Genomic DNA, 60,600 nt, shown 5'->3' with positions numbered 1-60,600 from the left:
AGTTATAGGTCTATTTATTTTAGCTAAAAATGCAAACTTATTTTTATCTTTAACAAATGTATAATTTTTTAAAAGTCTCACTTTTTCTAAATATACCTTATACTTTTATGCAATTTATTTTTTATACAAAACATATAGGTCAATGAAAATAATCTGTATCCCTATGTCAGGAGGGTTTGGTTTTGGTTTAAAACCATCCTATTTATTAACCATTTATTTATACTAAATGCATTTAAAAAGTCACCATAGAAAGAGAGTAGAAAAATCAAACAATATGCTGTTATAAGTCATATATGCATCAAGGTATTTGTTTTTTAAAATTTTTTTTTTTAATAGAATTGGGTTATGTTAATATAGGATGGGCTTATAATTTAAGATGACACTATGCTCCCAATCCTCTCTTACAAGTAGTTGGTTGTATTGTTTACGGTTTTATAACTTTTTATTAAGAGCATGTTCGGTAGACTGTAATAGACATTGTAATGTAATAGTTATTCCTATGATTTAGTTATTCTAAAGTTTGGTTATGTTTTTATTATAAGGAATAATCATTCCTTATGAATAGCTATTCTTCAAAATGATGAATAACTATTCCTCCTTAAAAGGTTGTATTAGCTATTCTTGAGTAAATACAATAATTTCAAAATTTAATATATTTCCAAATAAACAAACTTTCCATATACATCTAACAATTATAAAAATAAAAAATCATAAAAAATAACACATATCTCTCTTAAATTTAAAAATAACAATTTTAAAGGAGATATAATTGTATGAGTAAGAAATTTCCTAAAATAAATGTTAAATTTCATTCTAATGTTATAACTCACAACCAAACTAATGAATAAGTTTAGTTATTACATTACAACACAATTTATTCCTAGTAATAAAAATTATAATTTCTATCATAATCCCATTCAGTATACCAAGCGTACTCTAATAATAATTTTATCTTGGCAAAAAACTCATTTTCGTTCCTACATTTTCACGTGATTCCCACTTTGGTCCCCAACTTTTTTTTTTCCCACCACCTTTAGTCCATATCTTGAAAAACGCGTCTCGTTTTTGTCTCTGCTGTTACATCAAAGACGAAACATGCACACGTGGCAAATGAAGTGCACTGTTGGCACACTAAAAGTTGACGTGGCCATTAAAATACTAATAAATATTGTTATTTGGCATTAAAAAAATGCCACATTAGCATCTAAATTTAAAAAATTAATTTATTAATTTTAACTAAATAAAAAAATCAAAACAGAAATAAAAATAAAAATTACATGAATTAAGATCTAAAAGTATCTTGAAGAAGAACACCAACCCAGACTTAAGATCTTAAAATTGAAAACCAAAAACCACAAATTGCACAAAACCATGCTATTCACAAAACCCAATTAGATCAGAAAAATCATAAATCCCGGCACCGTCAATCCTGACCGCATCCACCACACAAATCAAAACTAAAAATGAAAATAAAAGCCTAGAAACTGCCGCCCCCACGCCACAAATCAAGCCAAAAATTTACACAAACCCAACAACCACTGCATTTACAGCGAAAATATCAACATAAACCCACAAAAATCAACTTTCAGGCACCCAATCCGCCACATCTACTGGCACCGCTAGATCGCAACAAAACTAGCACCACCACCACCCATGAGATAAGATAGAGGGAGAGTCAAACGACGAGATAAGACAACCAGCTACTTCAAATTTTTGTAACGAGAGTGGACAGTACAAATACACTTTCACTCTTTCCTCATTTCATTTTAATATCCTCTATATTCTTTCTTTATTCTTCCTTATTCTCTTTTTTAATCTTTCTTTATTCATTCCTAACTATATTTTCTAAATAAAAATTCTAACGAACTTTTTAATATTTATATAACTCATTTAAATATTATTTCTACCTTATTTCTTTTGAGATTTGATTTTGACGAGGGTTTGATGGGTTTTTGGGGTTTGATTTTGGTTTATGGTTTCTCATTGAATGGGGCTTGCTAGGTTTTTGAGATTTGATTTTGATGAGGATTGAATTCTTGTGAAGAATTTGAGTGGGTTGGAGAAATTGTGCAATCTGTGGAGTTTGACAGAAGTTTTGGTGGATGTTTGGCAGAGATTGTGCTAGTGGCGGTGGTTTTTGGTTTTCAATTTTGAGATCTTAAGTCTGGGTTGGTGTTCTTCTTCAAGATATTTTTAGATCTTAATTCATGTGAATTTCGATTTTTATTTCTGTTTTGATTTTTTTTATTTAGTTAAAATTCATAAATTATTTTTTAAAATTTAAATGCTGATGTGACATTTTTTTTAATGCCAGATAACATTTTTTTATTAGTATTTTAATAGCCACGTTAGTTTTTAGTGTGCCAACAGTGCACTTCGTTTGTCACGTGTGCATTTTTCGTCTCTGATGTAACGGCAGAGACAAAAACAAGGCGTGTTTTCCAGGATATGGACTAAAAGTGGTGGAAAAAAAAGTTAAAAACTAAAGTGAGAATCGCATAAAAATGTAAAGACGAAAATGAGTTTTTCGCCTTTTATCTTCTTACCTTAAATGCATCTAGACAAGTTACATAAAAATTAAGAGTTTTTTGGGTGGGGCCAGGAGGGGCAAGTGCTCCCTTTGTACCCCTTGGCTCCGCCCCTTCACTCAAACTCTTTGCGAACTGTAAAATATTTTTCGGATTTTTCACTTGAAACAAATACAACTTAAATTGCAATTATTGCATCTGGTGTAATACTCATGAATAGCTGTGAAAAAAACTTAATTTAAAAAAATTTTCTCTTGATTTCCTGATTAAAAAAAAACTTTTTAATTAACTTTATGTTTTTTTTTTAAAAAAAAAACCCTTTTTTTGGTTTTCAGATGGGATGGCTGATCTGAATAGACAGGATTCGTCCAATATGTAAGTATTGCATTTACACCCAATCTGAATTAGTCCAAAGTGAAGTTGAATTCTTATTAAGACAGGTGATCCCACTCCAAATGGAAAAGCACGTGGTCCACATGGGCATGTTTTTCTCTTTCACGCATGAAACCGCGTCGTGTCTCAATATTATTCAAGACTAGTTATGCTCCGATTTCATTGTACCTTGAAATCTTTCTGTATAACTAGCCTTATTAGTACTTATTACGGTTACAAAAGACACATAATACTTATAATATAATATTATTTTAATATTTAAAAACTAAAGCGTAATATTTGTTGTTTGTTGCTATGCTCCTATAGAGCCACATTAGCGTAGTATTTTAATTCAAAAACGGTTTAAAGAATTTTTTTTAAGGTAATCATTAAGAAACTTAGGTTATACAAAATCTAATAAAAACATAACTTCATACATTGACAAAACACACACACACGCACATGTAAATGTATAAAGTCTTACAATTTCATTTTATGAGTTTTTTAAAATTTTTATTTTGAAATCTTTTCATGGTGGTTTCACTGTCAATACTATAAGTTTCATCTTTTTCAAAATTTTAGTTCAATAAAAATTTTCTTAGGCTTTTTCTTTTTGTTTGTAAGGGCTTAATGTATTGTTAAGTGGACCAAAATTTTAGGACAAAATTTGGTTACAAACTTAGTTATAGGCTTGTAGCGTAAGGTTACAATTCTCACTAAATAAATTAACATGACTACATATTTTGAAAATCTAATTGTTAAATTACATGTTCTTTATGTTTTTAAAACATATATCAAATTTCATATCAATCGGAAGTTATTTTTTATTCGATTCATAAACTTATTTTTTTTATATACTTTTAGACTACAAAAACTTAAAATTTAAACATTTAATTGATGACATATCTGTTGATCTTTGATCTTTTTGAAATTTTGCAAGTATGAAAGATATAAGAAGAAAATGCAATCCAATAGTAGATTTGTCAAAATTCACATTCAATAAAAAAATATTGAGTTGAGTTATAGCTTTGTTGCCAAACTTTGTCCAAAATTTAATTATGTTGAGTCTAAAAAAATTTAGGGTGATCACAATTTTTTTAAGGGTAAAAAAATCATAGAACTTTTAAAATTTGTATATAATAATTTTTTTTCCAGGCTAGGTGGTCCTGTGACCACCCTGCCTTCAATGTGGAGCTACCCTTGTTTTGGTCCGCTTCGATCTAATTTGGTTTACTTCAATTCATTTTGGTACAATTTGGTCCAATTTAGTCTACTTTAGCCTAATTCTGTCGATTCTGTATTTTGGTCTACTTTAGTCCATTTATATTGGTCCATGTCAGTCAACACCTTTCTGCAATCAAGTAAATTTCCAAAGTAACTGGTAACAATAGATTATTGTCAGGGATAACAACATATTTCACCGGTTTGTAGAAGTGTCTTGTTCTTACAATTCAAATCCTTTCCCCTAAGCATTCACATTGACATATGCCATATGTATGAAAAATTTAGCATAAAAATCCAAAACCCTCCACACATTTGGACTTGTAAAAACCAACTATTGCAACAAATTTGCAATAGTGCTATAGTGCAATTCTAAAGGTAGAATTGCACTGTTGCTTAATTCTAAAAAAAAAAAAAAAAAAACTAATATTTTATTCACTTACTTTATCAATTCCTCTCTTTCTCTTACCCGGTTTTTGGGTTTTGGTTTTTTATTTTTATTTGAGTTTTTAGATATATTATTTTATTGTGTAGAAATATCATTTTAATGTGTTGTATTGTAAAATAAAAGTTGGGATGTTGAGAGTATTATAAAATGATATGGTATAATTGATGAAGTAAGTTTTTTAGATGATAAAATAAGATGAGATAGAATTTTGAGATGTGAATGCTTAGTCCTCCACCTTTGTAAGCATTGCTTTAATTTAGGAATTAAATATGCACCATTCTGAATTAATCCCTCTCTACCTGTATAATCATCATCATCATTATTTTTTTTTATTATTCACAAAATTAAAATACTTGTAATAAAAAGTGAAAAGACGCCAATAAGATGCCTGGTCAAAAGACTAAAAAATTGGGGTAAGCAAGTAATTGCCTTAGGGTTTGAGAGAAAGCAAGACAGCCAAATGACGTGAGACTGATTACTATGACTCGGGTCACTTGACTATCTATCTAATAAGCATATAACAAAATCTATGAGAATAATTCTGGACAGGATCGTGAGGAATATCTTGTGTATACTATGAGGTGGGGAAGGACTCCTGAAAAGATTGTTGCTGCGAACACTGAGAATTACGTTATGACTTTGCTTCAGTTTTTTGCAATCGTGAAGATGATAAAATATAAATCACAAAGTGCCTCCTACTATGAAAAATGAAAATAGCTGAGCACAGAGCCATGTATGAGTAACTTAAACTGGCGAATAGTTACAGGGGATTCAATAGGAGCGTCAAGAGTGGCTTCCTTTACTGGCACAACTGGGTGAAAGGACAGAAGCATACTAATGGAAACCATGATTGCTAAGCTAAATTCCTTATTGCCAATAAGGTACGTAGGTCATTACCACATGCTTTATCAAAGATTATCTTACAATCTAGTAACCAATTTCTTGGGTAACTGTTTACTTATATTCTTGTATATTATTATCACTTCAATCGCCCCAGATAAATTTTATAGCTATAGATGAATTATAAACTGTTTACCGGGCCAATAAACAACATGCCGGAATTAGAATAGTGCTCTTTCAGGCTTTGGTTGCTCTAACTATGATAAAAAAAACCACTCAGATTTGCAATAAAAGATACATGCAAACCAAACAAGGTGCCTCTTGTTTTACCTTTGTGCTGGAGTTCTGCTCCACATGAAACGCATACTGGAATATCTGTTTTCATGTCATCGATTTTGTAGTTTCCTTCATTAGATAATTGCCATTGAATAGTGATAGAAGAGTTTTCTAGGAATATATATATATATATATATATATATATATATATATATATATATATATGGCTTTGGCTTCACTCACATAATGAAAAATTAAATATGCAAAACTTAAATGTCAAAATCTGATACAGGGTGTCATAAGATTCCCAATAAAACTATGAAACCAAAATCTTTCATTCAACCATTAATACTTCTACATCGATTTATCTCCTTTCAAGCTGGTGCACTCTGTACAAGCCATTTATTAACAGAAAATCTTCAACTTAAGCGTGAAAGAAACTCAGAACTATTTTTAGCTATTAATTAAACAAGAATATGATATCCTTTCTCGGAGCAAGAAACCACCAAAAAACAAGCACAAAGATTTTCTAGTACCTACTAAGGTGTACTTTGAATCCCTGAGAAGGGATGTGAAAGGGAAGAAGTGTTTTACGAGACTCCTAAACTCTTGGATAGCGTGAGCGTCCTTTCTTCTTTAAGAAGTCTGGAATTTCCACTGAACTGCCATCAGTGAAAGCGGGAGGTCGCCGATTAAATCCAAGGCTGACATCTCCTTGTGCTAGCTGACTAGCCTGCCAATTGACACAACAGAGCAGAATTGAAGAATTGATGTTATGAGAGAGAGAGAGAGAGAGAGAGACAGAGACAGAGGCGGAGAAGCAGTACCTGGAGGGGCCTCCCTTCACTTTCTTCTTGGCGTTTAAATCCAGTAGCAATTAGCGTTATACTGACCTGAATGAAGAATCAAAACATTAAAGTCCATTATGTTGTTCACCAGATACAAAAAAACTAGCCTATGTAGGACAGGTATAGTCATGACACTTCATCTCTGTGATATGTTTTAGCTAAAATGAAAAAAACTAAAGGTAAAAAGACCTCAGCATACAGATATGCAACTCACACATTCCCTTACAAGGGAGCAGAAAATTTTCCCTGGCAAACAGAAATGCAAAAGATAGACATAGGAAAAGCATTTGATTTGATTTACAAAATGACGTGGCATAACAATACCAATACTACCATATACCATATGCTAAATTACCTAAACATGATAGTCTTTTTTTTTTCCTTAAATATTGCATCTAATATTAATGGCACATTCAGATGATGGGTGTAGACTGTTGCAGATATGTCCAGACAAATAGAAGTTTACCCTGCTTACGTTAGGATAAGCAATACTTACTTGACCACTAAGTGATGGGTCTATCACTGCTCCAAAAATCAAATTGGCAGTTGGGTCCACAAGGTCATAAATTACCTCTGCTGCAGCATTTACCTGTGACAATACCCACATGGAAATTGAAGAGAAAAACACAGATCCTTTATCACATTATCTGTAACTGTAATAAAGCTTATAGAGGAATTTCAAAATTAATAGGCACTTCAAGACAATTCTCAGACAAATAATTCTCTAGAGAAGATCAACAGAACTCACACAATTTTAAGGACACATAAAAGTAATCTCCTTTCAACTATACATGCATTATCTAGTTGGCTCTGAGGCAAGATATGAACAATGAGGTTGCAAGATCTCTCCAACAGATTAAATTTTAAAAACAATGAAATTTTATTTTAATGGCCCAAGTACTTCGCACAACCTTTGCCTAATCTGTAAAGGAATAAAATGCTTAACAATGGAAAAAGATAAAACACGAGCAACACCACAAATTTCCAATAAATTTATCTCAATGACTATATGAGTATGCAATTTGATGAGTTTTATATGATAGATCTTAAAACAAAAAAAAAAAAAAGTAAATCAGGACATGGCAATTGAAATAATTGCTTTAGTTTCACCAAAAAACATAAAAAAAAAAAAAAATTGCTTAGGTGAGTAGCATTAGGTGCAATGCACCTTTTACTACTATTCCTATCTACGATCCATTAAGAACTTCTCTCTAAGAATTTATAGCACAGTAAATTTTAGCTAGGCTGCAATATATTAACTGTTGCTGTTACCAACATGACATTGACTCTCATGCACATGGGGTTACATTCAGAAGATGCCAAAGAAAGTTTCAGGCAAAGAGAAAGACAAGGGCACAGGTCAAGTCCTCCTGTAGAAAGAGGTACCTCAAATAAGGTCAGATCACTTCCGCCTGTTATATTCCACACAATTCCAGTAGCCCTCTCTATGCCAATATCTAGTAAAGGTGATTGTATGGCATTTAATGCAGCATCTCTTGCCCTGGTCTTCCCTACACAGAAACAAACACCAAACAAATTTTTTAGTGTTTTACATGTGCACTTGATGAGAGTATTCCAAGAATTCTGGTATATAAAACTTGATGAATAGGTATGAATAGGTGTCTTCAGGCAATGAACTGCCAATAGCATGACAAGCTAAGCTAAGCATCATGGCAAAACCAATAAATGATCTAAACTGACCAATCTGTTTTCATCCAGGTCTGCTTAAACATAATATTTTCGTATACCAAAATGTAAATGTAGCAACAATTATATCTAGAAACTTTACCTTCTGTGTGCATGTGTGCCTGAAGATCAAACTACATCTAGTGCAAAAACTGCTATACAACCTCGAGTCCTTTTCAAGACCTATAATCATTGGACCTTAATGCACTAGTAGCTACTTTTCCAAACCCACAGTTGGAATGCATATTACCTTTCATACTTGACAACTACATAAGCTAAATTTGATAACGAACTCATCTATGCAGCCCTCCCATTCAAGTTTTGTCCAAATTTTAAGAAGTGTAGCTATAAATAGAACCACCACTTACAACATGCAACTCATAGGTGGATTGTTTTCTGCGTAAGGTCTGGGACATCCGATTAGGAAGGGTTTAGTTTCTGAATTTTTATTTTCAACAACTGTTGCAATGAGTCCATCTTCACAAAGAATCCAAAATAATGCTATATGAGGGAGGCATTATTCATTTCACTAGTTTCACTTTTCTGGAAATAGGAATGTGCACCAGACACCAGTATTCTGGCAAAATTGACTTAGCTACATGTTTGCATTGATTAAGAGGGTGGAAAATGATTCTAGGGAACTTAAGCCTCTTCTAGATTAAGTTCAAATTGCAGAAAAATACAACCACATAGTGAATTGGACTTAGTAATCTTCTGAATTTGAAAACATCAATTGCCCAGAGCATCAGCTCATGTCTTCTAGACTCTAATATTCCAGGATTTTTTTTTTCCTTTTTAAAATTTTACTCTTAGGCTCAGGCAAGAATCAAGCCTAAGAAAAGCTCAAATCCATCCTGAACAACAATACGTATCACATTCCCTTCTCAAAAATAACTACAGTTGGGTTAAAAAAGAAGATTGAGAATTGTTCTTGAGAATATTCAAATCACTTAAGAGGAATCCTTTTTAAAACATAAAAGTTAATAGAAAACACTAAATTGGAGAGGCAAAACAGTAAATCTGGTTCAGGAAAATATTATTTTTAACTAATGATTATAGAGTCCTTAAAAGAAATCAGAATTCTAAACACTCTTCAAAGAAATAGCTTGAAATTACCAGTTGCAGTTCCTATTCCCATCAATGAAGAACCTGCATTTGCCATTATAGCTCGCACATCAGCAAAATCCACATTTACTAGTCCTGGTATCTGCAATTAAAGTGACTCACCACCAATTAGAGTGCTAATTATAAATCTAAGAAACAGAAAAAGATTTAAAAAGCAAGAGTTATCCCCTCTGTTTACCTAGAAAATTAATGATGTATCAGAGATATCACTTATTAATGCAATACAACAACAACAACCAAGCCTTAGTCCCAAAAGTTTGGGTCAGCTATAGATCCTCCACAGACCAATCAAGGTCAGCCATGTGTATTCTTTTCATCCCATCTATGTGCACATTTATAGCAGTTTATGCACATCAAGGAGTTTCAACGTCCACAGGTTAAAGGTTCTAAATGGTCATAGCAGTATATCAGTAACATGAAACTGCATCTTGTTAATTAATACATTATGGTGATACACTTAGGTAAAATGCTTTTTGTCTAACAGTAATAGAAATAACCATATTTTAAAGCATAGATGCTATCAGAATTTAATAAGCATCTATAGAGAATGCTAACATACATTTCCTACAGTCTTTCCACCATTCTCTATGATTATGAATAAAACTATAAGGTATCAGCAAACACTATTGTGGTCTATGGGAAGAAAAAGAAAGTTAATAACATATCAAGTATTAGTCTCTTTTGTTCCTTTATTTATTTATTTACTATCATTGTTCTTTAACCACGAAACGGAAACAATATGAAGTACATATCACAGGTTCTTTAGGCATCTCATACCATAATTATGTCAGAAATACCACGAACACCTTGACGAAGGATATCATCAGCAAGGTTAAATGCTTCTGTTACTGGGGTAGACTGGGAAACTGCAGTCAATAATTTGTCATTTGGAATGACTATCAGCGTATCAACATTGTCTCTTAAAGCTGCAATTCCTTCCTGGGCTTGAACTGCCCTCCTTCGCCCTTCAAAAGAGAAAGGGGTTGTGACAATACCAACAGTCAATATGCCCATTGACTTTGCAACCCCAGCAATTACAGGAGCTCCACCAGTGCCAGTTCCTCCCCCCATTCCAGCCTGCACATATAGAATTTTAGAGTCCTAATAAGAGAAAGATAAAAACACTGCTCAAACAACATAGAGATGCTAATATTGTTTTAGGCAAGTAATAGAATGTGAAATTGGTAGGGTATCACTGCCACTTGGCAGGAGAAGGGTGTAATTTGTCAGAAAAATAAGTCCTTTCACACAGGCATAACTATACTCATTGTTGATGAGAAGATAAAGACACTCTATCAAATATCATTCTGGGCAAGCCCTCAAGATGACTAAATCACGGTATGTCAAGAATACTATCTCCCCCCCCCCCCCCCCTTTCATCCATTGTATAGAAGTTTGCCGCTCATTTGTGATGTTATTCTAAAGATTGTTATAAGAGGAAGTATTTGAAACAAGCATACAATAATAAAAATACATAATGGTCTTATAGTCAGAAAACATCAACAATAAAGCAGCAATGTAGAAAAGTTTTTGCTGGAAAGTCACAGTGGCTGAAGAGAATTTGAACCTACCGTAACAAAGACCATATCTGCTCCATAAAGTGCCTCTTCAATTGATTCTTTGCTTTCTTTCGCAGCATTCATGCCAATCTCTGGGTTCCCACCAGCACCAAGACCCCTTGTAAGCTCTTGACCAATTTGCAAACGGTTCTCAGGAAATACAGGAGACATCCTCATGGCTTGAATATCCGTGTTGACAATCCAGAATTCCACACCCTTCATCGCACTCTCTATCATGCGGTTAACTGCATTCGATCCACCACCTCCAATTCCAATAACTTTGATCTTAGCCTCATTGTAATTATTTGGACTAGACATATCTCCTAAACTCTCTGTGACATTTCCACCTGAAGTATCCTTTCTTGGGTTATCCACGGTATTGTTCCCATCCCCTCTAAGCATCGAGACTTCAGGGTGTAGATGCAGAAAAGGATCTTTGTTATGATATGGACTAACACTCTGAGAGTTGGCAGAACACTTAAACTGAGGAAAGGATGACCTTTGGCGAGCACCCAAAACCCCATTCTTCTCCTCAGACATTGTCACACAACAACCTCTCCCAAAGTGATTCTCAATTGACACTCTCCCTCCAAGCACAGTTAATACCCTCCTTGGGTTTCGAGTACTAGGAGGCATCAAACTTGTCGGCATACAAGTCGCCATCTTGTAATCACAATACTAAAATCTCACAAATAAAAAAAGCTAATTTATATCAACAAATTTTGGACCTCCTAAAGTTCAAATTTCACAAAAAAATCTCTCTTCCAAGACCTGTTAAACAAAAACCCAGATAATCAAAACAGTACCAAGCAATAATTTGAACACCACATTATGGAAAATACAGACTATATTTGATTGTGAGTGGCCCAACAAGAGTTCAACTTACAACTTCAGCAACAAAACCTCAAAAATCATATGATATATTGCAGATTAGTCACAAAAACACAAGACCCAGAAAAGCTAATGTGTTTATACTTCACCAAAACAAAAACAAAAACAAAACCCCCTAGAGACAGTACAGCATAGCATCAAGGTGTTCACCAGAAAATATTGAAAATACTAGTGGCCAACACAGCAACAATTACCAAATTGTGTCTGAGCATAAGGTCAAAAGCAAAGAGAGAAGCAGATATGCTAAAATGACACACCACTAGACCAAAAAAATGAAGAGAGAGAGAGAGAGAGAGAGAGAGAGAGAATGGTACCTGGGTTGTGGAGAAAGAGACCTGAGAAAGCCGAGGAGTACTAAGATATAGAAAGAGCGAATCTGCTGGAAGCATTTGGGTGCTGAGTCGAAGGTGGTCGAATTGGGTTTAGCCGTTTTGGCCTTGCATTAATAGTTACTACTATTCTCTCCTTCTGTTCTCTCACTCTCTCTCTCTCTACCTGGGTTTTGTTGATAATATGAAGTATAAAAAATCTTGTGGGAAGGTGGCAAAGTTCCAAACTAGCAATTGGCCTTTTGTTTTTAGGTTATTTTAGGAACACCCCAAAAAAATATGTACTCCCTAAAACTTAGGTAAATTTAAGGCCAAAATGCAAATTGAAATTTGTGCGGTCAATTTTATATTATTGACTTCTAAGATTTATGAATTACCTAAATTGACCCTCTATCTTTATTTTATTTTTTGTTAATTATAATTGACTGAAAATGGTCACATAGTGTGCATGTGACTGTACTATAAAAAAAAAATTCATTTTTGAAATAATAAGTGCACATTACATAAGCATTTTTCCTGAATTCCAGATAACAAAAATAGAAATGGAGGACTCAACTGGTACAATTCCTAAACTTTAGAGGTCAATGATACAAAATTGATCGCATAAAGGCTAGTTTGCAATTGACCCAAATTCCAAAGGGTTTTTTTGCATTTGTCCTTAAATTTAATATAAAAAAAAGCCGATGTACTGCACTTATAACAACTATTGTATACTTATAAAACATGCACTCAACTAATTCAATTCCAATTTGAAGCATCATAGCACCTAAGGAAGTGTACATGTGCATTTAACCCACCAACCTAACAAAAACCAACACAACCTAATTCAACCTGACAACTTGGGTTGATTTTTTGTGGATTGGGTTGTAGGTAGTGTTGCTAAGCCTACACAGTGTAATAACCTAAGTGAAAACGATAGTCATATCTACACTAAACCCCAAAAAGATTAGTCTAGTAACAATTTAAGAGTTATCTATAAAGCCTAGATGAACCAAGTATATGCCTAGTGTGAACTTAGGAGACCCCCATACAACACACACTCAGCTAATTCATTAGAAGCATCATAGCACCTAAGGAAGTGTACCAATGCATTTAACCCACAAACCTAACAAAAACCAACAATACTTAATCCAACCTGACACCTTGGGTTGGTTTTTTGTGGACTGGGTTGGGTTGAAATTTTATTTTGTGCCTTAAGTTAGGTTAGGTTTGGGTTGATAGTTTTAAAAAAAAAAAACATATTTTAGGAAACATATAAGTTTATTTTATTATCTTTTACTAATGTATAACCTGTGCATATGCATGGGTACTGTGGAGAGTAAAAGGACCCAAGCAGGCATTTGGGCCCTTGGGCTCTAATAAGGAGGGCCAATCTGTTTTTGATTAAAAGCCTGTTAATACTGCAAATCGGCCCATACGTCGAGGGTCCGAGGATACATCCAAGGGTGAGTTTCTCCTCGGATAGACCCAGGAGGACTCGAAAATTCGCTAGAAAGATCAGGACAAAGCTCTAGAAGGACTGTTGGTTAAAGGGGGGATCCCTGTACCCTCTAGAGGCACCGGTGTTAGAGAAATATCTTAGAAAAAGCTGCCACCTCCACATTAAAGATCTTGCACCTACCTCCCTGGCCGCATTAATGGGGAAGTGACCCCTGAACAATAGAATTGAACCTTCTGGTTACTATTTAAAAACACTTGAAGAAGATGGTGTCAGAGAGGAAGGGGAAGATTTGGCCAACACGTGGATAAAGTACCAAGAGAAGAAGTATTTAAAGGGAGTAGAGGCCAAAGAAGAGGGGGGATCGATCAAATACGAATAAAGAAATTAAGAATTGTAACCTTCAAGAAAGAAAGAAAGAGAAATAATACAGAAACCGTCCTCGGCTAATGTCCGAGGAAGCTTTTTTGTAATAATCTTTTACTATTTGCAAGTGTTTTTACATCTTAGCCTGTTTATTAAGTTTCCAGTGTCCCTAACTAGATTTCAGATCCACACTCTATAAATTTCATTGTTTAAGGCTCGTTGGGCCTGAGCCCATAGTTGTCTTTGGGTCCAGGTGCAATTGTGCACTTACAGGTACAATTAAAAACAATCACACTTACACAGTTTAAATTATAATTTTTTTGAGAAAATGTTCAAATTATATGACATTAGCTTACACATTTTTTTAAACTATACATTTCTAAAATATGTAATGATTTCTCATTTTATATATACTAGTCGCAAACTTGTGCATTGTGCGTGATAATTTTTTTAGAGTTATCTCATATATATATATATTATTGTTTTACTTTTGTCTATGTAACTTATGTAAAATTCTTATATGGTAAAATTATCCAAATTATACTATATAATCTTTATAATGCAATAAGATAACACTTAAATATCAAAGAGAACAAAAAAAAAAAAAACTTAAAACACAAAACTAAATTGCATCAACTCAAAGCAAAGTTCTTAAAAATACAAAAAATTAATAACCTAAAGCAAGAAAAATAAAAAATCCACCAAAAAATTGAGAGAGAGAAATAACTTTTTTTTGTGAGGGAAAATTATGCATAGAAATATAGAATAGAAAAGATACTAAAAAATTTATAGTAGTAGTAGTAGGGAGATGAAAAAGTGAAAGGAGTGAGAAATGTTGAAGAAATTGTAAATGTTTAAAAAAATAAGTATGATTTTATAAGGAATTTTTTTATTTATTTGTATTTAATTAAAACTGTAAGTGCACAATTACACCTGGACCCAAAGACAATCACGGGCTCAGGCCCAATGAGCCTTAAACAATAAAATTTGTAGAGTGTGGACTTGAAACCTAGGTTAGAAGTACTGGGAGCTCGATAACAGGCTTTTATAAACAAATACAGGTAAATAACGAACAATAATTGCAATGGGTCTCCTCGGACTCGAGCCAAGGACTACTTCTTTAGTATTTCTCTTTCTTCCTTAAAGATTACAATTTCTCAATTTCTTTCTTAGCTACCGCCCCGCCTTCTTTGGCCTTTACCCCCCTTTTATACTTTCTTCCCTGATACTTTTTGAACAGTGACTAGAAGTTTCCACCTCACTGTTCAGGGGTCACCTCCCCATTAATGCGGCCAGGGAGGTAGGTGCAGAGCCTTTAATGCGGAGGTGGCAGCCTTTACTCTTGATATTTTCTTTAATACTGGTGCATCTAGAAGATTCAGGATGTCCCCTTTTATCCATTAGTCTTTCCAGAGTTATGCCTTGACCTTTATAATAAAATCTTGAGTTCTCTTGGATCTGTCCGAGGTGAAACTCTCTCTCAGCTGTATCCTCGGACCCTCGGCGTATGGGCCAACTCATAGAGTTTAATCCTGGAACAGGTCGGCCCTCCATGTTACAGCCCAAAGGTCCATAGGCCCACTTGGGTCCTTTTACTCCCCACAAAAACATTATATGTTTAATTTTTTAGAAATTAAAAAAGAAAAAGAAAATATTAATAATTTAATGATATGGAGGACATGGCTGAATTTAAATGGTCAATTGTAGTAGTGTCATTGATGTTAGCTTGAATATATTTTTTTTTTTAACATGAAAAATGATAAACCCAATCCATATAACTAAATTAAAGTTACTTTATGATGTTGAGTTAACAAAACGAATTGGTGGTTACCAAAAAGCTAAGCATTTTTTTTTAATAGAATAAACCTGAAAGCTGAACATAAATTGTCTTGTTTTATTGCTTGTTATTTGGATGAAATTAAAGCCTCGCATAAATTATTGAAGCCTCATTAGACCTATCAACCATTATAGCTCTAAAGAATACCAATAACAAAAACTTAGAATAAATCAGTACTTAACCTTTGTAAGTCAAGAGGCTACACATACAATCTAATGTATGTCATTATCCAATAATGTTTCAACTCACCACACAGCAAAGTAATCATCTAAATGAACTTTGAAATATCCATTTGGTCTTACGATCAATGGTATGTAGCTTCCAAGAAAAAATATGTAGTAGTGGTAAGTTAAACAACAATACTATTCAACTACTCAGATTTATCACGATATGAGGAGAACATGAATGCATTATGACTCCTTTGTTCCTTATGTTATAGTTGATTTTTAATTCCAATGATTTAGATGGCCTAATTAGTAGGTATATGCTCCACAAACTTTCAAAAGCCTCATTTGGATGAAATTAAAGCCTCGCATAAATCAATGAAGCCTCATTAGACCTATCAACCATTATAGCTCTAAAGAATACCAATAACAAAAACTTAGCATAAATCAGTACTTACCCTTTGAAGTCAAGAGGCTACACATACAATCTAATGTATATCATTATCCAATAATGTTTCAACTCACCACACAACAAAGTAATCATGCAAATGAACTTTGAAATATCCATTTGGTGTTACGATCAATGGTATGTAGTTTTCAAGAAAAATATGTAGTAGTGGTAAGTTAAACAACAATATTATTCAACTACTCACATTTATCATGATATGAGGAGAACATGAATGCATTATGACCCCTTCGTTCCTTATGTTATAGTTGATTTTTAATTCAAATGATTTAGATGGCCTAATTAGTAGGGTATATGTTCCACTAACTTTCAAAATATTAGAAACATTAGTTACAAATACAGACTAAACATTAGTTTCTTTCACACCACTTTTAAGGAACAATGTATAATTTAGAGAAAAACAAATTATTGTAGAATTTATTTTACTTTTATTTTATTTTTCATATTAATTGCTCAATAGAATCCATGGCCCATGCAAAGATTAAACAATTGGAATTAAGAAGAAATAGATTTCTAAATATATAAATAGAGTAGTTTTTGTTAGAAATCAATCACTGCACATGAGGAGATAAAAAAAAAAATTAAATGAAAAGATAATGTATCAAGTCTAAAAGGAATTTCATAGAACAAATGTCATGTTGTACAAAAATAACACATATAGAACAACTAAAAAGGTGAATTCAAAGCAACCCAAACTAAGAGAGAAAATAAAATTAAAAATTAAAGAGAGAAAAAAACTTAAATCATAAAACTAAATCGCATCAGCTCAATATAAAGTTCTAAAGAACACAACAATTATCAACCTAAAGCAGAGATGCAAGAAAAATAAAAAATTCACCAAAAAATTGAGAGAGAGAGAGAGAGAGAGAGAGAGAGAGAGAGAGAGAGAGAGAGAGAGAGAGCTTTTTTTGTGAGGGAAAAATATATAAAGAATGGAAGAGAGAATGACAAATTTATAGTAAAAGTGTGTGAATAAGAAAGGACCAAAAAAAAAAAAAAATGAAGATAGAGGGAAAGATGAAAAGTGATATTAAGGTAAAGGGTAGTGGAGAGATGAAAAACTAAGGGATAGAGAAAGTGTAAATATTAAAAAAAAAAAAAGAGTAAATGTTAAAAAAAAAAATTATAGGAAAATTAGAAAGAAAAATGATAATGGCGTGGATGCTGATGTGGCTCAATTGGAGCTTAGTAATAATAAATACTACGCTTCAACTTTTAGATATATATAGATATAGATATGATTTAGAATTTAATTGGATTTAGATTCTTTGATTTTTGCACCCACTAATTCACTTGTATTAAAATTAAAAAATTAGATGAACATGTGGTGTGCAAAATTGGACTCTAATTGAGAATTTAATTGGATTTGGACTCTTTGATTTTCACACCTAATAATTTAATTGACACTAAAATTAAAAATTAGATAAGACTCGTGATGTGAAATTGAGAATCTAGTTGAAATCTAATTGGACTTTCTCTTTACTTTGACTTTTAATATATATGAATTTTAATTTTTTTAATATGATTTATTTTAAGAATTAATTTTAATCCAACACGTCACAAGTATTGAAATTGACCCAGTATTGAATCCATGGGTTATGCTTACATGTTTCAGCCCAATTTTTTTGTGAGGCATGAATCATGTACCTTTAGATAAGTTAAGCAAACATAAAGTAGGATCTGTCGATTCTCTATGTTAAAAAATTAGAAGGTAGATAAACTAGGATCTGTCGATTTTCAACGTTGACTTGGGAGTTGGTAAACATTTGCTTATATATATGCAACTTACATGATCAGTGGTCAGTGGAAGCATTGATTGAGCTTGTGCTGTTCTGGAACTGGAATTACCCTTCTAATTCTTCCAGCTTTTCATCTATTGTTTTGGTCTGGCTATAGGGTACTAATGTTGATAAAAATGGAATTGAATTCTAAAAAGGAAAACTAATGGGAGGAAAATATGCCTCCAATTTCCTTGTAATTTCTAATTTCTAAGGAAGGTGATTTCTCTACTTTGAGAGGAACTGAATTGTCACAAAACCATTATATGATCATTTATGACTAGATAGTAAATGTTACTTCCCTTGCCATTACTATAAGCTTGGCTTTTCATTATTTTCTGTCTTCATTACCCTACACCAAGAAGCTATTTTGTAAGGGACTCTTTCCAGAACCGCCATGGCGCCATCAATTGCTAGGGCACCACCACTTACCATGGCACCATGCCACGAACACCTCATGCAAGTCCAAGAGGTCCAAGATTGACACTAGGATCACCTTCCTCTGCATCTCTTCAAGATGACATTGGCTGATACTGTGATACCTGAATTGAGGGGACAGTTTGTATGAAATAAACGAGTATGTAGTCTTGCTTTCAGTTATTTTGTGACAAAGGGATTGATTCAAGCAATTCTTTTTACCTAAACTTGAGCCTACTAAAACTAAAAGTGACCTTTGCCGAGTGTATTTGCAATGCAACATGCAATGACGCATTATGACGGAGCTAGAAGTTTATTTTTGGGAGGCCATACATAAAATTAGACAACTAATTTTTTTTTTTTTTTTGTTTATGAATTTAAAATAGTAATGTATAATACAATTTAATAATCAATATGCATTTCAAGAATGTGTCAATAGTCCTAAACTTACCTATCAACTTAGATATATTAGAACAAATTATCACCCATTAAATAAAATGACCGACATTTAAAAAAAAAATACTAATAATTTAAAGATTTCTAAATAAAAGATAAACAATCATTAAAATTTAGACCCCTAAAAAATTAATAAACAACAACTAATACATGTTAATATTTTATATTATTTTATCAATAAATTAAATGTTATATAGTAGTATATTTTAATTAAGTACATTTATAATGCCATATGATATATATATATATATACATACATATATGTATGTATTTATGTGTGTGTATAATAACAAATAATATATTATAAGAAATTTAAAAGAAAACAAAAGAAAAGAAAAGTGCATTACCAAGTAATTGGGAAAGTGGGTAATAGAGTGGGTCAGGGGCATAGCCACACAGGGGCCTACACGTAAGCATGGAGAACCTTGTTTGTCTTGTCTAGTCTAGTCTGTCATTATTATTCAGATTCACATGGAAGCTTTGCTAGTTTTTACATTGTAAATCACGGAAGTGCAGCGTAGTCTAAGGCTGGTTTGGTTGAATGAAGAATATTTTTTGGGTGGAAAATAATTTTAAGTAAAAATATTTTTAGAAAAGGAAAATAATTTTTAGTGTTTGGTTGTAATTTTAAAATTATATTGGAAAATAATTTCAAGTGTTTAGTAACATTAGAAAATGTAAATTTTTCACATTTTTTTCAGTCATTTTCTTAGCTTCTAAACAAGTTTTATATCAAAAAATCCATAGCACTCACATAGCACCCACAGAAAAATCCACCAGAACCCACGCACCAGCACCACACAACACAAAAATCACCAAAACACCACCACCCACACCACCGCAACAACAACAAAATCAGAGATCAAAAGCCACCAAAACATCACCACTCACACCACCACAACAGCAACAAAAAAATCAGAGATCAAAGAGAGAAAGATTGAGAGATTGAGGGAAAGAGATCGGTAACGGCGGCCAGATCGAACGGAGCTTGGGCTTTGGGCGACGAGATCGGTGGGTCTGGGCTTGGGGCAGTGGTCTCACTCTCGATCTCGCCGGCGCGAGCTTGTCGATGCGTCTGGGCTTGGGGCGGTGGTCTGAGCTCGACGGTGCGAGCTCGATCTCACTCTCTCTTCGTGGTTGCTCTCTCTCTCTCTCTCTCTCTCTCTCTCTCTCTGTTTTCAGTCAGGAAATGAGATTTGAAGGTAAAATAAGAACGGAATTGATTTTTCGTCTGAGAAGGCCTATTTTACGATCAAACTGTAAAATAATTTCAGTTGACCAAATTTTCTTTGCTTACCAAACGCACAACATGGTGTAAAACAATTTCCTGAAATGCTTTTCAACTAAAACAAACACAGCCTATGTGAGGTTCCGAGGACCCGAGAACCCGAAGACCCGAAGAGAGGAAGGCCGACATACAGTAGGTAAGATGGAGCAAAGGAGTAAGGGAAGTTACCTGAAAATACCCGAAGATGATGTGGCATGGGCATTGCTGACATAAGGGTTACAAATATCCGAAGGTGGTAGGCTAAGTTAAAGAGATGCATTAAATGCCCGGCAACAACCATTCTGGCCACATTAATTGGAAGATATCAGATCAATCCGTTGCATTAATGTGGATATGACCTGAACAGTGTTGAATGCAAAGCCAGAACTCTGCTCCATTACCGACAGACAGGTGTCAGAAGGAAAAACATAGTAGATTGTGAGGTGTAGAGCCATGATGAAAAGAGCAAATAGTATAAATAAGAGTCGGGGCATTATAGAGAGGGGCTTTTTGTTGTTGAACCCTCTCTACCAAATGTATTGTACGAGGACTTTTAAGTGAATAAAGCAGCAGCAACGTTTTTAAGCTGGTTTTATGAGTTTTTGGTCCTTACAGCCTAAATCACAAAACTCTTTGAAAAATTTGGAGGGGGAGGGATGGGAAGGCTCCCTTTGGTCTCAATGTAGCTCCGCCACTGGCAACATGATTGGTAAGTGCCAGTCATCCAATTCCTGGACCATGAAAAACAATGTAGTTGTGGGTGAGGTCATGGATTTTGAATCCATGGTGTTCAGAGAAATCTTGAAAAATGATTACTAAGACCTCCTCAAGCCTATCAGTCAAGAAAACAACCAAAATGATGCTATCTCTCTTTGGGTCAACATATGAAATAATTGATTTTCCTAGTTTCGCCTCTTTAGTTGTAGGTCCACGCATTGGAAAATAACTGATGCAGCATAGAAGCCAATGGTTCCAAGTATCAAGAAGACAGCGTAGAATAGGCAAGCATTGTAGCACAGAAACTCTAGCAGGCTCAGAGAAATTCTGGCTTTTGCTCTAGCATAGAAATAGAGGCCATATGCAAACATGAAAATGGCAATTGATCCCCCACGAAACACTGATTTGCGCTGTAGATAGACTTAGATCAATAGATTGATAGATATTGGATGAAAAGAGATTAGTATATTGCTTCATGGAAATAAAAGATTTGATTTTTAATCAAAATAGGAACAAAATCTAGAAAAGCATGATTTGATCCTAAAACTGAATGAATTTAAACATGATTTGGGCTTCAAACTGTACTTTCAAATGTTGCAACATGGTTTGAACTTTAAACTGTAATTTAAACATAGTCTGCATTAATGACAACCTTTCTTCTTAGTGAATTTTAACGTGATTGCAGTTTTAATTTTCTAGCATCTGTAACTAAATTTAAAGTATCCTTAGATTAGACTAGAGTAGAATTTTTATCTTATATCAAAAGAAAAAAAAAAAAACACCTTTAAAATTAGGTAGAATCCATCATGATGGTTATTCTTATAATTGGCCAAGGTGTAGAGAATCAATAATTATAGATGCACAACAAATTTTACTATTTCAGATTGCAGTTTTAATTCCCTAGCATTTGTAACTATATTTAAAGTACCCTTAGATTATACTAGAGTAAAATTTCTATCTTGTATCCAAAAAAAAAAAAAAACCCCCTTAAAATTAGGTAGAATCCATCATGATGGTTGTTCTTATAATTGGTCAAGGTGTAGAGAATCAATAATTATAGATTCACAACAAATTTTACAATTTTTTTTTCACATTTGCTAGGAGGTAGGTTGTGAGTATATATTAATAGTGATGTCAGTGGTGACGTTGCCCTCATCGTAATCTTGAATCACAAAGTATGAAAGAAGTTAAAAAGAATGTGTTTGTTACATTGTTATAAGAGAATTACCTCCACCACCATTGGTGATCTTGCTTGGATAGCTGATAGTATGTACAAACCATTCCCACCGACACAGTTACTATGATGACTATAATAAAAGCTGTAAACATAGTACTAAATGCACCACAAACTTTCAATTTGTACAAGCTTGCATAGATATCATCCATCATGAGGCAGATCATGCAGAAAGGCAGAAGGCCCCCAAAGAACATGTGAGCAGGTGTCTTCATGTACCAAGCCTGATTATGAATCTCACTTTGAAAGCGTATGGTGACACAAGTTATTTCAGATGCTCTTGGGAAAGAGTACCCAAAGTTGCCACCACCCCAAATTAGGGCTCTTATAGAGGCGGGTATCCAAATGATTTTTAAAATATATTTGAATGTATCATATTCTGGTGGAAGTGACAACAGCGGAAGTGACAGCCCTGTTGTTATCGCTTTGAATATAATTATGGTAAGACCTGTTATGAACACTGGAACTAAATATAGGGCTCCAGTTTGGAATACACATTCTTTCTGCAAGAAAAAAGAAAAAGAAGAAAAATCATTGGTCAAATATTAAAAATCTGAAATGTAAAGAGTTATATAATACAAAAAATACTGACATACTGAACAAGTTAGTTAGAACCATTACTCGTCCATGTGGTGTGAAGCCAGAGTGGAATGAAGCAGCCTTGTACCCAGAAACCAACGATGTGAGAACATAACTCATGAAGAGCCACATAAATAGGCTCTCATGATCGCAGGGATATAGGTGACCCGTATATGTCAAGACGAAGAGGATGCAAATTCTGCAAATGGAATTCTTAAGTGAACTATATTTAATTATTTATGATAGGATGACATTTTAAAATTAGTGCATATGAAAATTGAAAGTGTAAACATGAAAATGAAATGTGCAGTTTAGGATGAAAGAAACCATTTGATGGCCCCTCTAGGGACACTAATAAACCATTCCTAGAGTGTAATTTTGTAATCATGTTGTTTTGTACTCGTCAGTTAATCATGTTGTTAAATTATTGATTCTTCCAAAAGCTTTAAGCTATTAAAAATTGGTGAATTTAATCATTTAACTAACACATATGATACTAGGGCATTAGTAGACTTAGAAAAAGACAATTGTTTGTGTCAGACATGTTTTAGTACATACATTCATCTTTGTATCCAAAAAATGAATTCAGAATTTACAAGCGTATGGTAGATATGGCTTACATAATGAACAGCTGAGTTCCAACACCCAGAATGGCCCCAAGTAGGGACGAGTACCGAGGACATCTGCACGCATCACCATGACCAACCCTAGTGGCTTCTCCAAAAGAAATCCTGCAGTAGAAGTTGATTTAATCATCGTTATCTGAATACAATGGCCTGCTTGAATGGAACTATACGACATAAGGAATAGAGTGATACCGAGTAAAATACTTTCTAAGGTATGTGTATGCTACAATCGCTGCACAAAGCAACCCAAGCCAGATGCAAAGGACGAAAGCTGTAGTAGCATAAGGCACGCGCTCATCTCCTCCAACGTGCTTCGACAAGTCACTGACCTCGTCTTGATTCTCTTTCTTGGATTCAAAATCTTCCCCAGAAGACAGAATACGTGAAGTTGACTATTATTTCAGAGTCCTTAGATATTTCCCCAGAAAAATCGTAGTGACCCATAACATATATAGCTTTCACTTTGTTTCCTAAGTAAAGGACATGAAAGTCCAGGCGATTGATAAGATAAAGTCCAACTTGGTACTGAATTGGGGGGAACTCTAGATCCGAAGCATTAACTCCAACTTGCTCTTCCAACCGAATGTTATCATAGTACATCTCGTACGTAGTTTCATTTGCAATTGCGTCCCTAAATTTCGCTACTTCTTTTCTGGTCAGATTTTTCTTACAAAGGAGCTTCCTTGTTGTTCCCATCTTGAACCTCAATACATACTGGGTGTTGACATAGCAATCCCCTGCTAAAAGTTCTTGAAAGGATTTTTTTTCTGTTGGGTATTGGATCTATATTTAAATCGAAAATCTCTTGTTTAGAAACTGAATAGGAATGATCTCTATGCCTAGAAAGTAGAAATCTTGACACAAACCAACACGTTTTTCTTACCTCCGGGAGGGCAGAATGGCAAATCAAAATATGAATATGCCTCACTGCAAGTGCAAAAAATAAAAGAGCTTACAAATTAATACACACACTTTGAGAGCAAATAGTGATTCTTGTTTTTGGCTTCAATGTGTATTCTTTTCTTTTGTTGTGATTATTTTCTCAAGAAACCAAACTGTTTCTCAACAAAATCAAGATATTGATTACCATGGATCTCCTAGATAAGGACAAGCAGCTTTGTTGGCGAAGAGAGGAATGTAATCCCCTTCCTTGTATTCATCATCATCATTGCGATCTTCTTCCCTTAAAGGCACATTTCTTTGAGTCCAAACAATTGTGAATGCCACAGTTGATAGAGCAACCAGTACCAGAACCAAGTAACATGTATTTAATATTCTACGAGCCATGGATTCTGTGTGATTGTGAGAGAGAGAGGGAGAGATTTTGAAGAGCTTGAATATTTAGGAGGGAAAAGCTGGAGTTGATCTTTTAGATGGAGTTAATCAGAAAATTGATCAAATCGATCGTAACTATAAAACATTTTTAGGACCAAAAGGTGGTTTGGCCAAACATTTTTTCACTTTAAACTTAAAAAAGTATGAAGCCAAGCATTAATCATCAACTTTGAAAAACATTTTAATGAAAAAATTGGCATGAAAAATGAGTCACTGTTTTTATTTAGTAAAATAAAATTACACCAGTGGAAAGTGACAGCCCAGTTAATGGCAACCATTTAACAGGAGAGTCAACGCTGAAATCGACATTAAAAAGCTTGGGTAAAAAAATAAAAGAAAATGTAGACAGATTCTAGAAGAAGTGGGAAAATGAAGAAAAGCAAAGGCGTTGGAAAGTGGGGAGAAAGAAAAACATGAGAATTGGGAAATGAAAATTGAGTGGAATCGAAGTCTCTCTGTTATTTATAGCATTTATCGTTAATTAAAAATTGTCAACAAAAAACTAAGCCCAAATAGGCGATATATATATATATACTGTTGTTTTAGCGGGATAGTTGTTGTAGTTGTACATTTTTTTTTCTTTGTTTGAATCTAAGCCGTTGATCTTTTTAGATGGAGTTAATCAGAAAATTTGAACGGTGAATGATTGACTTGGATAATGTTGAACTGGCGGGTGGTTAGTTATTTTTCATAACGGAATTAGTCAGGGGCAGTGATGGAGTCACAACTTGGTGAAATAAGTATTTCACGGTACTCCTCCAAACTTCTAGTAGTGAATAATTCAACACAATTGGTATACGTTAATGCCCTAAGAGTAACCACATCAATTCATTCATTTTACACATCTATTTTTATGGTAAAAATCTACTTTTTTATTTTTTTTATTTTACACATTTAATTTTACAAAATACTCACATCAGTTCATCTATTTTACATATTTCCTTAAATATTTTATTATTTCCCTCAAATTTTTTATTATTTCCCAACAGTCTCCCCTTTAATACGTGCTCTCTGTCTCTCTCTCCCCATTTCTAAATAAACACTCTCTCTCTATACCCATCTCTCTACACTCTACCCATCTCTCGATCAGCCGCTCACCACTTGGCCTTGCTCCTGGGCCACGCCACGGGCGGCGCGGCCTGTCCACGCTGGTGCGGGAGACGGCCCAGGCTCCGATCAAGCTCCACTCCAGTCAAGGTCGACGATCCAGCGAAGGCCGACGAGCACGAGCTCCGATCCAGTCAAGCCCAACGAGCACGCACTCCGATCTAGCCAAGGCCGACAAGCTCGACCTCCGATCCAGTCAAGCTTGACGAGCACGCGCTTTGATCCAGCCAAGACCGACGAGCTCGACCTCCGATCCAGTCAAGATCGACGAGCACGGCCTTCGATCCAGTCAAGCAAGACCCACAAGCACCACCCACGAGCTCCGATCAGGCAAGCCCACGAGCTCCGATCTATGTATCTGTGTTTTTTTTTTTTTTGAGCTAGTGTATCTCTGTGTGCATCTGAGGAAAAAAGATGAGGAGAGTAGTTATTAAGTTTGTTGAGCACGGAGAAGAGAGAGAAAAAAAGGAGCGAACCGTGAAATTGATAAAATAATAAATGGACGAGCTACAATAGCCATGTATATTTACACAGTTACTGTAGCTCATGGGTAGATTTGCACAATTTTACAAAATTTTGCACCAACTGATGTGGGAGTTTTTTGAGCCAAAATGTGTAAAATGATAGAGATTTTGGATTATAGATGATTATTCACCAACTGATGTGGATGCTCTAAGCACATGAATACCAATGCAGTTGTCCTATAAAAATGATTATTTAAAAAAAAAAAAACGCAGTTGCGGGTGCAGTGTTTCACTAGTGTTGGGGTAGGCCAATCATATACAAATATATTGTCTTTATTTTAAAATGCGATAGAAATCCTACCCTAACATGATTTAAGAAAATATGTGTGTGAAACTCTTTTTTGAGAACTGAAACCTCGATCAATTTCTCTCTTCATCTCATATGAACTTATATTTGTAGAGTAACCATTACACTAAAGGTGTGCGATAGTCATTATATTTTTGTTATACAGTAGAAATGTCAATTTCATATAACAAAATTGTTCTCACTTACCAATAGGGTGCCCAGGGGTGGAGCTGGGAGGGGCCATGGCCTCCCCCTGGCTTTTCAAAATTCAATCTAATAGTGCTACAAAAACTAAAGATTATCATGAATTAACTGTAAATACACTTCTCGGCCCCCCTAACCTAATAACTCTTCTCTTAAAATTCATTTGGTCTTCCAGGGTCCAGCCGCCTCAAATATTAGAACTGGTTTTTAAGAATATGATACAGATAACTCAAGAAAATAGCCCATTCATTGTTGATAACCCCTCCAAATAGAGATAAACAACTTTAACAAATCCCATATCAGCAACATTATCAACAAAAAAAGAAAATCCTCTGTAAATAAGACTCCTATAAAAAAAAAAAAAAAAAAAACTTTAATATCTACGGACCACAGTCTATTGAAAAACCCAAATCTGATTAGAAAAAAAGAAATTCCTTGCGCTTCCAACCTCCACTAGACGACTGGTGCTGGCTACTCCCTCCATATTAGTCATCACTTTGTCGTCTCCCTCTCTCTTGTTTTATGTTTGAGTTTAACATGTTCGTCTAAACTGCATAAAACACTAAAAAGGACAGGTTTAAGGACAGTATTAGTGTTTTCTAGCTTGCATTGGCTAATATTTTGACTTCTGAGTATTCCATTGTTAGAGATTGCATTGCTAATATTATATTATATTATTTTGTTTCTAGTTTTGATTAAATAGTGCTATCAGTTTTGGAGACTAAACTCATGTATATGTTTTGTAACTGGATATGTGGTTTTTTTGTTTTTGTTTTTAGAGCTTGCACTTTTGTCTTATATTTAGTTTTGAATCTTCATCACAAGGGTTTTATTTTATAGTATGTATTGTTTATTTGATATTTATATATGAGAATAAAGGCTTGAGTAATTATATTAAGTTATTGTTAAATATAATTTTTTTGTTAATAGATGTGGAAGAAGTGAGGTTTGAACTACAGTAAGTTTGAAACTTAAGATTATATTTTAGCTTGAGACTTGGCTCCCCTTAAAAATGATTCCTGACTCTACCACTGGGGGTGCCATTTTCGCCATGTAAGCTACATTGTTTTTTTTTTTTTTTTTTCACTTAGAGCATATGATATTTTTGATCATTAAAATTTACCAAATTTTTTATTTTTATTTTTTACTGAGTAAAATTTAAAAATTTAAATATAATATTTATTGTTGCTAACATTTTAGGTCATTCGGTCTATCATACACATTGCTTGGAAAGAATTTTATAGATTATGGATTAAGTCCAATGGAGTTCATTATAGAATCATAAACCCTTGCCCAAGTGAAAATGACTTCCCATTTTCCCTAAATCCATTTTTCCTAAGTTGGTAAGATCATTAGCATATGTTCTAGAAAGATTCTATTTTCACACACCAAAAAATTATTTTATTTATTTTAAAACGTTATTTTATAATACATTTTACATCACATCTCTTATTTATCACATCACCCATTAAAATAACTTAAAAACATTCCTACCTTTTATTAAAAAACAAAAACATCACTCTCACAAATAGCTGTCCCACTCTCCCACTGCCGAACCTTCCCATTAGATCCCACCTAACCCACCAATCCGAACCCACCCCACCGTCGAACCCACCCATCAACACATAACAAAAAGAAAAACGAACCACCGCAAGAGAGATTTAGATGATGTGGCTAGGTGGTGGCGAGATTAGTGGCTTGTGAGAGTGGAAGAGAGTGAGATCGGCTGAGATAGAGAGGAGAGAAAAGGGAGAGAGAGAAATAGAATAAAAAACTAATCCGGACCATTCCAAATACTGTGAACTTGGGCGTACCAAATGCCAGGTTGGCATATCTGAGTTACAAATAATGCACAAAGCCCAAATACGGCCTAATATTAAATCATAATCAGGCCCAAACGATGCTTACAATAAACTTTTCCATTGGACATTGATAGGGGCCGCGCGAACGCAGGCCCCCACTGCAACAAATTATGACGTAGGTTCCATCACTTGGACAGACCTTAAGCGAGCACCCCTCCGTAGTGCAGTGGAGGTCACAAGCTTAGGCCATGGGCCTTCTTGATCACCCATTGACCCCGTCCAGGTAAGTAATTATAAAAGAGCTGCTTGCTCTTATTTTATACACCCACTCGGTAGCCTCTCCAATTGTTTCTATTCCATGTGGGATAACACCGCATAAGGTCGAACCACTCAGAGACCTTCTGTATTTAGGTCAGTAGAATATATAATTTAATCCTCTCCTAGTAGATTTATACAAGCATCCCGGTGCGAGTAGAATTACATGTCATGTGACAGATTTAGAATGAAAGCACAGAACAAATGCGAGTAGAATTGTTATTCCTGTGTCGAGTGTGTTTGCAATGCAACATGTAAACGCCAGTCATCCAATTCCTGGACCATGAATAACAATGTAGTTGTGGGTGAGGTCATGGATTTTGAATCCATGGTGTTCAGTTCTACTACTAAAAAATGAAAAATCTTGAAAAAAAAAAAAAACGATCACTAAGGCGGTAAGGCCTCCTCTTTGTCACTCAGGAAAATAACAAAAACAATGTGCTGTCTCTCTTTGGGTTAGCATTAGAAAGAATTGAGTTTTCTAGGCACGCCTTTTCAGGTCTAGGTCCACTTGACGGAACATAATTGATGAAGCATTGTAGCCAATGGTTCCAAGTATCAAGAAGACGGCGTAGAATATGCAAGCATTGTAGCCCAGGAATTCTAGCAGGTTCATTGAAATTCTGGCACTTGCTCTAACATAGAAATAGAGACCATACGTAAACATGAAAATGGCAAGTGATCCCCCACGAAGCACAGATCTGCATTGTAGATAGACTTAGAAAGATCAATAGATAGATATTGGATGAGAAGACATTAGTATATTGCTTCATGGAAATAAAAGATTTGATTTTTCATCAAATTAGAAGCAAAAGCTTGAAAAGCATGATTTGAGCTTAAAACTGAATGAATTTAAACATGATTGAGCTTCAAACTGTACTTTCAAATGTTTCAACCTTTCTTCTCAAAGAATTTAAATTTGGTTTGAGCTTAAAACTGTACTTTAATCATGATCTGGTTTTGAAAGACAATGTTTCTTCTACATGAATTTAAACATGATTTGAGCTTAAAACTATACTTTCGGATGTTGCAAAAAGGGGCCAACTTGTAGACAGGGTTCTTTATTATAGTCAATAAGAAATACTCAAGTATAAAAGTTGTACTCTTCACTCAGTTCACTACTATGCAAACATATGCAACATAAGACTTGAATGGCTTACAAATTTGCATCAGCATGCTATAGTAACAACTGATGGAAGTCATCTTTTGTATAACACCCATCAGAGGATGAAAATGTAGATGAGCATTTGGTAAGTTTTGGTATTTTTCCAGATAGAGTTTTAATTCCCTAGCATCAAGGTATATGTTAAGAGAATCAATAAGTATGTACAAAAAATTTCACAATTGAATTTCACAACTGATTAGTGGTGGGTTGTAATTAGTAAATAATAAAAGTGATGTCAGTGGTATCCCATGTGAAAGTGATGTTGCATTAATCACAATCTTATGCCTCAAATTTGAGATTTTATTAAATTTATTGTGTTTGTAACAAAGTTGTAAGATAATTACCTCCACCACCATTGGTGATCTTTCTTGTACAGCTGATAGCGGGTACATCCCATTCCCATTAACACAGTCACTATGATGACAATAATGAACGCCGTCAACATAGTACCAAATGCACCGCAAACTTTCAAATTGTACAAGCTTGCGTAAATGTCATCCATCATGTAGAAGATGCATATGAAAGGCAGAAAGCCCCCAAAGAACATTTGAGCAGGTGTCTTCATGTACCAAGCTTGGTTAGGAATCTCACTTTGAAAGCGTATGGTGGAACATGTTATTCTCAATTCTTGTGGGGAAGAGTGCCCAGACATGCCACCCCAAGTTAGGAATCTGACAGTGACAAACAAACTGAGAAAACATATGGCTGGAGTATAAATTTCTAGTAAAAGTGACACCCCTGTTGTGATCGCCTTTAATGTAATTATGGCAAGACCTGTTAAGAACACTGGACCAGAGTACAGGGCCCCAGTTTGGTAAATGCATTCTTTCTGCAAGAAAAATCATTGGCCACATAACTTAAACTGACAGAATATAGAATACTGAAAATAATTAGATACAATATACATTAATTATAATTATTACCAGTCCAACTGGTGTGAAGCTAGAGTGGAATGAAGCAGCCTTGTATCCAGAAAACCATGATGTGAGACCATAACTCATGATGAGCCAAATAAACAGTCTCTTATGATTGCAGGGATATAGGTGACCTGTATATGCCAAGACGAAGAGGACACAAATCCTGCAAATGGAATTCTTAAGTGAATGCTTATGAAAATTTAAGAAAATTGAAATTGTTATGAGATTAAATTATTAATAGTATAGATTCAGGGGACAAAAAGTTATTAAAAGTATATATGAAACTGTAGGGACACTAAAAAGCGATTATAAGCATCCTGCATTGCAGTCTTTTGAAATCTCAATGTTAGGTTTGTGAGCAGGTCATTTAATTATGTCTATAGAGTTTCTCGAAGTCTATATACTGAGTGAGGGAGCCAACTGTTAGCATATATTTGAACCAATCAAAGGGTAGAGCAGATTTACCCATATGCATTGCATTCATATAGCTATTACGCAAAGACTACTCAGCATCTTTCTGAATAAAATCAGACCAAAAAACCCAAAATAGCCATAGACTCTCAACAAAAGAATGAATTACACCAAAAAAAAACCCAAAATAGCCACTAGAATTCAGAAGGGTAATGAATTGAATTAAGCATATGGCAGATATGGCTTACACAATGAACAGTTGAGTTCCAACACCCAGAATGGCCCCAAGTAGGGACGAGTACCGAGGACATCTGCACGCATCACTATGAACATGACGTGGACGAATAACCCCTGTAGTTCCTGTAACTTCTACCAATACAAATCCAAAACCAAAAGAAATCCTGCAGTGGAAGTTGATTTATAATCATCATTAGCTGAATACATGTCATTGCAATGTCCTGCTTGGAAGTAGGAACTAAACAACAGAAGGAATGTAGAGATGGGAGTGATATACCGATCAAAGTACTCTCTAAGATATGGCACAATCTTTATATAAAGCAACAGAAACCAGCCGAAAATGGCAATAGCAGTAGCATAAGGGCTAGGATTAGCTCCTCCAACTTGCTCCAAAAAGAGGATGGCCCTGCCCCGATTAGTCACCTTGAATAGTTCTTTCAAATAGTCTCTGACGCTGCTCGGAATCTCTCGTTTGGATTCATATTCTTCCCAGAAGACAGAAAAAGTGAAGTTGACTTTGATTTCAGTGTCCTCAGTTATATCCACAGCAGATTCATAGTCACCCAAAACATCTATTTCTTTCACTTTGTTTCCTTTGTACTGAGGATAAAAGTGCAGGTGATTGATAAGAAAATACCTACGCCCATTATCACCGTTTTTCGGGTACAATGACTGTGAGCTATCTCCTCCAACGTACTCTGACAAGTGAATGTTATCATAGTACATAAAGTACACTGTGTTGTTTGCAATGGCATCCCTAAATTTTGCAACTTCTTCTCTGGTCAGATTTTTCTCACAAAGGAGTGTCCTTGTTGTTCCCATCTTGAACCTCAATTCATACTGAGTGTTGACATAGCAATCCCCTGCTATAAGTTCTTTAAAGGATTTCTTTCTGTTGGGTATTGGATCTATATATAAATCGAAAATGTCGATTAGAAAGTGCATATATAGGAATGAATTAACTATCTATGCAAGAAAATTTTGGCACAAACCAAGAAAGTTTTTCTTACCTCCAGGAGAGCAGAATGGCAAATCAAAATATGAATATGCCTCACTGCAAGTGAAAAAAATAAAAATAAAAATAAAAATTAATATACAAACAGAGATGCATCAAGTTCATAAGGTCAAAATATGAACTCATTATAACCAACTCAAAGATTGATTATCTTAGGCATTCACAAAATGAATACACAAACTTTCAGAACGAAATTAGACAAGTGATAATCTAATCTAAACGAATCGAATTTTATTATTTTCTCTCACTAACAAACCATAAACAAATGATTTACTTGAGATTATTGTTTTCTTTTCTTGTGATTATTTTCTCAAGCAACCAAACGGTATCTGAAACAATAATCAAAATATTGAGACCTAGAATTTCGTTACTTTTAACCAGAAAAATCGAAGTCTACTTTACTTTTTCATCTCCTTAGCACAAACTGAATGGATAAAACTTTCAGCAACCAAAGTAAAAAGCTCAAAACATTCAAATTCACATAGAATATCGATGATTAGAAAACGTTGAGGAGATGAGATTTTTCAAAGAGAAATGGAAAAAAATGAATCACCATGGATCTCCTAGATAAGGAGAAGCTGTGCTGGCGAAGAGAGGAATGTAATCGCCTTCCTTGTATTCTTCCGTTAAAGGCGCATTTCTTTGAGTCCAAACGGTTGCGAATGCCAGAGTTGACAGAGCAACCAGTACCAGAACCAAGAAACCAGTATCAGCCATGGATTCTCTGCGATTCTGAGAGAGAGAGAGAGATATTTTGAGGAGCTTGAATATTTTGGAGGGAAAAGCTGTTAGAATTGGTTGCTTATATATACTTTTTTATTATTAATTTTTTTATTGAATCTAAGCCGTTGATCTTTTTGGTGGAGTTAATCAGAAATTTTGGACGGTGAAAGATGGACTCGGATAATGTTGCACTGGCGGGTAGTTAGTTATTTTGCAAAACAGAATTTGTCAGGGCCACCCATGGAGTCACAACTTGGTGAAATTAATATCTCAGGACAGCCTTAATGGCCTGTTTGAGAGTTTAGAGTGGGAGGAGAGTAGAGCAGAGTAGAGGGGAGGGGAGTAGTGGGGAGGAGAGTAGAGGAGAATGATTACCTTCCACCTTGTTTGAGTGTTTTTATAATTAGTAAGGGGAAGAGAGTAATTAGTCATTCCCCTTGTTTTTAACATTGTAATTTTATAAATATAATAAGGGTAAATTAGGTAATTTACTTTATCAATAATTTGATGTGCTCTACTCTCCCTTCAAATCTCTCAAATTTGGGAGAATTAAAAATGAGGGGGTTGGAGGTAGTTGAAACCCCTTCAAACCCCTCCCCTCCTTCCTTAAAAAACTCCCAAACAAGGTAATTGAATTACTTCCCTTCCCTCTACTCTACTCTCCCTCCTTTTTTAAACATCCAAACAGGCCATAAGATTTTAAGCTAAGGGGGATTGGAGTATAATGGAAATAATAAAAAAAAAAATCTCAAAATAAGTATATAATATTAAAAAATTATAAACACACAAAATCGTTATTTTTAAATACATTAAAATACAATTATATATCAATAAAAATAAAATAATTTTTTTTAATACAAGTCGTAGCGGAGCCACGTTGAGACCGAAGGGGCGTTGGCTTCCCGAAAAATTTTGGAAAAAAATAAAGAAATATATATATATATATTTTTGGAATTATTCTAATTAATTTAAAGTATTTTAAAGAACCCTCCTCATTTTGGCTCCCCAAAAATTTAAGAAAGTCTAAATATAAAATATGGCTTTCATTTAAATAGAATACAATCCAATTAGTGATAAATACGTAGGTCAAAAAAATTATAGTAATTAGACATTTTGCATCTTTAAGATGAATAAATAAGTATTTTAATAATTACATCAACAAATAAAAGAGATTTTTTTTTTAATCTTCATTCCATTGCCTCAACACATTGCTTCTACTCCACTAGCACCACGGTAGTAGCAAATTGGGAAGTTAGACGATTTATTGATCCGCCGCTCTACCAAGTCCACCAAACAGTTGCATAACATTTTGATTAGTGCTCACACGTGCCTCTCTATCTCTCTCACTCTCCATGTCTCCGTTTGCCTTTCTTCTTCTTTTTTCTTTCTAGTTCTTCTCTCCTTTAGGCTAAACTGCTGCAATTCCGTGATTTACAGTATAAAATCTAACAAAGCTTCCATGTGAATGTGTGAATAATAATGGCAGACTAGACTAGACAAGACAGACAAGGTTTCCCAAGCTTCCGTGTAGGCCCCTGTGTGGCTGTGCCCCTTACGCACTCCGCTACCCACTTCCCCATTTACCAGGTACTGCACTTTTCTTTTCATTTGTTTTCCTTTTAATTTTCCTTATAATATATTATTTGTTATTACAATAATATATATATATATATATATATATATATATATATATATATATATATATATCATACGGCATTGTAAATACACTTGATTAAAATATACTACCATATAACATTTAATTTATTGCTAAAATAATATAACATATTAACATGTATTTAGTTATTGTTTATTAAATTTTTTTTATCAGTTGAAATTTGAATGATTGTTTGTCCAAATTATTAGTATTTTTTTAGTACATATATATATATATATGTTTAAATCTTAGTCATTTAATTTAATGGTTGATAATTTATTTTGATAGGCTCATAGCTAAGTTTCGGAATATTGACACATTCTTGAAATGTATATTGATTATTAAATTGTATTATACATTACTATTCTAGATTTCATACAAAGATAAAATAAAAAATTAGATGTCAAATTTTATGTCTGGCCCCTCTCTAAAGATAAATTATTGGCTTCTCCATTGAATACAAGGTTGGTTAAACTTTTTTGTTGTTGTTTTTGTTGAAGTTAGAGCATTCATAGTGGTGATGCTAAAATTTTTAACTTTGAGTACTTCAAAAAACTATTTTAACTATTTTACCTCATCATTTTACAATATACTCAATATCAAATATTCTTTTTTTATCAATTCATTTTAAATAATATAAAAAACTCATTAAAATAATAAAGGAAGAGAGAAAATTTAAGTTTTTTAATTGAAGGAGGAGATATAATTTTAATAAAATATTGTATTTTATTTTTAATAACTTGCTATAGTCAGCTGGTATTTATATTAGTTTATTGTAGTTACAAAAAGTTTAGCTTTAGTTTCTCCAATAACACATAATTTTTTTGTAGTAAAATGGTTTTTTTTGTTGTTGCTAAAATACAATCACTATTGTGAATAATTTTATTGTTTTAGTTAAGGTTTTAGGTTGGATAGTTGTTATTTGGGTGAGACTAACTAGACTTATCGAGAATAAGAAACTTAATATTTTGAAAGGAGAACTCAACTACAAAAATAAAATATATAATAATTATAAATGAATAAATTGGACCCAACGGGCCGGGCTCCACCTGGATCCAACCCTGATCTCAAGGTACTCCTTGAAAACTTCTAGTACATGAGAAATAATTAATTTATTATGACAAAATTACCCTTAATTGAACATGATTGGTAAACGCCAATCCCCCAGGCACATGAATAACAAGAATATAAGAATATATATATATATATATATATATATATATATATATATATATATATATATTGGTTGTAAAAATTGGCATTATACCACAATTATATAATCGGAACGTCTACTCATTCTAATTTCCATTTCCGCACAAATATAAGGGACTACTTTATATAAAAAAACATCATCACATCTTTGTTATTCAGTAGGAATGCCAACTTCATATGGCAACATTGTTCTCACTTAATAATAGTACTGCCCTTTTCACTATATAAGCTACATTATTTTTTTCTCAGTTAGATAGGATATTGTTGGCGATGAAATCAAATTGCGTGAGATCACTATTTAGGGTTATGCTGTTCACACCTTTTCTTCATCAATCATTCCATTTATGTTATCTCCTTAATTTCCAACCTGAATTTAAAATTTAAATTCTAAGTAGAAGTCATTAAAAGATGGAAGATTTTTTTGGAGAAATAAACCTGACTCTTCCAGTTTTTCATTTATTGTTTTGGTCCGGCCATAGGGTACCGGATGTTGATCAGAATGAAATTGAGTACTAAAATTCAAACTGATGGGAGGAAAATATGCCTCCACCAAGAAACTTTTTTGTGAGGGACTCTTTCCAGAACCACCATCCTTTGCACCAGGGCACCACCACCAACCGGCAACCGCGACACCATGTCATGATCACCTCATACAAGACCAAGAGGTCCAGGATTGCTACAATCACCACCCTCTGCATCTCTACAAGGTGACATTGACTGATACTTGAATCGGGGTGGCTATTTGTATGAAATAAACGGATATGTAATTTTGCTTTCAATTATTTTGTGACAAAGGGATTGATCCAAGTAAGTCTTTTTACCTAGACTTGAGCCTACTAAAACTAAAAGTGACCTGTACTGAGTGTATTTCAATGCAACATGATTGGTAAATGCCAGTCATCCAATTCCTAGACCATGAATAACAATGTAGGTGTGGGTGAGGTCATGGAATTTGAATCCATGGTGTTGAGTTCTTCTACCAAAAAAAGAAAAACATTGCAAAACAATTACAAGGGACTCCTTAACCCTGTCAGTCAAGAAAATAACCAAAATGATGTACTCTCTCTTTGAGTCAACATGAGAAAGAATTGAGCTTTTTGGTCACCTCCTCCTTAGGACTCGGCCCATGTAATGGAAACCACTTGATGAAGCATAGAAGCCAATGGTTCCAAGCATCAAGAAGACGGCGTAGAATATGCAAGCATTGTAGCCCAAAAACACTATCAGGTTCATTGAAATTCTGGCTTTTGCTCTTGCATAGAAATAGAGACCATACGCAAACATGAAAATGGCAACTGATCCCCCACGAAAGACAGATCTGCATTGTAGATAGACTTGGATCAATAGATAGATATTGGATGAGAAGGCATTAGTATATTGCTTCATGGAAATAAAAGAACTACTCAGGTATAAGAGTTGTAGTCTTCACTTAGTTCACTACTATGCAAACATAAGACTTGAATGGCTTACAGATTTGCATCAGCATGCTAAATTAACAACTAAGGGAAGTCATTTTAGGTAAAACACCCATTAGGGGATGAAAATTTAAGATAAGCATAAATAACTAGAAAGTTCCTTTTGAAATTAATAACTGAAAGTACCCTTTGAAATTAATTAGGTAGACTCCATCATGATGGCTGTTCCTATAATTCTCCAAGGTATATGTTAAGAAATTAAATTAGTCTAAATGCATAACAAATTTAACATTTTTTTTCCACAACAGATAGGTGGTAGGTTGTGATTGGTGTATGATAAAAATGATGTCAATAATAGTCCCATGTGAAAGTCATGTTGCACTAATCACATTCTTGCACCTCAAATGTAAATAAGTTGTGAAATTTATAGTGTCTATAACATTGTAGTAAGAGAATTACCTCCACCACCATTGGTGATCTTGCTTGTACAGCTGAGAACAGATGATTCCCACAAACACAGTTAGTGCAATGATAGAAATGAAGGCTGTAAGCATAGTACTAAATGCACCACAAACTTTCAAATTGTACAAGCTTGCATAGATATCATCCATCATAGAGAAGATTAAGCTGAAAGGAAGAAGACCCCCAAGGAACATTTGAGTAGGTGTCCTCATGTACCAAGCCTGATTTGTAATCTCATTTTGAAAGTGTCTGGTGGAACAAGTTATTTCAGATTCATTTAGGGAAGTCTGCCCAGAGATGCCACCCACAGTTAGGAAACTGATACCAATGAATAAGTAAATCATAAGATAGGAGGCTATATCTTCAAATTCTGGTAAATTCAACACCTCCCCTATTGTTAACGCCAATATAGTCACGACAAGACCTGTTAAGATCACTGGAACAAGGTACAGGGCCCCAGTTTGAATTACACATATTATCTGAAAGAAAAATCATAAACCACATAATTAAAAATCTGAATTGTAGCCAGAAAAATAATACAGAAAATACAAGATACTGTACGCGTTGATTATTACTCTTACCCATCCATGTGTAGTGAAGCCAGAGTGAAATGAAGTAGCCTTGTACCCAGATAAACATGATGTGAGACTATATATCACGATGAGTGGAATATACAGGCTCTTATTAGAGCAGACATATAGGTGACCTGTATATGCCAAAACAAAGAGAATGCAAATTCTGCAAATGGAATTCATTAGTAAACTGTAGTTATGATAATATGACTTTTAAAAATTAATGCTTATGAGAAGTTAAGAAATTTGAAATTGTTATGTATTAAAAAAAAAGGCTATTGAAAGTATAAATGAAAATGAAACATCATTGGATTCATAAGTGATTATTAGCATTGAAATTGTTTGCAGTCTTCTGAAACCATTGGACTTGGAAAAAGACAATCGTCTGTGTCAGACATGTTTTTGTACAAACATTCAGAAAAATTGTCAAAGCAACCCACAAGAAAAACATGTCATATAAATCCTTGAAGAAGTTGTACTTATTATTCATCTTTTTAGCTACCAGATTAACAAAAAAAACTCTTGCACCCCAATCTGCACTTCTTTATTATGTGACTACAACGTCACAAATTAATGACATTTTTTCTTGAGTAATTTTAGAGATACTACAAATTTTACTATTATATAAGCTTTATAAACTGATGTGACACCAATTACAAAACAATAATCAAGACATTTATTCGATATGACTTACGTAAAGAACTGTTGAATTCCAACACCTAGAACGGCCCCGAGGAGGGACGAGTACCGAGGACATTTGCACGCATCACCATGACTATGACGAGGACGGGTAAAATACTCTCTAAGACATGGCACGGTCACACAACCAATCAACGCTAACCAGAGAAAACTGGTGAAAACAGCATCGTAATGCAGCATAGGATCATCTTCTCCAACTTGCTCTGACAACCCCCTGACCTTGTCTTGATTCTCCTTCTTGGATTCCAAATCTCCCCAGACGACAGAATAAGTGAAATTGACTTTGATTTCAGTATCCTCAGCAGTCATATCCACGGCAGAATCGATGTCACCCAAAACATATACTTCTTTCACTCTGTTTCCTAAGTAACGGAAATGAAAGTCGAGGTGATTGATAAGATGAAACCATTGCATTTCTATATATGGAACTATAGCATTTACTCCAACTCGCTCTCTCAAGAGAATGTTTTCGTAGTACATCTCGTACACAGTATCAGCTGCAATGGCATCCCTAAATTTCGTCACTTCTTCTATTTTCAGATTCTTCTCGCAAAGAATTTTCTTCTTTGTTTCCTTCTTGAACCTCAATTCATACCCAGTGTTCATATAGCAATCCCCTGCTATAACTTCTTCGAACGATTTCTTTCTGTTGGGTATTGGTACTGTATATCGTGGTCGATATCGGGTTAGAACTTAGAAAATGCTTAGGAATGATAATCATATTTATCACTAATTTTTATACAAACCAAGAGCCAAAGAGAGTTATTCTTACCTCCAGGAGGGCAGAATGGTAAATCAAAATATGAATATGCCTCACTGCAAGTGGAAAGAACAATGTATCATGAAGCTCAAAATCAAAATATGAATATGCCTCACTGATTTTTTTTTTTAATTTTTTTATTTCTATCACTAACAATGAACAAATGATTTACTTAACAAACAGTTTCTTAAACAAAATCAAGATATTGAGACCTAAAACTTCAATTCTTTACTTTTTCAAAGTCTTCTTAGCACAAATTCAATAGATAAAAAAAGAAAAGAAGAAATTCTCAGCAACCAAAGTGAAGCTCAGAACCAAATCAAATGAATAAAAATATTAAATAAATAAAATCAAATTCCGAGCTCAAGTTCAAGTAGAAGATCATAAGCAAACGATAAAAATATGAGATTTCACAGAGAAATGAGGAAATTACCATGGATTTTGATTAGGAAAAGCTGTGTTGGCGAAGAGAGGAATGTAATCGCCTTCCTTGTACTCCCGATCTTCCATCCTTGAAGGCTCAGTTCTCAGAGTTTGAATTGCGAATACCAAAACTGGCAAAGCAATCAGTATCAGAACCAACAGACTTTTTGTTTCTCTACCAGCCATGGATTCTCTGTGATTCTCAGAGGGAGAGAGAGAGAGAGAGAGAGAGAATTTGAAGAGCTTGAATATTTAGGAGGGAAAAGCTGTTAGTGTTGCTTGCTTATATACTGTTTGTTATGCGGGTTCTTTTAATCTAGGTCGTTGATCCTTTTGATGGAGTTCATCAGAAATTTTGGACGGTAAAAGATTGACTTGGATTCTGTTGAACTGGCGGGAAGTTAATTATTTTGGATAACAGAAATATGTTGGGGCAGTGATCGAGTAACAAGTTGGTGAACTAACTATCTCAAGGTACTCATGGAAACTTCTGGGAGCTTAGGAGTTAATTGACGAATTTGCCCTTAAGGGGCGTCTGCGTTCAGCGTTTTTTTTTTTTTTTTTTTGCCTTCTGCTTCACGCGTTTCATAGGAGAAGCAGCTACTGTTCATGCTACTGTGCATGAACAGTAACCGATTTTGTTGACTTTTAGCAAATTTGTGGGTTCTGTGTACTGTTCACGGGACCCATAAACTTCACTTTTCAGATTTTTTAAAATTAAAAATGGGACCCACGGCACTATTCACACATTTAAAAATTATTTTGGTACAGTGTTTTCAGTTTTCAGTTTTCAGCAATAAGCTGTATCCAAACGGACCCTTAATTGCAAATAAATCTACAAATAGAAAAAGAGCTAGCATTTCTTAATTGAAATACAATATATACTTATAGAATGTTATCTTATTATATAACATGACTTGGATAAGTATATATTTATGATTTTATTTATCTTAATTTACCACTTTATTTATAAATTGTATTTTTACAAATGTGGCCTATGTTTTGATTTGAAGCGTCTTAAAAAATATAAAAATTAGTCATATTGCAGTCTACTCACTTTTCGCCACCTAGCTTATAATGGTCTTATACTTCAAAATTTTCAATTGATCAATTTAAGTATAGAAAAATTAAATTGAAGAATGAAATCACCGATGAAGAGTACGTGATAGGAGATGTGTGGTACAAACCTTAGTTAAAATCCAAGCAAAGTACATGCACTAATGCATATTACAAAGAGAGGTCAATCTACAAAGTCAAAATATGGTCAGAGGCATTCTGCAAATATCATATATGAAATGAGTAGTATGTTAATCAAAATTTTTTCTCTCTCTCATCTCTTTCAATGGAATAAGCCTCTCCCTCCTCAAACCCTAGCTTCCATAAACTGCCTACTCATTCTTATTTTCTTCTCCGTACAAATATAAGGGACTACTTTATACAAAGACATCATCACATCTTTGCTATACAATAAGAATGTCAACTTCATATGACACCATTATTCTCACTTAATAATAGGATTGCCATTTTCACCATATAAGCTACATTTTTTTTTTCTCACTTAGATCAAAAGATATTTTTGATTATTAAAATTTGTCAACTTCTTTTTTGTGAGAAATATGTAAAAATTGAAGCGTAGTATTTATTATTGTTATGCTCTTGTTGAGCTACATCAATGTATATCTCGGTCCGCTTCAGTTAATTTGGTCCATTTTAGACAATTAGGTCCACTTCAGTCCATTTTAACCTATTATGGTCTATTGCGGTCTACTTCAGTCCATTCAATCCATTTCGGTCCACTTGATTACTGGCACTAGGTACTCTAAAAACCACTTGCCATATATGGGCGGCTTAATAGAGAGAGTCTTGATCTTAACGCGAGAGCCTCATGCTTATTTTAAAAGAGAGCTTTACACATCAATACTATATACCCCATCACTTTCTCGGCGTTAAACTTTGAAAGATCGCGAGGCTTAAGAGACAACAATTAATTGTTGCCACCCAAACTAATTAAGTACTTCTTATAATATGCAATGGCTTGGACACGTTGGTGATGTATGCTGACCACAATTGTTGGAGTTCACTTCCTGAGGGTGATGTTGATTGATAGGTTGTAGTAAAGAGTGGTGTTGTTGGAGACAAAATCAAATTCTAAGAAGACATAAAAAAAAAAAAGGAAGATTTTTTTTTGGAGAAATAAAAAAATAAAATGAATATTTCTATCAAAACAGGAAAAGAATAGAGAGTTTGAGTTTGATGAGTGCATGAAAAATTGGCCAACTCAACTAACATAAAATTTAACTAAAATTCTAGAGAAGTTGGTGTGAATACTGTCAAACGATTAAACTTTGCTCAATTTGACGACTTGGTCGATTATGTCAGTTGTCCTTGCAAGGACTTCAAGGATACCAATGAGGGGATCGTTTTAATGGAGTTGGAACCATTGGCCTCAACGAGATTTGATAGGGAGGCCGCCACAAGGATTTATAAGGTCGATGATCGATAGGTTGGTTTGTATAAGGTGGTCTAACGATGTCAATGGGAAGCTTGACGAGGCAAAAAAATTTTGAATGATGAGAAGAGATTGAAAAAAAATGAAAAATTTTTAGAGACAGAAAAATACAATAGTAATGAATGAAATGAATATTTATATGTAATAGAGAAAGAAGAGAGTTTGATCTATTACATGAAAATATGGTGAACTAAAGTCGAAGAAGTAGTTTTTTTTTTTTTTTAGAATTTAAGACCTGACTTTTAGATTGTCTAGAGCTTAAGCAAAGTGCACTTTTCTTCTCCACTTGTAAATTGATCCCCAAAATTATTCCAAGTCAAATCTTGGGATTATAGTGCTATGTAATCGAGCATAAACTAGGATCTGTCGATTTTCTATGTTCAGAAACAGAGGTTGTGACTTGAGAGGTGGTAAATATTTGCTTATGTTATGTATATGCAACTTACATGATCAGTGGTCAGTGGAAGCATTTGTCCTTTGCAATTTTCATTTATGCCTGCATTGATTGAGCTTCTGCTGTTCTGCATTCATCCAATTAATTCTTTTACCTGGACTTGAGCTTACAAAAACTAAAAGTGACCTATGCCGAGTGTATTTCAACGCAACATGATTGGTAAATGTCAGTCATCCAATTCTTAGACCATGAATTACAATGTAGGTGTGGGTGAGGTCATGAATTTTGAATCCATGGTGTTGAGTTCTTCTACCCAAAAAAAAAAAAAAAATTGCAAAGCAATTACTATTGCCTCCTCAAGCCTGTCAGTCAAGAAAATAACCAAAATGATGTGCTATCTCACTTTGGACATGAGAAAGAATTGAGCTCTTTAGTCTCTCCTCTCTAGGACTCGGCCCATGTAATGGAAACCAATTGATGAAGCATAGAAGCCAATGGTTCCAAGTATCATGAAGACACCGTAGAATATGCAAGCATTGTAGCCCAAATACTTCAGCAGGCTCAGAGAAATTTTGACTTTGGCTCTAGCATAGAAATAGAGGCCATATGCAAACATGAAAATGGCAATTGATCCCCCGCCTGCAAAACACAGATCTGCATTGTAGATAGATAGATCAATAGATAGATGGATATTGGATGAAAAGAGATTAGTATATTGCTTCATGGAAATAAAAGATTTGATTTTTCATCAAATTAGGAACAAAATTTAGAAAAGCATGATTTGATCCTAAAACTGAATAAATTTAGAAATATTTTGAGCTTCAAATTGTACTTTCAAATGTTGCAATGAGGGGCCATCTTGTAGATAGGGTTCTTTATTATAGTCAATGAGAATTACTCAGGTATAAGAGTTGTAGTCTTCACTTAGTTCACTACTGCGCAAACATATGCAACATAAGACTTGAATGGCTAACAAATTTGCATCAGCATGCTAAAGTAACAACTAAGAAAAATCATTTTATGATGGATAAGTATTTGAGAAGGCTTGGTAGTTTTCCAGAGAGTTATAATTCCCTAGCATTAATAACTGAGAGTACCTGTGAAATTAGGTACTCCATCATTGGTCAAGGTATATGTTATAAAGAGATTCAATAAGTCTAAATGCACAACAAATTTCACATGGTAGGTTGTGATTGGTGTATAATAAAAGTGATGTCAATAGTATTTCCATGTGAAAGTCATGTTGCACTCTAACATTGTTGTAAGAGAATTACCTCCACCACCATTGGTGATCTTGCTTGTACAGCTGATAGCATGTACAGATGATTCCCACCACCACAGTTAGTGCGATGACAGAAATGGAGGCTATAAACATAGTACTAAATGCACCACAGACTTTCAAACTGTACAAGCTGGCATAGATATCATCCATCATGCAGTAGATTATGCTGAAAGGCAGAAGACCCCCGAGGAACATTTGAGCAGGAGTCCTTATGTACCAAGCCTGATTTGGAATCTCACTTTGAAAGTGTCTGGTGGAACAAGTTATTTCAGATTCATTTACTAAGCTAGGGCTTTACCTCAGAGGGAGCTCTTCTAGAAATTCTCTAAGGCTAGGGCCAAACCCAAGCCTGAGAAGGGGGTGGGGTGTTGAAAATAGTTCTCTCTTTAATTTTTTATTTTATTTTTTATTTCCTACCATTTTTGTTTAATTAATGGTGATGGTTTCTGTGTGCGTGGGCACATGTAAGCAACTAAGAGACTTGGTTACAAATTCCTCCTTGTAAAAATAAGATGGAGAATGGGATAATAAGTTTCAATACTTACAAGTTGCCTGTGTGACTTATCGTCAAACATTAACTTTGGTTTACTCTAGTTTTGAAGGACTTCTTTACAATATATGATGCGTCAGTTTGGCTACATTACATTACAATTTACAACTTTAAGTTTGGGTAATTTTGATTTTACCCTCTAACATTGCATAGTGCATGAGCTTACCGTTAAATATAATGCCACATTAGCTCAAAACGATGTTGTTTTGAATAAATCAATTGAATCTTGGAATTATGGTTTATCGAGTCATCATCATATTTAAATTTAATCAAATCTTTCACAGTATTTCCATCAATCTATGATTTTTGATATCTCTCTATGATTTTCGATATTTCTCTCAATCAATTCAATCTTCTTCGCTTTTGACCTAACTTAGCTATTATAAACTTAGTTTTTTGTGTATATATATATATATATATATATAAATTTAAGGTTCTTTTGATTAATAATTCAGAAGGCCGTTATTTTTGAGTGGAGTCAATTTATGCAATAGAAAAGTAGCTGCCTTGATCGGGAAACGATGTCCTATGAATAATCAAAAAAATCCTTGACATAGCAAATACAGGCGCAATATTTATTTCTTTGACAGTAATAGGGCCATGACTCGAAGTTTCTAAGAGCTAACCCATGATTGGGGCTAGGTGAGTTTGGTCCCCTTCTTTGCAATTGCATGGGTGGCTCCCCTTCTTTGCAAGTCGCCATTAAGGAAATGTCTTTACTGAAATATCAAAGGACCATGACTTAGCTTCTCTGAAGCTTTTTTGCATAGACTGACTCCAGTCAATACGGTCATCAGGCTATTCTTAATCCTAAGTGAATTCTATTCTTGAATGAAGATAACACTATATAAGCAATCAAGAGACTTTATTACAAAGTCCTTGTAAAAGTAAGATGGATGGTGGTGGTAATGAGTTCAATACTTTCACAGGTTGCCCCTGTGACTTATAGTCAAACATTTGCTTTAGTTTGTTTATTATTTATGAAATTTTGTTTATTTTAGTTTTTGAAGGACTTCTTTAGATTATGTGATTTTTTAATTTGGCCAGACTAAATAAAAAGTTACACTCTTAAGTTGATTTGTCAATTTGGCTAGACTAAATTGTAATTTACACTCTTAAATTTGAAAATTTTGAATTTTATCTTCTGAAGTTTCAAAATTTTGAATTTGCACCCCTAACATTGCATAGTGTTTGGAATAAGACCCCTCTACCCCTATTCATAAATGAGGCAATCATTAAATGTCATATTTCTTCAGAACGATATGGTTTTGAATAAATCAATTAAATCTTAAAATTGTAGTTATGAAGTCACCATCATATTTAACTTCAATCAAATCTTGAATAGTATATCCAACATCCTTGATTATATAATTTTTGACATTCTTAATCAATTCAATATTCTTTGCTTTTGACCAATCAACCCCAAACTTGAGTCAGCCACTGTTTAATTTCAATAGGAAAAAAACCAACTGATTCTGTACGTAATTTCCAATAACCACACAAACGAGGGAACAAAGGCTAGCACGAATCCAGACTAAGCACATGAAGTAGACTGATGGCCGTATTGACTGGAGTCAATCTATGCAAAGGGACAACTGCAATGGAAAATTAGCTTGCTTTGATCCGGAGATGATGACACAACGAAAAAAAATCCAAAATTTTCCAGAGAGCAATAATTCTTTGAGAGTAATAGGATCTTGACTTGAAGTTTATAAGAGCAAAGTAGCTAACCCATGATTGGGGCTAGGTGAGTTTGGTCCACATTGCATTTGCATGGGTGGTTCCCCTTCCTTGCACAAGTCGCTGGTAATCAATTTGTCTTCATTGAAAAATCAAAGGACCACGACTTCTAGCAAGTAGCAAAGTAGCTAACCCATGATTGGGGCTAGGTGAGTTTGGTCCACATTGCATCTGCATGGGTGGTTCCCCTTCCTTGCACAAGTCGCTGGTAATCAATTTGTCTTCATTGAAAAATCGAAGGACCACGACTTCTAGCAAGTAGCAACTAAAGCTTTTGCTATATGAGAGCACCAATAATGCTACTCGATCACCTATCAGATTTTTAATACTCAACCGAATTTTAATTTTCAACTATATATCCTCTAATATATAAGGATAATACTAAACCTAAAAGTTTTTACCTATGGATTTTGACCTAATTTTATTTTCTAATTGACTCAATCTTGTGGTAAGGGTTTTCTAACACTTAACTATCCAAATTACTTCCAAGTGAATTTTCCAACTGTTGGAGCATTTTAATATTATATAATTAAAATTGATTTATATTACAACATAAATGTAAATATGTGGGAGTTAATATGAAAAATGAAGAGTTTGTGAAAATTTTTAAAGGAGATAGACTATTTTATTCTTTTTAATTGTAGTGATTAATGGACTAATATGAATTGATTCAGATATTAAGCTAGATACGTGCGCAAACGGAAGGTGAAGGGAGGAAATAGGTTGTTCTAGTCATACATTTTATTAAAGAGTAAACAAACAAAATTACTCCCACGCGAATATTCTAGCAAAATGTGCTAGATGCTGCTGTTGAAATAGTCATCCAACTTCAGTGCCCTGTGAAAATGTTTCATCTCAGTTGCATTATAGGAGGAAAGAAAAAACAAAAATTCAAAGATGCATTTACATTTTACACTGGACAAATCTTCTACAGTTTTGAACTCGTAGCTTAATTTATAATATCCTTAAACCTTGCAGACTTCCATTGTTTATTGTGGCCTTTTTTCTTTTTTTTTGAGGGGAAAGTTTATTGTGGCCTTGGTTCCCTTTGAAGCATATTTTCTAATTTACTGTTGATTAGTATCAGTTTCATATAGCAGGAACCGACTTTAACCATGGCGGTTCCAAGATATTTTTTTAGGAGAGTCAGCAATGACAGGACTATAAATTTGTCATTGAAGCAAGTAAAAAATAAAATGATATATCTTTTTTTTTTTTTTTTTCTGTATATACAACTTTCATATTATATACAATAATCTAAAATACAATATAACTATATTATATGATATTAATAGTCTAAAAAATTTATCAATAGTTTAAAAATCGGTAAGATAACAATCATTAAATTCATAAAAAAATATAATTAAATAATTAATACTACATTTTTTTTTTCAAATTAATATTAACTTATTATATTTATATGTAATATCAATTAAATAAAAATATATAATAAAGAAGAATAGTAACACACCTAGGAGTAGCATTAGGAGTAAATGTGAAACTAAGAAAAAAAATAGTAATTAATATAAGTTTTTGCTTTTGAAGTGTATGACTTTTTAATCATACACGTGATTGCTCTTTTAGAATTTAAGCAAGCACTAAAAGACTTATTGAACTTGGAAATTTATATAGCATTTATCAAACTATTTGATCAAATGAAGAGAAAAACTAAGAAAATATAGAAGTGAAAGAGAGATAAGGAGAATGAGAAGAGAATCACATATGTAGATAGAGATCTGTTAGTTGTATTTGTAGTGTAATTTTTTGCTTATGAAGAAGAAAAGTGTAGGGAAAAACAGCTTCATTTCACTATCAACAACAAAGTAAGCTAGAGTCTTAGAGAGAAGTTTTTTTTTTTTAACGAATGAGCAAAAATTTGGAACATTTTTTTATTTTTATAAAATTAAATATTGTAAATGTAATGCTATTGGCACAATACTTTTGGCAAGTTGCTAAAGATATGTAAAAATGTAATGTCAATTATGAGTCCAAACACAAACTAGTTACAATTTGCACATATGTGAAGATATTGTGAAAGTAACATTAGGATGATCATATTAAAATTTTTTTCAGTTGGGTTTAAATAAAATTTAGGGTTAGATTTTCAAAATTTTATTTTAGGGGGTCAAAACAAAATTTTTATAAAAAAAATTTATATATTAAAAAAAGATGAATAGGCCTTTGAATCCCCTGGCTTGAACATGGAATATCTAATAATAATTAGTTAATTACAATGCTAAAATGGAGGCTTACTTGAATTGCCGCCAAAGCATATAGTAATTGGACTTGTACAATTCCACAGATAGGATTATTGCAGCTAGCTCTGTGTCACTATCTAAATCATCAGCGCTAAAACTAGAAGCGAAGGAAACCTTTAATGAAGTGTTAGAAATAAATCATGACCATTACATCATTTATTGATTCCACTAAACTAAGGACCTCATGTGGAGAAAATTATTAAATACTCTAGAAGTGCTATAAATGTATATTCCTCCCTCTCACATGAATTGTGGGTCCTACTATAAATTTAATTAGTGAGACTCACAGTTATGTAAGAGAGGAGAGTACGAAGTTATGGTACTTCGAGAGTACTTAATAATTACCCCTCGTATAAAACCTTTGATAAAAAAAGAAAAAGAAATTGCAATATGAGTTTGCAAACTTTGCAGCATTCCACCATATAACACTATTCAGATTCTTAAAAAAAGAAAGAAAAAAAAAATTCAAACATCGCTGCAATTCCACTTTTAGCAATCTAATAAGGACGCAATTAGGGGCGGCGTCACCTTAAGGTCAGGGATAAATGATTACTTGGTTGTGTCTCTTTCAACTTGTAGCATTGATAATGAGACTATCATGTAACAATTTCAAAATATGAAAACTCGTAGAAGGCAATTGTAAACTTTATATATTTGCGTTTTTTTTTTATTATTGTTGTTGTTAATATATGAATTTCTCTTTTCATTAGATTGTATAATTTATACTTCTTAAGAAACACCCTAAGAAAAATTAATATAGCTGCCACTAGGCGCAATTGCATTATGAGTTTCTACTCAAAAAGAAATTTTCAAGATGATTTTGTGGATCTCATGCCGGTAGATTAATGTAAATTTCTGCACTTCAATAGGGTTCAAAAAGATTCTTCGTGGTAATCACGTTGGTATTCTACAAAGTAAAAAAATAGAAAAGCCAAAAAAAAAAAAAAAAAAAAGGAGGAAAAGAAAAAAGTGCACATTCGTTAAATTGACTTCCAGTCTTGGGTTGGTAAGGACTGTATTTCAATGATTAAAGTGTGTTGAGTGATGAATATATAACAATCAAATATTTGCCCCTTTGCAACGCACTCATCAATCAATCATAAACTCTAACATGGCTCCCTCTGTTTCCATTTCCATTCTGATAGTAGCATTATGGGTTCTTTACATCTTGATGCACTCCACAACTATGGTTATTGCAGCTGGCTCTGTGGCAGCATCTAAATCATCTGCGCTTGAACTAGAAGCGAAGGCTCTTCTGGAGAGTGGGTGGTGGGGTGATTACTCCTACAATAGAGCCTTAAATCATTGCAAGTTGTATGGAATCATATGCAATGCCGGTGGAAGCGTTATAGAGATTGACCAGCAAAGTATGCTCTACAATCAGGGAGATGCGATTAGTAAACTCAGCATCTCTTCCTTCCCAAATTTAGTCCGTCTTGATCTTTCTCATAATCGGCTTACGGGGAGCATTTCAGTTGAGGTAGGCACCCTTTCAAAGCTCACCCACCTTAATCTGTCCTTTAATTATCTCACAGGTACGTTGCCTCCTTCATTTGGAAACCTCACTCGATTAGTGAAATTTGACATTTCATCAAATTTTATCAATGGTTCGATTCCCAAAGAATTGGGAAATTTAACAAATCTCACCTATTTTAGTGTGCGTGATAATCAACTCATCGGTGAGTTACCTCTTTCACTTGCAAACCTCACTAGATTACAGATATTTGACATTTCCTCTAATCTAGTCAGTGGTTCCATACCCAATGGATTAGGTAATTTAAAGAATCTTCTAGAATTAAGATTGAGTGACAACAATTTTACCGAAGCCATCCCTTCTGCTCTTGGCCTTTTAACCAATCTTTCCATCTTGGATTTGTCTATGAATCAAATCAATGGTCACATTCCACTAGAAATAGGCAACATGAAGAATTTGAGTTACCTGTGCATCAATAATAACAAGCTTATTGGTTCCCTCCCTTCATCTCTTGGTCATTTAACCAATTTGATCTATTTGTTTCTTGATTGGAACCAAGTCAATGGTTCCATTCCTCCTGAAATAGGCAACTTGAAGAATTTGGAAGACTTGCATCTCAATAATAACAATATTGTTGGTCCCCTCCCTTCATCTCTTGGTCATCTAACCAATTTGATCTCTTTGTTTCTTGATTGGAACCAAGTCAATGGTTCCATTCCTCCTGAAATAGGCAACATGAAGAATTTGGAAGACTTGCATCTCAATAATAACAATATTGTTGGTCCCCTCCCTTCATCTCTTGGTCATCTAACCAATTTGATCTCTTTGTTTCTTGATTGGAACCAAGTCAATGGTTCCATTCCTCCTGAAATAGGCAACATGAAGAATTTGGAAGACTTGCATCTCAATAATAACAATATTGTTGGTCCCCTCCCTTCATCTCTTGGTCATCTAACCAATTTGATCTCTTTGTTTCTTGATTGGAACCAAGTCAATGGTTCCATTCCTCCTGAAATAGGCAACTTGAAGAATTTGAAAGACTTGCATCTCAATAATAACAATATTGTTGGTCCCCTCCCTTCATCTCTTGGTCATCTAACCAATTTGATCTCTTTGTTTCTTGATTGGAACCAAGTCAATGGTTCCATTCCTCCTGAAATAGGCAACTTGAAGAATTTGGAAGACTTGAATCTCAATAATAACAATATTGTTGGTCCAATCCCTTTGACTATAGGTCATTTAACTAGGTTGCAAACTTTGTCCCTTAGTGGGAACCAAATTAGTGGTTCCATCCCTGTGCACATTTCTAATTGCTCTTTACTCTACAACATAATATTCAGCCACAACTACTTAACTGGAAGCATTCCCTTTCTGAACAGTAGCTTTTCTCAATTAAGACGGATTGACGTCAGTTATAATTCTATTAGTGGAGAAGAAATACCTCTTACGGGTTTAGAATTTTTGGATGTCAGCTACAATAACTTCAATGGCTCCTTTCCTAAGTTAATAGGCGATATGGAGTATCTGCGTCACTTCAACCTTAGCAATAACAAAATTGTTGGTCAAGTTCCTTCGATTATAGGTCAATTAACTGAGTTGGAAACGTTGTCCCTTAGTTGGAACCAAATCAGTGGCTCCATCCCCGAAGAAATAGCTGATTGCAAGTCGTTGAGTGAATTGTTATTGAGCCATAACTATTTAACTGGAAGCATTCCATCTCAAATTAGTTACCTTCCGCTTTTGACGCACTTGGATCTCAGCTGCAATAATCTTACTGGAAATATTCCGGATCTTTCAGCTTCAATAAATGAAGTGAACTTTTCCCACAATTCTTTCCATGGTCGGATCCCATATGGCTACTTATATTATACTCCTTCAACCTTCATCGGCAACAAAGATTTATGTGGTCATGTCAAAGGCTTCCCTCCTTGCTTGCCATCTTCCCCAAGCAACAATAGATCCATTGTCCATCAAAGCAACAGTAGATCCATTGTCCATCAAATAAAATTTTTTGTTCCCTTAATTGCTTTCACTATGTTTTTACTTCTTGGGAATTTTCTCCGCTCTCAATGTAGAGTTAGGAAAATGTCATCTGAGTCAAGGGAAACAAAGAATGGGGATTTGTTCTCAATATGGAATTATGATGGAAAAATTGCATATGAAGACATCATTGAAGCAACAGAGGACTTTGATATTAGATATTGTATTGGAACAGGTGGCTATGGTAGTGTTTACAAAGCACAGTTGCCTAATGGTAAAGTGGTTGCCTTAAAGAAACTTCATCGCTTAGAGGCTGAGGACCCAAATTTTGACAGGAGTTTCAGAAATGAGGTCAAAATTTTAACGGAAATCCGACATCGGAATATTGTGAAACTGCATGGTTATTGTTTGCACAAACGATGCATGTTTTTGGTCTATGAGTATATGGAAAGGGGAAGTCTATTTTGTGTCCTATGCAACAACGCTGAGGCTGTAGAATTGGATTGGATGAAGAGGGTGAACATAATCAAAAGTACAGCACATGCATTATCTTATATGCATCATGAAAGTGTCCAAGTAATTGTTCATCGAGATATAACAAGCAACAATATTCTATTGAACTCTGAGTTAGAGGCATTTGTGTCAGATTTTGGCACGGCTAGACTTCTTGATTCAGATACCTCCAATCAAACTTTAATTGCTGGGACTTATGGTTATATTGCTCCAGGTGAATCATATATTATTTTCGTAATTATCCTAGATATTATTTTAAATGTTTAGTCACATGTAGAGCTTTCTATATAGTCATTTTAGTTAGAAACAATTACTTTAAAATTTTATACACTAGCAAGTTTTGTCCAAACGTCCAGGAAGAAAAAAAGAAGAAGATTAAAGTTAAACAAAAGATATTAATTTTTTCATACCTATTTTTTTGTCCAATATTTACAGAATTGGCTTATACTATGAAGGTGACTGAAAAAAGTGATGTTTATAGCTTTGGAGTGGTGGCATTAGAAATATTAATGGGAAGGCATCCAGGCGAACTCTTGACATCATTATCTTCATCTCAAAGTGTGATGCTAAATGAAATATTAGACAAGCGTCTCCCACCTCCAAATCGTTTGGTTGCACAGGATGTTTTTCTTGTTGCTGCAATTTCATTTGCTTGCTTACGTGCTAAACCAAAGTCTAGGCCGACAATGAAATCAGTGTCTCAAGAATTTCTTTGTCACAAGAGACCAAAAATGAACCCCTTACATGCAGTTTCAGTATGGCAGCTAAGAAACCAAGAAACTTATATGGTTGGAGAGAGTGAGACCCATTCAGAAAGTCCTTGTTTTCTGGTTGAGAAAGATAATGTTTGATGGGGTTCTACGAAAAAAATGTTGTGTATTACAATAACAATAACTTAAAAATCCTGTTTGTAAGTTGTAATTGTTGTTCTTTAATGATCTGTAACCTGTATTTTGTAATATGAAATTTAAGTCTTCACCACTTTTCTAATGCAATCACGGAGGTTGCAAGGGCTGATCTACGTGCAAATTTCAAAGAATAAATTATACATTATACGTCATTATGAAAATAACTATATATAGTCATGAATCACGCGGAGTTGCGGCTAGTTTAAGTTTTTAACTAAAACTTAGATAAGTCGGTGTGAATGTTGTGCTTTTCTCCTCCACTTGTTTATTGATCTGACTTGTAGATTGACTAGGGCTTAAGTAAATTGTGATTTTCTCCTCATATTTGTTTATTGATCACCAAAATTATTACAAGTCAAATCTTGGGATTATGGTGGTATTGGTATCCGAACAAAAACTAGGATCCGTCGATTTTCTATGTTCAGAAATTAGAGGTAGATAATTGGCCTTATCCCTCACCCCTTATTAGCTGAGTTGTGACTTGAGAGTTGGTATCCATTTGCTTATAAGCAACTCACAAGATCAGTGGAAGCGCACGTCCTTCACAATTTTCATTGATGCTGCATTGATTGAACTGGAATTACCCTTCTAATTCTTCAAGTTTTTCATTTATTGTTTTGGTCTGGCCATAGGCCCATAGGGTACCTGATGTCGATCAGAATGGAATCGAGTACTAAAAAGACAAACTGATAGGAAAAAAATATGCCACCAAGTTCCTTGTAATTTTCATTGAAGGTGAATTTTATTCTCTACTTTGATCATTTATGACTAAATATTATTGCTTCCATTGCTATAAGCTTGGTATTTCATTATTTTCGGTCTCCATTACCCTCACCAAGAAGCTGTTTTGCAAGGGACTATTACCAGAACCACCATCCATTGCCAGGGCACCATGCCATGACCACCTCATACAAGAGCAAGAGGTGCAAGATTGACACTACAATCACCATCCTCTGCCTCTCCTCAAGATGTCATTGACTGATACCTGAATTGGTGTGACAGTTTGTATGAAATAAATGAATATGTAGTTTTGCTTTCAGTTATTTCGTGACAAATGGATTGAATCAAGGAATTACTTCTTAATTTTATTTTATATAATAAGAATCTTTGGATTCTCATAGAATTAGAGTATTTCTTCGAGGGAACTAACTTCCTCGGAATAAAGGAGTAAAAACAAGAAATAGAAAATGAAGAGAGCAATTTTCTTAACATTTCTGATATGATCCTTTACAAGTACCTATAGCTTCTTATAGTACAATTCCCTTCCCAATACACATCCGAACTAATGACTGACAATAATGCCAACTCAGCTGCCAAGGCTAACTTCCAGTACTAATCACTTAAGCAAAGCACAGCTCATATAATCCCACAGATACTATTGAATTGAGTTTCCTGGTCACAACTCTTTTAGACCTCGGTGTACACGTTTGGAAATAATTGATGAAGCATAGAAGCCAATGGTTCCAAGTATCAAGAAGACAGCATAGAATATGCAAGCATTGTAGCCCAGGAACTGTAGCAGGTTCATTGAAATTCTAGCGCTTGCTCTTGCATAGAAGTAAAGGCCATACGCAAACATAAAAATGGCAATTGATCCCCCACGAAACACAGATCTGCATTGCGTATAAACTTAGATCAATGGATAGATAGATATTGGGTGAGAAGAGATTAGATTTTTCATCAAGTTATGAACAAAAGCTAGAAAGCATGATTTGGGAATCTTCCACCTCAAATGTGAAAAAGTTGTGAAATTTATAGTTTTTATTGGAATTGTAAGAGAATTACCTCCACCACCATTGGTTATCTTGCTTGGACAGCTGATAGTGTGTACAGCCCATTCCCACCAACACAGTCAGTATTATGACAACAAGGAAGGCCGTAAACATGGTACTAAATGCACCACAGACTTTCAAATTGTACAAGCTTGCATAGATATCATTCATCATGAAGAAGATCATGCAGAAAGGCAAAAGGCCCCCAAAGAACATGTGAGCAGGTGTCTTCATGTACCAAGCCTGATTACGAATCTCACTTTGAAAGTGTATGGTGGAACAAGTTATTTCAGATTCTTTTAGGGAAGACTGCCCCAATCTGCCACCCAAAGTTAGGATTCCAAAAGAGAGGGGTAACGAAATGATTTTCCAAAGATAAGTATACCAGTAGTGCGGAAGTGACACCCCTGTTGTGATCGCCTTTAATGTAATTATGGCAAGACCTGTTATGAACATTGGAACAAAGTACAAGGCCCCAGTTTGTAAAACACATTCTCTCTGCAAGAAAAATCATTCGCCACATAATTAAAAACCTGAACTCTAATGACTTTAATACAGAAACTACTGTGATACTGTATACGTTAATTACAACTACTGTATTACCCATCTACTTCTTGTGAAACTAGAGTGGAATGAAGCAGCCTTGTACCCAGAAACCAATGATGTGAGAACATAACTTGTGATGATCCAAGTATACAAGCTCTCATGATTGCAGGGAAAGCGGCGACCAGTACATACAGCCAAAAGGAAGAGGATGCAAATTCTGCAAATGGAATTCTTAAGTGACATGTGACAACATTTTTCAAAATAAAATTGGACCAAAAAAAACCCAAAATAGCTATAGACTTTCCAACCAAAGAAGCTAGAATTCAGAATTGGAGGGGAAAAATTGAATTAACAAACATGTGGCAGATATGGCTTACATAATGAAGAGTTGAGTTCCAACACCCAGAATGGCCCCAAGTAGGGACGAGTACGGAGGACACCTGCACCTATAACCATGAATACGACTTGGAAGAACAAGCCCTGTTGCTTTGGTCATCATTTCAGCTTGAAAAGCATTCCTCCTGTAGAAGTTGATTTGATCATCATTAGGTGAATACAATGGCCAGCTTGAATGGAACTATACAAACATAAGGAATGGAGAGATACCGAGTAAAATACTTTCTAAGGTATGTCACAATCACCATACAAAGCAACAGAAGCCAGGCGCAAATGACTATATTTGTAGCATAAGGCATAGGATCGTCTCCCCCAACTTTCTCCGACGACTCACTGACCGAAGACAGAATACTTATTTGTTGGTCCAAATATAACTCTAGATATTCAAAATCTTCCCAGGAGACCGAATACGTGAAGTTGACATAGATTTCCTTGTCCTTAGATATATCCTCAGCAATATCGTAGTCATCAATAACATATATGTATTTGACTTTGTTTTCTAAGTAAAGGATATGAAAGTCCAGGTGATTGAAAATATAATGCATAGGATCGTAGGAAGTTGAACTCTTTTCTCCAACTTGCATTTTGAAGAGAATGTTATCAAAGTACATCCCGTACACAGTTTTATTTTCAATGGCAGCTTTAACTTTCGCAACTTCTTCTCTCGTCAGAATTTTCTCACAAAGGGGTCTCTTCTTTGTTTCCGTCTTGAACCTCAATTCATACCCAGTGTTCACATAGCAATCCCCTGCTATAACTTCTTCAAACGATTTCTTTCTGTTGGGTATTGGATCTATACATCGTGATCAATATCGGTTAGAAAAATATGTGCAAATTGTAAAACTAAGTTCACAAACCAAGAAAGTAATTCTTACCTCCAGGAGGGCAGAATGGCAAATCAAAATACGAATATGCCTCACTGCAATTGAAAAAAAAAATATTACAAATTAATATACAAACAGAGATGCATCAAAGTCATAAGGAGGTCCCAAAAAAGAAAAAAAAAAAGCATTATTTTAAAGAAAATTTTTTCTCTCCTGTTAAAAGCTCAAAATATTATAACCGACTTAAAAGATTGAGTTGAAAGTTTTTTTTTTCTTTTAATTATATTAGGGATTCACAAAATGTATACACAAACTTTGAGAACAAAATCAAACACCTTTGATGCTCACTAACAATAACGATCTAATCTAACAACAAACAAATGATTATTTTCTAAAGAAATTTAAAGATTTCTTAAACAAAATCAAAACATTGAGACCTAAAATCAAAGTGCACACTTTACTTTACTTTTTCATCTCCGGCTTCAATAGATAAAAACTCTTAGCAACCAAAGTTAAAAAGCTCAAAACATAGAGAATGATAGAAATTTTACAACCAAATCAAAAGAATTAGAAAAAAAAAAAAAAACATTCAAATTCACATTACCATGGATCATCTCCTTCATTAGGATAAGCTTTGCCGACGAAGAGAGGAATGTAATCGCCTTCCTTGTACTCCCCATCTCGCTTTACCTCCATGAAAGGTGCATATCTCATAGTCTGAATCCCGAATACCGAAGCTGGAAGAGCAACCAGTATCAGAACCAAGAAACTCGTTCTTACTCTACAAGCCATGGATTTCTCTGTGAGATTGAGATTTTGAAGAGCTTGAATATTTAGGAGGGAAAAGCTGTTAGCTTTTCTTGCTTATATACTGGTCGTTGATCTTTTTGATGGAGTTGATCAGAAATTTTGGACGGTAGAAGATTGACTTGGACTCTGTTGGACTGGCGGGTAGTTAGTTATTTTTGCGGGCAGTGATGGAGTCACAGGTTGGTGAAATAGCTATCTCACGGTAATACTTCTTGAAACTTCTGGTTCTGGGAGGTTAGGAGTGAATTGACGAAATTGCCCTTGATGGGAATTTAAAATTGGGTTTGGGATTTAGAGAGAACAATTTTTTTGCTTAAATTTTGTGAATTCAGATTTTTTTTTTTCTTTTATTAGCGCTCTGTTTGTTTCGAAGTAAAATGTTTTCAAAAAAATATTTTATATATTTTACTGTGTTTGTTTTATTGTAAAATCTGAACAAATATAAAATATTTTCCAGTCAAACAGTAAAATTAAGGAAAAAAGAAGAAAAATATTTTACAAAACATTTTACATTTTGCAATCATTTTACATTTTGCAATCTCTCGTGTGTAGACATCACAGTCCAGCCACTGCACAACTCTCACCCAAGCCAGACCTAGAGCACCCACTAGCAAGAGCACCACCTACAACGCCGCCCACTACACTCATCTCTGGCGACAACTCCGGCGACCGCTGTGTGTGAGGACAATCTCAAACCTCAACCCATTTTGACAAACCGCGAGAATCGAAGCTCAATACCCACTGTCAAACACCATTCTTCTTCTTCACCGGTAGGCCCTGTCGATGTCGCAAAAATCAGCGTCTCTCCACTGAAACTCAAGCATTGGAATTGCAATTTATGTTTGGTGATCTGGGTTTTTTTCTTTCTTTCTTTTTTTTTCTTCCTAGGCCCTATAGATTTGGGTTTGTTTTGTACAAATCTCTACCTAGGCCCTGTCTCACAAAAATTCTGTAGAACTCCACCGGCATACTTGCAGATTTGGGTTTTTTTTTTTTTTTGGTTGGCAAATCTGTGTTTTTATAGATTTGGTTTTTTTTGTTGTGCAAATCTGTGTCTTTTTTTTCATAGCTAATTTGAGTTTGGGTGTTTTGATTCACGGTTGCATTTAAAATTTGAGAATTTCAACATAGGTTGGTGAGAATTTTGAGTTTGGGTTGTTTCTAATTGAAGATTTTCTTTTTCCATTTTACCAGGAAACAAATACTTTCAAATGATTTCCTAAGTATTTTACATCGAAACAAACAGAGCGTAGATTTCAATATTTTCATGGCTTCTAAAATGGTGGCAGAGAAGATGGGACACGTGGCGAGGCGGCAAGTCCTGAACTTAACGGACGCCGCCGCCGCTAGAATACGCCACCTGCTACAGCAGCGCCAGCGACCCTTTCTCAAATTGGGCGTTAAAGCACGCGGCTGTAACGGCTTATCCTACACCCTCAACTACTCAGGTGGCTCTTACCTCTTTGATCTTAGTTTTTTAATCTCACATGCCTTTTTTGCCCTTTCAATTTTGCGATACTTTTACATGTTATGTAATTTTAGATTTGAATTTGTATGTTACATATATAAAAATTAATAATAATAATAATAATGAAAATTTCAAGGGTTGGATATGTTGGAAATCGCTATTATAAATTGGGTTTGATTTAATTGTTTTTTACTAGACCTAGACCATGGTTACTAAAATTGACATTTGCAGTGCCACAATTCAACAAGATTGGTAAATGGCAATCCCCCAGGCACATGAAAAAAATAACCATGTAGTGTGAGTGAGATCATGTATTCAGGTTCCACTAATGTTGAGTTCTTAAAAGATTGCAAAACCATTACTAAGGATCACTTAGAGGTTTGGCATTACTTGAACAATCTTTGATCTCATGTGGCTTCTCTTATGGGTTTTAATAGGCAGAATTGCTAGGTTTCTAAGAGATTAAAATA

General features: G+C 34.4%; 6 protein-coding genes, 1 long non-coding RNA gene, 1 other non-coding gene and 1 pseudogene across 10 annotated transcripts in view; 2 read left to right on the top strand and 7 right to left on the bottom strand.

Moving 5' to 3' along the window:
• Window positions 1-5,996: 5,996 nt before the first annotated feature.
• LOC142610639 (cell division protein FtsZ homolog 2-2, chloroplastic-like) lies at window positions 5,997-12,368 on the bottom strand. Of its 2 annotated transcripts, none has more exons than XM_075782507.1 (8): window positions 12,109-12,368; window positions 10,916-11,581; window positions 10,122-10,421; window positions 9,336-9,426; window positions 7,920-8,044; window positions 7,030-7,122; window positions 6,513-6,578; window positions 5,997-6,418 (listed from the first exon to the last, which is right to left on the bottom strand). In XM_075782507.1, exons 1-8 carry the CDS (start codon window positions 12,181-12,183, stop codon window positions 6,287-6,289), a joined length of 1,548 nt encoding a protein of 515 aa, XP_075638622.1. In that variant the 5' UTR covers window positions 12,184-12,368; the 3' UTR covers window positions 5,997-6,286. The 2 variants fall into 2 exon arrangements, with proteins under 2 accessions (XP_075638622.1, XP_075638623.1); XM_075782508.1 differs by having other exon boundaries at window positions 10,916-11,674; window positions 12,109-12,342.
• Window positions 12,369-21,214: 8,846 nt separating this feature from the next.
• On the bottom strand, window positions 21,215-24,755 carry LOC142608729 (transmembrane 9 superfamily member 5-like; annotated as a pseudogene).
• A 4,101-nt stretch (window positions 24,756-28,856) lies between these two features.
• On the bottom strand, window positions 28,857-29,017 carry LOC142611477 (U1 spliceosomal RNA). Its single transcript, XR_012840060.1, has one exon. It is a non-coding gene; the product is annotated as a U1 spliceosomal RNA (small nuclear RNA).
• Window positions 29,018-29,280: 263 nt separating this feature from the next.
• Window positions 29,281-37,089, bottom strand: LOC142608728 (transmembrane 9 superfamily member 5-like). The gene is made up of 8 exons (XM_075780418.1): window positions 37,030-37,089; window positions 33,340-33,518; window positions 32,782-32,825; window positions 32,049-32,679; window positions 31,783-31,935; window positions 31,130-31,286; window positions 30,551-31,035; window positions 29,281-29,742 (listed from the first exon to the last, which is right to left on the bottom strand). The coding sequence occupies exons 1-8, from the start codon at window positions 37,087-37,089 to the stop codon at window positions 29,523-29,525; spliced, it is 1,929 nt and encodes a 642-aa protein (XP_075636533.1). The 3' UTR covers window positions 29,281-29,522.
• Window positions 37,090-37,251: 162 nt separating this feature from the next.
• LOC142609719 (transmembrane 9 superfamily member 4-like) lies at window positions 37,252-40,892 on the bottom strand. Its single transcript, XM_075781422.1, has 6 exons — window positions 40,717-40,892; window positions 40,296-40,339; window positions 39,519-40,185; window positions 38,834-38,990; window positions 38,250-38,731; window positions 37,252-37,693 (listed from the first exon to the last, which is right to left on the bottom strand). Exons 1-6 carry the CDS (start codon window positions 40,890-40,892, stop codon window positions 37,477-37,479), a joined length of 1,743 nt encoding a protein of 580 aa, XP_075637537.1. The 3' UTR covers window positions 37,252-37,476.
• Window positions 40,893-43,831: 2,939 nt separating this feature from the next.
• Window positions 43,832-45,362, bottom strand: LOC142611354 (uncharacterized). Its single transcript, XR_012840016.1, has 2 exons — window positions 44,884-45,362; window positions 43,832-44,263 (listed from the first exon to the last, which is right to left on the bottom strand). It is a non-coding gene; the product is annotated as an uncharacterized LOC142611354 (long non-coding RNA).
• Window positions 45,363-50,538: 5,176 nt separating this feature from the next.
• Window positions 50,539-54,317, top strand: LOC142610142 (uncharacterized). Of its 2 annotated transcripts, none has more exons than XM_075781867.1 (2): window positions 50,539-53,620; window positions 53,842-54,317. In XM_075781867.1, the coding sequence occupies exons 1-2, from the start codon at window positions 50,551-50,553 to the stop codon at window positions 54,255-54,257; spliced, it is 3,486 nt and encodes a 1,161-aa protein (XP_075637982.1). In that variant the 5' UTR covers window positions 50,539-50,550; the 3' UTR covers window positions 54,258-54,317. The 2 variants fall into 2 exon arrangements, with proteins under 2 accessions (XP_075637982.1, XP_075637981.1); XM_075781866.1 differs by having other exon boundaries at window positions 50,551-53,620; window positions 53,862-53,947.
• Window positions 54,318-55,560: 1,243 nt separating this feature from the next.
• Window positions 55,561-58,644, bottom strand: LOC142611353 (transmembrane 9 superfamily member 4-like). The gene is made up of 7 exons (XM_075783462.1): window positions 58,457-58,644; window positions 57,904-57,947; window positions 57,239-57,821; window positions 57,010-57,153; window positions 56,690-56,849; window positions 56,100-56,584; window positions 55,561-55,927 (listed from the first exon to the last, which is right to left on the bottom strand). The coding sequence occupies exons 1-7, from the start codon at window positions 58,642-58,644 to the stop codon at window positions 55,711-55,713; spliced, it is 1,821 nt and encodes a 606-aa protein (XP_075639577.1). The 3' UTR covers window positions 55,561-55,710.
• A 544-nt stretch (window positions 58,645-59,188) lies between these two features.
• Window positions 59,189-60,600, top strand: part of LOC142611454 (iron-sulfur assembly protein IscA-like 1, mitochondrial) — a 4,307-nt gene continuing 2,895 nt past the window's right edge. Inside the window, exons 1-2 of the mRNA XM_075783574.1 lie at window positions 59,189-59,432; window positions 59,857-60,110. Coding sequence (XP_075639689.1) covers window positions 59,930-60,110 — 181 coding nt within the window. The 5' untranslated portion in view covers window positions 59,189-59,432; window positions 59,857-59,929. The remainder of the gene's footprint in view (window positions 59,433-59,856; window positions 60,111-60,600) is intronic.

This window comes from Castanea sativa, chromosome 9 (assembly GCF_040712315.1).
Source record: "Castanea sativa cultivar Marrone di Chiusa Pesio chromosome 9, ASM4071231v1".
In the NCBI taxonomy this organism is placed as follows: domain Eukaryota; kingdom Viridiplantae; phylum Streptophyta; class Magnoliopsida; order Fagales; family Fagaceae; genus Castanea; species Castanea sativa.
This window is presented reverse-complemented; position numbering and strand designations above follow the sequence as displayed.

What these genes read in the sequence shown, in the direction of transcription:
- LOC142610639 (XM_075782507.1), bottom strand. Translation starts at nt 12,183, where the DNA reads ATGCTTCCAGCAGATTCGCTCTTTCTATATCTTAGTACTCCTCGGCTT. An exon ending in CAGATATGGTCTTTGTTACG is followed by an intron (nt 10,422 to 10,915) that starts GTAGGTTCAAAT and finishes CTATATGTGCAG; the next exon opens with GCTGGAATGGGGGGAGGAAC. An exon ending in GTATTTCTGACATAATTATG is followed by an intron (nt 9,427 to 10,121) that starts GTATGAGATGCC and finishes CTTTAATTGCAG; the next exon opens with ATACCAGGACTAGTAAATGT.
- LOC142608728 (XM_075780418.1), bottom strand. Translation starts at nt 37,089, where the DNA reads ATGTCACCTTGTAGAGATGCAGAGGGTGGTGATTGTAGCAATCCTGGA. An exon ending in GCTTCACACCAGTTGGACTG is followed by an intron (nt 31,036 to 31,129) that starts GTAATAATTATA and finishes TTTTTCTTGCAG; the next exon opens with AAAGAATGCATTTACCAAAC. An exon ending in GATCACCAATGGTGGTGGAG is followed by an intron (nt 29,743 to 30,550) that starts GTAATTATCTTA and finishes TCTACAATGCAG; the next exon opens with ATCTGTGCTTCGTGGGGGAT.
- LOC142609719 (XM_075781422.1), bottom strand. Translation starts at nt 40,892, where the DNA reads ATGGCTGGTAGAGAAACAAAAAGTCTGTTGGTTCTGATACTGATTGCT. An exon ending in TTTCCTAATCAAAATCCATG is followed by an intron (nt 40,340 to 40,716) that starts GTAATTTCCTCA and finishes TTCCACTTGCAG; the next exon opens with TGAGGCATATTCATATTTTG. An exon ending in GGAATTCAACAGTTCTTTAC is followed by an intron (nt 38,991 to 39,518) that starts GTAAGTCATATC and finishes TTCCATTTGCAG; the next exon opens with AATTTGCATTCTCTTTGTTT.
- LOC142610142 (XM_075781867.1), top strand. Translation starts at nt 50,551, where the DNA reads ATGGCTCCCTCTGTTTCCATTTCCATTCTGATAGTAGCATTATGGGTT. An exon ending in TTATGGTTATATTGCTCCAG is followed by an intron (nt 53,621 to 53,841) that starts GTGAATCATATA and finishes CAATATTTACAG; the next exon opens with AATTGGCTTATACTATGAAG.
- LOC142611353 (XM_075783462.1), bottom strand. Translation starts at nt 58,644, where the DNA reads ATGGCTTGTAGAGTAAGAACGAGTTTCTTGGTTCTGATACTGGTTGCT. An exon ending in CTTAGAAAGTATTTTACTCG is followed by an intron (nt 57,154 to 57,238) that starts GTATCTCTCCAT and finishes CAACTTCTACAG; the next exon opens with GAGGAATGCTTTTCAAGCTG. An exon ending in GTTTCACAAGAAGTAGATGG is followed by an intron (nt 56,585 to 56,689) that starts GTAATACAGTAG and finishes TTTTTCTTGCAG; the next exon opens with AGAGAATGTGTTTTACAAAC.